At 42.8% G+C, this 71,438-nt stretch overlaps 4 protein-coding genes and 1 non-coding gene across 5 annotated transcripts; all 5 read right to left on the bottom strand.

Moving 5' to 3' along the window:
- Nucleotides 1–7,334: 7,334 nt before the first annotated feature.
- LOC135552644 (delta-like protein C) lies at nt 7,335–16,436 on the bottom strand. Its single transcript, XM_064984373.1, has 9 exons — nt 16,114–16,436; nt 15,777–16,016; nt 15,155–15,215; nt 14,663–14,920; nt 13,792–14,153; nt 13,469–13,685; nt 9,182–9,884; nt 8,776–8,893; nt 7,335–8,660 (listed from the first exon to the last, which is right to left on the bottom strand). Exons 1-9 carry the CDS (start codon nt 16,162–16,164, stop codon nt 8,655–8,657), a joined length of 2,016 nt encoding a protein of 671 aa, XP_064840445.1. The 5' UTR covers nt 16,165–16,436; the 3' UTR covers nt 7,335–8,654.
- Nucleotides 16,437–24,314: 7,878 nt separating this feature from the next.
- Nucleotides 24,315–54,793, bottom strand: LOC135552640 (mitochondrial import inner membrane translocase subunit TIM50-like). Its single transcript, XM_064984370.1, has 11 exons — nt 54,546–54,793; nt 53,207–53,366; nt 52,460–52,491; nt 40,660–40,681; nt 35,580–35,638; nt 34,565–34,684; nt 33,416–33,520; nt 32,151–32,249; nt 25,748–25,904; nt 25,559–25,665; nt 24,315–25,305 (listed from the first exon to the last, which is right to left on the bottom strand). Exons 1-11 carry the CDS (start codon nt 54,783–54,785, stop codon nt 25,207–25,209), a joined length of 1,200 nt encoding a protein of 399 aa, XP_064840442.1. The 5' UTR covers nt 54,786–54,793; the 3' UTR covers nt 24,315–25,206.
- A 710-nt stretch (nt 54,794–55,503) lies between these two features.
- Nucleotides 55,504–57,685, bottom strand: LOC135552642 (ras-related protein Rab-1A-like). The gene is made up of 6 exons (XM_064984372.1): nt 57,508–57,685; nt 57,140–57,212; nt 56,831–56,926; nt 56,625–56,720; nt 56,373–56,504; nt 55,504–56,206 (listed from the first exon to the last, which is right to left on the bottom strand). The coding sequence occupies exons 1-6, from the start codon at nt 57,519–57,521 to the stop codon at nt 55,982–55,984; spliced, it is 636 nt and encodes a 211-aa protein (XP_064840444.1). The 5' UTR covers nt 57,522–57,685; the 3' UTR covers nt 55,504–55,981.
- Nucleotides 57,686–57,809: 124 nt separating this feature from the next.
- On the bottom strand, nt 57,810–61,679 carry zgc:113149 (uncharacterized protein LOC541363 homolog). Its single transcript, XM_064984371.1, has 5 exons — nt 61,581–61,679; nt 60,347–60,578; nt 59,593–60,057; nt 59,395–59,448; nt 57,810–59,276 (listed from the first exon to the last, which is right to left on the bottom strand). The coding sequence occupies exons 2-5, from the start codon at nt 60,483–60,485 to the stop codon at nt 58,798–58,800; spliced, it is 1,137 nt and encodes a 378-aa protein (XP_064840443.1). The 5' UTR covers nt 60,486–60,578; nt 61,581–61,679; the 3' UTR covers nt 57,810–58,797.
- Nucleotides 61,680–62,080: 401 nt separating this feature from the next.
- trnar-ucg (transfer RNA arginine (anticodon UCG)) lies at nt 62,081–62,153 on the bottom strand. Its single transcript has one exon. It is a non-coding gene; the product is annotated as a tRNA-Arg (tRNA).
- Nucleotides 62,154–71,438: the final 9,285 nt, after the last annotated feature.

The following is a 71,438-nucleotide window of genomic DNA, read 5'->3' as shown; positions in this document are numbered from 1 at the left end:
TGGGGTTAGAGCTTGCAGGAAAGGCATTTCACTGTACTTGTGCATGTGACATTGAAACTCAAAACGTGAACATAATTTTTAGTCCATGATTTGGCTTATTCTGTGTCTGAGAAACTGTCCCTAAAACGTTTAGGGAGAGATACCTGATAACTATTTGTCCTTATTACTCCTATGCTATAAACATGTCTTAGGTGTAGAAGATGAGATGACAGTCCCTGAGCACCTCAGAACCATCCAATATAATGGTGTCTGTCTGGAACGGAGCACATCATGTCAATGCATGATGGAAATCTCATTTGGAGCTGAGAAGGTAAGTGTGTATACAACATGGAGGTCTTGATTCATGTATTTTAGCCTTCCTGTTCCGCTTCCCTTTCTCTGTCACACAGGACTGTAAGCCAGACACGGTGTAGCCAAAATAGACGCCGACAGGAAGAGGAGTCAGGCAAGTAATGATGTCGTGATGGCAGGTATCTGTGTGTGTTCTTCACTCTCCCTCTCTCCTTGTTCCTCCTCCCCTCTCAATGCATGGTTCCATGTTTCTCATTTCCTTCTCTCTCTCCCTCCTGTTCTGCCTCTGCTCCCTACCAACCAAAATGTCAAATGTTCTGATATCATCCACTCAAACAAGGCATTGCACAAAACATTGTATTTTGAAAAACATTTTCAAGCTGGGCGAGATAGGATACTGTTTCTTTGTGGTAAAATTACTATACTCTATAACAAGTACTGTTTATTACAGTGTATGCTCTATTACAATGTAACCGTCTGGATATGAGTGGGCGATGACGATCCAGAGTGCTGAACTCCTGGCCCTTGTCATAGTATGCACAACAGTGTTACGGCATGTTGTAAAGCAGTATGTAAGGCAGTACGGGAGTAATCTTTGGTTATTCTTCTGAGATGTTCGCACGTTAAAACAATAGTGTCTGGTGAGTTTTTGGGCCTGTGAGAAGTTTGAGCAATACCTGTACGGCCTGGAGGACTTCAAGTTAGTGGCAGACCACAAGCCCTTGGCCCCACTAATGAACAGCGAAGTCTTGGATAATGTGGCTTTACGGTGCCAGAGACTACTCAAGCGGAATATGAGGTTCAAACCCACAGTGGAGTACGCACCAGGAAAAACCTTGGTCGTGGGGGAACACTGTCAAGGAGTCCATTGACATGCGCAGAAAAGGAGACAGACACACAGAGAGAAACGCACACACATCAACGCCGTCATCAACAACATACCTGCTGCACAGACAGAAATGGAGAGCATCAGAGTTGCCCCCACAGCAGATGATCATTTACATCAGGTCAGGTTGTCCTGGATACGTGGGTAAAACCCCAGTCACAGTCAGAGGTGTTCTTTCCAATGAAAAGGGAAGTGTCAGAGTACAATGTTAAAGTCACAAAGGGGAACCGCCACAGGAGGACGGCTCGTAGTAATTGTCGGAGCGGAGCAAATGGAATGGCATCCAACAAAATGGAAACTGTGTGTTTGATGTATTTCGCACCATTTCACAAATTCCGCTCCAGCCGTTACCACCACCCCATTCTGCTTAACGAAGGTGTCACCAACCTCCTGTGGGAACTAGTAATACCACAGACACAGAGGCCAAACATTTTTTGATAGAATACACAATGAACATAAAGGTTTGACCAGTGGTGGAAAAAGTACCCAACAGTCATACTTAAGTAAAAGTAAAGATACCTTCATAGAAAATGACTCAAGTAAAAGTCAAAGTCACCCAGTAAAAGTCTAAAATAATTTAGTTTTCAATATACTTAAGTATCAAAAGTAAATGTAATTGCTAAAATGTACTTAAGTATCAAAAGTATTAATAATTTCTAATTCCTTATATTAAGCAAACTAGACATCATTTACAAATGAAGCATTTAGCGAGTCCCCCAGATCAGAGGCAATGGGGATGTTTTTCTGGGTCATTTTTCTGTTCTGCTAAGCATTCAAAATATAACGAGTACTTTTGGGTGTCCGGGAAAATGCATGGAGTAAATAGTACATTATTTTCTTTAGGAATGTAGTGAAGTAAAAGTAAAAGTTGTCAAGCATATAAGTAGTAACGTACAGATACCCCCCAAAAACGACTTAATTCAAATACTTTAAAGAGCTACTTAAGTACTTTACACCTGACTAAATGCAGAGAGTGGGGCCAAAGCCTCTGTATGGTGGCCGGGGATCTCATCTGTGGTAGAAAAAATAAGTCCTGTCATATCAGCCTTGTTGTGAGCTTAGAAAGGTACAGCAAATGGAGCCACTAATCTCTATGCCACTCCCCGACAGGCCATGGAAAGGAATTGCTCTGGATCTATGTGAGTATGACAAACAAAACTATCTGATCATATCAGACTACTACTCAAGGTTAATTGAGATACAACACATACCTACAACCACACAAGCCACCATGAAGCTGAAAGGAACCTTCACAAGGTATGACAGTGCAGATGAGTCATTACGGACAATTGGCCCAAATTCTCGAGTTCCAAGAAATGGCCAAGCAGCTTGATTTTAAGCACATTACTTCCAGCCCGCACAACCCTCAGGGTAACGGCCGTGCAGAAAGGGCAGTGCAGACCGCAAAGAGGATTCAAAAGACCGGCTGGTTGCTCTCCTGTGCTTACAGGTCAATCCCACGCACAACAACAGAAAGACACTCGCAACCTCGGAGAGAAACCTGCAACCTAAGAGGCCCGAACAAAAAAAAAAACACATCAAGCCGAAGGATGCGTCAGAAAAGAGGAAACAAGCCTTCTACTACAACTAACATTACAAGGCGAAACCTTTGCCGTCGCTCCTGCCGGGAGAAACAGTGGTAAAAATGAACTGTACATGTGAAAACTTGCATTGCGTCATTGGTCATTTTTTTTCTCGTCATAAACCTTTACGGTGGCATTGTTTCTGTTGATCGCTATTGTGAAGTACGGTCGCTTTCGTTATTGTCACACTCAGTTGTTGTTCAAAAGGAAACGTGTTGAAGTTAAAGGAGGAGATGTCATCGTATGCACGACAATGTCACGGCATGCTGTAAATCAGTATGGGAGTTATCTTCGGTATTCTTGTGAGACATTAAACAACATACCTAGAAAGGTATTCCGCTGACTGGACATTCATTTTATATTACAGCCCTGACCACTCCACGCCTTAGCCTGCTGAGCTAAAGGCCCCTCTACACCATGGCAGTAATACAACAGAAACCAATGAGAATGGGGTGTAGCTCCCTCTTCCTCCTCCTCCTCCTCCTCTGACGTGGAAGAGGATACAGGGAAAAGACAACAGTGGCAACAATAGAGTTCCTGCCCTGGTGCCTGGTGTCACTCAAAGACAGGAGCACAGAGAGATGGCTGGAGTTGTCACCAGTGTTTAGCTGACTCCCCCCGCTATTGACCAAGAGGAAAGGGGAAGTCAAAAATAAACACTCACTCATGAGTTTTATTTATCATTTGTATTGAACTGAGACCTCCCTGAATACCATTTCCCCAACCAGATTTCAACCACATTCTGAGGAAATGACTAGCGAGCGGTCTTTCTATCGAAACCAAGCTATTCTGTTGCGAATGACCAACTCTTTGAAATAAAATTGAACAAAGATACACACTAAATAAAGAGGTGGCTAAAGACCACAGAGTGAAAGTGAAAGAGCTTTTAGTATGTTGATAAGAATCACTGATTAACTTAGTACTTTCATGGACAACTTCTCCATTTTATTGATAGAAATGAGCATGAGTAGCCCATTGACAGCATTCACCCCAAGATGAACAGTAGGAAATCACACGCAGAGGGCTCTGTTTTCTGAGGAGATGGCTTTTGACAAGTAGCACCACAATCAGCTACAGGAAACTAGGGAAGGCCACTTTTGAGGGGCGAAGGCAGGCCCCCTCTCTGCTGCCTCTGCTCGGCGGGGTAAACAGGACGCAGAGTTACTCTGTGACTCCAGCTAAGAGTCTCAGCCACTCCCAGACCTGTGTATATAATCACATCCTGTTTTGACCCAGAACTCTGGCCAATCCAGAGCAGCCATCTTTCGACGGCCACCACTCATTCAAACCCTCGATCTTCCATTCCAGGGGCAGTCAACAAACATTCAAACTGGACAGTTTTATCTCAATCTCTTCATTCAAAGACGCAATCATGGACACTCTTACTAACAGTTGTGGCTGCTTCGCGGGATGTATTGTTGTCTCTCCCTTCTTTCCCTTTGTGCTGTTGTCTGTGCCCAAAAATGTTTGTACCATGTTCTGTGCTGCTACCATGTTGTGCTGCAGCCATGTTGTATTGCTACCATGCTGTCATGTTGTGTTGCTACCATGCTGTGTTGTCATGTGTTGCTGCCATGCTATGTTGTCTTAGGCCTGTCTTCATGTTGTCATGTGTGTTTTGTCCTATATTTTTCATTTGATTTATTTGATTTTTAATCCCAGCCCCCGTCCCAACAGGAGGCCTTTGCCTTTTGGTAGGCTGCCATTGGAAATAGGAATGTGTTCTTGACTGACTTGCCTAGTTAAATAAAGGTTAAATAAAATAAAAAATACAATAAATGGGAAAGAGTAAGTTGGTCCTCCTCACTCCACAGATGACACCAGGTGACATGAGAAATGTCCAAAGTTCCATCTTTTGTGCAATTGTGTTTTCAAAGGGTACATAGTGTGGTGCATAGTGGCGGGAAGTTTGAGACAAAGCCAGGTGAACAGCAGGTCGGCCTGAGGTCTGAAGTCTCTCCACTCCCCTGCGGTCTTCTAATAAGGTCTGAACATGTGGCACTTGGAACTGATTAACTATAACGATGGTTCGGTTGCCCTTGTTTGACATGCAGGAAAACAAACACTCAGTTGGACAGGGAACAAGAGGGTAACTGAAAGCCACTTGACAGTTAGCTTCGTGCACACTCACAGCCTAACTGCTCTGTGCATGCCCCCTTCCACTATAAACAAAAGTTATATACAGTACTTTGACATCTTGGCAGTGGTTTCATCTCCACACAAGCAGTTTAGTGGCATGACAGACTCACTGTGTTTTTGAAACACAGTCAGCTTGCTTTCTGTTTTGGTTCCATGTGCAGAGTGCGATGAAAGGAGCCACACGGCCCTCTGCAATGCCCCTTCTCTCACGACACACAGTTCATATTGTGGCCGACATCACCATGTACAGCTTACTGATCTTAACCCCCACTTTTAGCACCAATGGACAAGAGGATTTGTTAAGATTTTACTCAGTCTGGAGAGCTGAATCAGTTACACCAGCTCTGTCAGGAGGAATGGGCCAAAATTCACCCAACTTATTGTGGGAAGCTTGTGGAAGGCTACCTGAAACATTTGACCCAAGTTAAACAACTTCAATGGCAATGCTACCAAATACTAATTGAGTGCGTGTAAACTTCTGACCAACTGGGAATGTGATGAAAGAAATTAAAGCTGAAATAAATAATTCTCTACTATTATTCTGACATTTCACATTCTTAAAATAAAGTGGTGATCCTAACTGACCTAAGACAGGGAATTTTTACTAGGATTGAATGTCAGGAACTGTGAAAAACTGAGTTTAAATGCATTTGGCTAAGGTGTATGTAAACTTCCGACTTCAACTGTAGACAGGAGAAAAACATATTTAATACATTTTAGAATAAGGCTGTAACGTAAAAATGTTTGGAAAAAGTCAAGGGTCTGAATACTTTCCGAAGGCTATGATGAATCAAAATAGTTAGTGAAATAGCTAACCAATAGCTACCTGGATAAACTATTTAGCAGTCTTTTGACTTGGAGGTAAAAGCTGTTCAGGGTTCTGTTGTTTCCAGACTTGGTGCATCGGTACCGCTTGCCATGCATTAGCAGAGAGAACAGTCTATGACTTGGGTGGCTGGAATCTCTGCAATTTTTAGGGCCTTCCTCTGACACTGCCTGGTATAAAAGGTTCTGGATGGCAGGAAGCTCGGCCCCAGTGATGTAATGGGCAGTACGCACTACCCGCTGTAGCCCCTTGCGGTCGGATGCAAAGCAGATGCCATACCAAGCGGTGAGCGGAGCTTTAGATCCTTTTGAGAATCTAAGGGCCCACGCCAAATCTTTTCAGTGTCCTGAGTTGGAAGAGGCGTTATCGCGTCCTCTTCACAACTGTGTTGGGGTGTGTGGACCGGGATAATTCCTTAGTGATGGGGCCACTGAAGGATCTTGAAGCTCCTGACCTGCTCAACTACAGCCCCGTTGATGGGAATGAAGCATGCTCGGCCCTTGGTTTTCCTGTAGCCCATGATCTGATCCTTTGTCTTGTTGAGGGAGCGGTTGTCCTGGAACAACACTGCTAGGTCTCTGACCTCTCATCGGTGGTGATCAGGCCTACCACCATCGTGTCGTCTGCAAATTTAATGGTGGTGTTGGTGTCTTGGGTGAACAGGGAGTACAGGAGGGGACTAAGCACACACCCCTGAGCACCCCCGTGTTGAGGGTCAGTGTGGCAAATGTGTTGTTGCCTACTCTCAACTCATGGGGGTGGCCCATCAGGAAATCCAGGATACAGTTGCAGAGGGAGGTGTTTAATTCAAGGGTCTTTAGCTAATCTAATCAAACTTTAAATGCACTTGAACTAAAGTCTCATTTGATTTAGTCCCTCCCAGCTCTCAGCATAAGTGCTCCCCCCATTTATACAGTTTCTTCTCCCTCCCAATTTTTTTTCTGAAAGAGGGGGAGGGGGTCTTTGAAAGGCAGGTTATTCTCAACGGATCTTCCTCCAACACTGGAACACTCAATTTCAGCCTCTCATGGTGCCTATTTCTTGAGTAAAATACAGAAAATAAAACAGATTTCAGAACTGATGTTAGAAATCTGATCCCATGAGCGGTCAGCACACGACACTAGGGAGCAGTGGTGCAGAGGATGCTGATTTGTTAACATACGCTTCTCCTTTAATCTATTTTGCACAATACAGGGTCTCATCCAAAGGGGGGGGGATAGAGAATTAGCATATATATACACAGGCATCAGGGAGATGGATTAGAGCTGGTCTTTAGAGCCAGATAATGTATGCTGTGGGAACTATGCCAAAGCCTTTAGAGAAACCGCTCCGTAAGATCTCGCCCTTTTCTAGATGGCACATTAATCCCTGGGTGATGCATCTCCAAACAGCACCGCAGCCGCCTCCTAGGCAACAATCTGCTAGCTAGTGCCATCCACGTGATTGCCTTTCTATGGGAGGCCAACATCCCTGCTATCTAGGTGGGTTCAGCGGGCCCAGCAACAAAAGTAAATGGGCCCCATCGACTTGAGCCCCATGTCCCATCTACTTACCATAAACATCATGCAAGCAGCCCAAAGCCCCCAAACCCCAATGGGAAGACAACATGAATGTTTTGTTCTGATTTATTATGAAAAATATATATTTTTTTGACTTTGTGACAATAAGCACATAACATAGACGTATATACAATTCTCTTCATAAATACAAATGATGTACAAACAAATTAAATAGAAAGAATATTTCATGGTTATGTACACATTGCATTGTTAAATTAAAGAGGACAATAATACAAATATTAAAAATACATCTATTTGGTTTCAAAAGAAAAAGAACAACCCCTCTTTGGAGTCCTTCATTCTGCAAACAAAGAAATAGTTTTTTCAAGATCCAGCACTGTTGGTTAAAACTATATGATATTTCGTCATCGGGGGAAGCAGTCTTTATCCACAACACAATTCATTCAAGTCAAGGGAATGTCATAAAGCACTGGGTGTTTGACAAGATGGAAGTTGTATATTGAAAAGGCATTGAGAAAAAACAATGTACAATGCACTACGACTGTCAACCGGTTCATATAAGACTTTCTAGTGTGTTTGTAAAAAAAAAAGAGAGTATCAAACAAACACAAAAATAAATGTCAGTGTGTAAGATCAGTACCATTTCCCTTAAGTCATAGCATAATTCAAAGATCAGGCACTTGATAAGATTGACTTCCCTAAGTATATATGTAATACTCTGAAAGATGGGGCACATTGGTGATTCATTTCCAAACGTAAAGGGAGTCCAGTTTCGGAACCAGAAGGCTAAGATATGACATCCGGCCACTCCAGACTCCAATATCTATAGCCAACTGCCCATCTAAGCTTTCAGTAAACCTTCATCTTCAGTTCTTTGACAGCTAGAACATTGTTTCCCGCTTTGACAGTAAAAAAATAAAAAATAGAAAAGAGGCCACGAAAATGTCCTTGCTGTTACATCCGATTCTCAAGTGGATTGTAGTGGCATCTTATTCATGAGTTGTAAAAAGGTCCCTCTAGATTATTTGAGATGTTGTTTTCTTTTCGATAAGGCATCAAAGGAGTAAAAAGTCCTGCTTCTCTGTAATTGGTGAATCCTTGGCCCTCTTCCGAGGAAAGTTTTCTTTTTGTTCATTTTTAATGGAAAGCAAATTATATTTAAAAATAGTGCAAATGATGCCGGAACATACATTCTACTCTCCAGCCCCCACTTTTCACGTATTGTATCCAAACATTGTCAATGTTGTGAAAAAAGTTCATTTTTAATGAGCAGCATGAATAAATATTAAATAATACATGTTGATTTAATATATCCTCTTCAATTATTTTGAATTGTCATTGAAAGACTGTAAACATGTTCAGGCAAAGCCCTTGTTGGTCAAGGTACTCCTGGTGTCAGAATACTGTTGTTAAACCTAAGGTGGGAAAATGACGAGGGAGAAAGTTACCAATCAAATCTTGAGTTATTTGACAATAACTTCCTTCATAAACTCTTAACAATAACCCGTTTTAATGGGTGGAGCTGCTTACCTCAGTAGCAAAGACACACTCTTCAGTTTGCTGTTCTGTCTGGATGATGAAGACTGGGTGGTACAAGCCTTTAGGGAAGCTCATTGGTGGAACTATTATGCTGCCTTCTGATTTTGTCCTGTTGAAAAGAGATATAGGGAGGGAAAATAGGTCATGTTTGGTTCCACAGGCGCAATGGAATCATACAACAACAACAGAAACTGTGATCTCCAATAGAAAGTTGTGGGTTAAAGAAATACTGATAAAGCCTGAACACTACATAGTGAGAGATCAAGTTGTAACATGTCTGCTAGTAGAAAGCCCTGCTAGGGTGCACTAGGAAATACAAGCATTCCATCCAACTCGAGGGCACTGGTGATCACACACTGCTTCATTGGCACAGTACCGTTTGGCGAGGCATACCTACCGGTCACATTTGTTCTTCGCTTGACAGTCTTCCTCCTTGGCCATGTTGTAGTCAACCATCTTCTGCTTGTAAGCCGCCTTGTCTCCATGTTTGTCTGCGGGGGCCGAGGTCAGCGCTTTATCCTTATTAGACACCTTGTATTGGCCGCCGGGGATGAGGAAGGTTTCCTTCTCTCGGAGGCTGGACGGGGGGTTGGAACCACCTATGGGCTGGTTGTTGAAAGTCTCCAGGTCGTTACGAACAGAAGACGCCGTGGCCTTCCTCCCATGCCTCATCTGGCTTAGGACCACGATGGCAGCACACACCACCAGGGTGAGGGTGACCAGGCCCAGGGCGAAGGAGACAACCAAGGCTGCAGGCAAACCATCTGCCTTGGGCTTAGCAGTGGGTTTGAGGCTGAACTCGCAACGGGATCCCATGAAGCCGGCCGGGCACTGGCACACGGGTCCGGAGAAGTGGGTGTAGCAGGTGCCTCCATTCTGGCAGGGGAAGACGGAGCATGCATCGGCACGGATGCTGCAGTCCTTGCTGGTGAAGCCCAGGGTGCAGGTGCAGGTAAAGTCATTGATGCCATCCACGCAGGTACCGGCGTTGCGGCAGGGGTTGTGGGCGCAGTCATCGTGGTTGATCTTGCAGCGCGGCCCAGTGAAGCCAGAACGACAACGGCACATCAGACTGTGGCCCAGATCCAGGCACTGGCCACCTGTTAGAAAGATGGACAGACAGGGGGGGTTCAAATCACTGCACACAACATGTTTATCAAAACTTGAAGTGCAGGTATGAGTGTCAAAGCTTCTTGTGGAAGGCAAACATACAGTAACAGTCAAAAGTTTGGACGCACTTACTCATTCAAGGACTATTCTTTAGAATTACTATTTTCTACATTGTGGAATAATAGTGAAGACATCAAAACTATGAAATAACACATGGAATCAAGTAGTAACCAAAAAAGTGTTAAACAAATCAAAATATATTTTAGATTCTTGAAAGTAGCCACCCTTTGCCTCGACAGCTTTGCACACTCTTGGCATTCTCTCAACCAGCTTCATGAGGTAGTCACCTGGAATGCATTTCAATTAAGAGGTGCCTTCATTTGTGGAATTTATTTCATTCTTAATGTGTTGAGATGAGGTATGGGCGGTATACAGAAGATATCCCTATTTGGTTAAAGAGTCCATACAAGTCCATATTATGGCAAGAACAGCTCAAATAAGAAAATACAACACAGTCCATCATTACTTTTAGACATTAAGGTCAGTCAATCTGGAACATTTCAGCCATCATGGAGGAGGAGGTGTGATGGTGCTTCGCTGGTGACACTGATTTATTTTGAATTCAAGGCACACTTAACCAGCATAGCTACCACAGCATTCTGCAGTGATACGCCATCCCATCTGGTTTGCGCTTAGTGGGACTATCATTTGTTTTCAACAGGACAATGATCCAACACTCCTCCAGGCTGTGTAAGGGCTATTTGACCAAGAAGGAGAGTGATAGCGTGCTGCAACAGATTACCTGGCCTCCACAATCCCTGACCTCAACCCAATTGAGATGGTTTGGTATGAGTTAGACCGCAGAGTGAAGGAAAAGCAGCCAACAAGTGCTCAGCATATGTGGGAACTCCTTCAAGACTGTTGGAAAAGCATTCCAGGTGAAGCTAGTTTAGAGAATGCCAAGAGTGCGCAAAGCTGTCATTGAGGCAAAGGGTAACTATTTGAAGAATCTCAAATATATTTTGATTTGTTTAACACTTTTTTTGGTGACTAATTCCATGTGTCATTTCATAGTTTTGATGTCTTCACTATTATTCAACAATGTAGAAAAGTGTAACAAAAAAAATCCAAGAATGAGTAGGTGTCCAAACTTTTGACTGGAATAGAACTGTGAATATTTGTTTCCCATACCAACAGGAATTTAGTCGATTACAGATAAGCTTGTGCTCATTCGCACATTAAGTACAGCTCCAGTGTAGCTAATGAGGACCCAGGGGGACAAAATAGCCCACAACATTCTAAGAATAGTTTTTTTACCACCTCATAATGACAGCTTTATCTCACCCCTTATATCCATCTGAGCCAATCGTCTTTTGTACCGTGCCTGTCCTGCATTTTTTACATTTTAGGCGCGGACTGGATGCATGTCGAAACAAAACTGAGTTTATGGGCAAAGAGGAAAACATCATTAGTTTATGTAAAGGTTTACTGCCAAAGAATGTGTCTGCAACACGGTCGGTTGAGTTTTGTTGTCAGACGGACAGATAAGAGTTTTTGAGCGGCTCCATCACAGTGACGATTTTAGCATGTAAATCTTGGTAGGGAATTTTTTTATTTTTTTTTATTTAAATTGTGGGACGCATGCCAGCAAAGCCAACAACACTAAACAATACATTAATTGCATTAGAACAGTGACAAACGGTTTCCACAAACTGTTAGGGCCTACATAAATCTGTCCCAACACCTTACCTCTGCTACATCTGGTTATCAGCGGAGCCTTGTCTGGGAGCAAAACAATTAATTCAGCCTAATTTACTGCCTTTAAAAAAAACGTAGCTGACATGTCTGACTTGCTTAAACATTCTACTGACAACAGATCTACAAATTATGGCATAAGGGGTCCAAGAGAGATTTAGAGGCAATCTTATTGATTAAGACATTGAGCCAGCAAGGATGGACATAGTCAATATAACTATTTGTTCAGTACTTTTGAAATGTACCACGACAGAATTCAGAACATGGGCATTCTTACAGTGTTCTCCCTGTACACCAAGTCAGAATCATAGGATAAAGGGGGCAAAATAAACAGACAATGAAAGCTCTTACAATATTCGATGATTACATTTCTCAAAAACAGGTTGCAGGCTACATGTGCACCACCAAGTCAGAACAGTAGGTGAAATTAAGCTGAATATAGACCAAATGATTAGGGTGAGGCACATGGGATACTAACATCTTACTACACAACAGACTAAATATTACTTTCTTAGCAACAGTATAGATCGCTGGCATATTACATCATTAATGCAGCAGCATACAAGACATTTGACTCACCTCATTGTGCTGTGCTCTCTTGAACAGGAAGGTGGCGCGGCAGTCCATCGTGGGCAAATTTTGTCATCAAACTTTGTTATCAAAGTCTGGCATTCTCTGAATTTATGGTGCTTTCAAGACAACCGGGTTCTCGTGAAAAAAAAAAGGTTGAATCATCATGAGGTCAGTGATCTTCAGGTCGTAGCTCTAGAAAGAGGCCAGAGGTCCAAATGTACAATTCCGAGTTGAATGAAAGTTCAAAACCTATTTTCCCCAGTCGTAGCTTGTCGCAACCCCCGAGGTCCCAGTTGTCTTGAACTCACTAAAGTCAGATTTTGACGTTCCGAGTTAAGTTGTTTTGAGCGCGGCAAGAATCATGCTTCATTGACAGCAGGCCAATGTTGAATGTTTATAATTTTAAACTAGGAAAATAGATCCTTAATCTTAGACTTGGGACCACACAGCCACTCCACTAAATAGCAGGCTAGTGATTGCTTTGATTCCTTCCAAAACACTCATGGTTGAATGTGCGCTTTCCAACTTGTGTAATATTTACGTCCAATGGTCAATTCTCTTAATTGTTAATCTTCATATGACAAGGATTAAAAAGGATTTTCCAGTAGATTATCGACTTGATTCATGATGCTGACTGCTAGCTAAGATTTTGAAAGTATGATGTTGACATGATCAGTCCAATCAAAGCTACTGTAGATATGTGATTTGAGGTAATTTTATATTTGGCATATTACATTGAGCCTTCTTGGATGGGCACTTCTAATATAAAACTCTATAGCAGCACCCAAGGGGCTTGAATTTTCTAGCTCGACCCTAAGAGTTGACAGTGACGTAGTGTCCTAATGTGTGACAGAAAACTGAGCCAATCAAGGGGCAACGCTCCGTATTTTCGGCTGGCTTTCCCCACCACAGAAAGCAATGCGCTAGGCTGAAACATCTACATTTTGTAGCGGTCTTACTCAAGAAAAAAAAAAAAAAAAAGAGAGACCATGTTTGAAATGCGACTTTATTAATGCTATGATATATATATATATATTTCTTACATTATTTGCAAACTGGTATGTGACACGTATTAATGCCAAAATAACATGCAAAACAGGAAAGTTATTTTTTTTTGCTAAAAATGTGGGGCTCAAAAGAGCACCACCTTCCCTGAATGACTGGTCGCCAGTGCTCCATCATAATCAGAAGTCCTGGTAGGTTTCCCTCACCCAGTCAGTGGTTGTGCTGTTGGAGGAATTCTTACCGTTAGCACAGGGGCCATTGCTGCAGCGGTCAATCTTCTTCTCGCAGTTGGAGCCCATGTAGCCGGCAGGACAGCGGCAGGAGTAACCACCGGTCACCTGCTGCATGCAGGTGCCACCATTGAAGCAGGGCCCGTCGGCGCAGGTCATCGCACTGATCTCACAGTTCTTCCCGTAGAAGCCTTGGGGGCATGTGCAGGTGTAGTCATTCTCCAGATCCTGGAAATATATATGTTAGCGTTTCATAGAAGACAATTAAAGACTTTGACTAGTAGTTTTTAATCCTGAGAGATAAATAGAATGCAGCAGTTATGGCAGAACTTACATCGCAGCTGCCTCCGTTCTTGCAGGGGTTGCTGTCACACTCGTTGGTTTCAATCTCACAATTGTTCCCACTGAAGCCCGGCCTGCATGTACAGGTGTAGCTGCCCTGACCTGTGTTGGTGCAGGGAGCATCGTTCGTGCAGGGCTTGTGGTTGGTGCAGTAGTTGAGGTCCTGGTTGCAGAACAGTCCTCCCCAGCCCTCTTTACAGTTGCACTGCCACGGCTGGCCACAGGTGCCATGCAAGCAGCCAGGATAGCGGACACACTCGTCACAGAGGGGTCCCTGCCACCCGAGGCGGCACTTGCACTCGCCTGGCGCCTCACAATAACCATGCTTCTCATTGCAGCCAGACGAGCAGATGGCTTTGGAGATGGAGAGAAAATTAGAATGAGTGTGCCCCTTTCGGATCACAAAACAATCCCCTTTCACTGGGCTCAGACACATCAAGTATTTGTTAAGTACTAAACTACGCAGCTGGTAGACACACAAAAGGAACACATGCCATATTTTTCATGCAAGGGAGCGCACATTAAGTTCCGACGCGTGTCCCTGTTAAACCATAAACTCAGCTCCATTGTTGGCCCGAACAAAAGATGCAGACAAACTCTATATTTGAATCGACATAAGCTTTATTTTCACTAGAAGATGTCGTTGAAATGACAGAATTAACTATTTCAAGAATTGAAATTACACGCGCTGTGCACATCCAGCACAAATCAGTGGCGCAAAAGTCATTTCTGAGAAAAAAAAAAGCATTTTACGGAGATCTCTATATGTATATGTATACCCGTATATTAATCTGAATAACAGCCGGTAAAAAAAATAGAATAAGAATTGGCCTCATCATTTAAAAAACGTTCTGTACACTTACATTCTGAGCAATATTCTCCTTTCCAACCCGACAGGCACATTCTGGTGCCCGCGTCATCACAAGTGTAGTGTCCGAAAGGATCGTCACGGGGACGGCAGTAGTCTGAGCAGCTCTCACCGTGGTAGTGTTCATCGCAGACAACGTGGTAAGAATAACGAAGTTCACTTTGCTCTTCAGAATGCACATCCTGTGACCATTCCTCGCCAATGTCTAGTCTTCTACGGGTGGCCAAGCGGCTGATCAAGTTGTTCTGGTTTTCTATTAAAGAGAGAGAGCGACACTAAGCAGATAAAAAATAAAATGCACTCCTAAAATCCAATCTTGAGGTAATAGCTTCAAAATATCTATATGTCTAATTAAGTGTTACCGCATTTTTATAAATATGTGAAACGTGTTTTATAACTCAAAACGCTTGCGCTGGGAATCACTATTAGAGGAATATCAAAGTCACTTTCCACGGCCTAGAGGGAGTGGGCACTGAAGGCTACCTACCTGTGGACTGTCCGTCGGAGGACTCTGCGTTCCAGGCTTCAACAATAAGCGAGAATGTACCCTTCAATCCACACAGGAAAAATATATACTTTGTCAAAAAGCTGTAAGAGGCGAGATTATATAAAGTGAAAACTCTTCATGAAAAGCTTCATGACATTACCCAATCTATGAAATGTACCACCTGGCATTAACCATTAAAGGCCCAGTGCAGTGATTTCCTGTGTTTTAAATATATTTCCATACCATGTTGGAATAATACAGTGAAATTATGAAAATTATGATAATGCCCTTTTAGTGTAAGAGGTAAAGACTGCCTGAAATATCAGCCAGAGGTGGAGTTTTGGCCTGCCTGGTGTAATCACCAGGTGGTAAATTAGTTAATAGACAAATAAGAGTGTTCCCTTCTCCCAGTCAATCCGAGCACAATTCTCACTTGCGAAATTGCTCTTTATACTAAGAAGCTAGTTTCATTTCTTTTTGACAATTTATTTGAAAACAATCACAGTAAGGTACTTAATTGTTACCAGGAAATTATTTGATCATGAGAAAACCGGCTGCATTGGACCTTGAATTTCCCATCAGCTCTATGGTATATTGAGTATGTTGACAGTAGGCTACTCACCGGCCATTTGAAATGGAAAGGCACTCTGATGGGTTCGCTACTGGAGATGGAGCTCTGGTCAGCACTGAAGATTTCGGTCAGTCCCATGCCATATGTGCAGGGGGGCTCAGATGAGATGACATCTTGAGAATGTTTAAGACAGACTCGGAAGAATATCTGGCAGTCCCTAGACCGTTTGCAGACACTTCGGGTACTACTGAAGGAGTGTACTTTCAACTCAAACACACCAGACGACTCGACCTACAAGAATGATTTAAGTACATATTAGTGGGTAAAAAGCGCAATTGCACAGGTTACCAACACGTAACATAACTATGAATATTGCATGTGTACTCACCAGTTTCGTTGATAGCAACGCCAAAAAACACGCGAATAACAAATGAGCCATTGCGGGAATTGTTTCTTCTTCTGATATGAAAGTATAGCGGACAGCGCCAGATATCCAATAGAGGAAAACTGTCTTGTATCCCAAAACAAGAGAAGAAAAAAAAAATCACGTGCGAAATAGAGCGCACTTCTTGGGAGATTTTTGTTGGGGGTCTTCAGACAATACTTAATAGAAATTGAGCTCACAACGAAAATAAAATCCTTTTGCTCCGCGGAGCAGTTGCACTCTGGACTTCTTTCTACCTTTAGTAACGTGTAGTGGAGCGTGCGCCAGGGATTTTATACTGCCTTCCAGTATCAGAGTGGGGAGGGTGCGGGCGCGCTGGAGGGGGAGTGTGTCAAAGGCTGTGCAGACTTGGCTGCAATTTGGGGACTGTTTACGATGTGCTTTGTCACCAAATTGGATAGGGTAATATAACGAAATGCAAACCCATTTAAATGTAAGACTCTATGGATGCTTCAGCCACAAAGCTGAATGAAAATGTGAAGAAATAGGCTATAGGCCTATACACGTTGAAAGAACTGCGCACATTGATTGCGAAGAGAGCGAACCTTAAACTCGTGTGATTGAAAAACAAAACAGACATAGTTTGATCAGACATTGATTTCAATATGTAGTAAATTGAAAGTACTGGATACATGCAATGTTGAATACACTTTACCGATGGGGAAATGTAGGTTTGCTGTGCAAGCATGATAGGGTCAAAATTTGATTGGCCCCAGTATTGTAATTGTTTTGACGCGTGTCATCATGCCAGCAAACTTGAGGGAGATATTTTATTGTGCCATCGAAAGATTCGGTGGTGTAGTACTGGAGGAGGGTGTGTGTGTGTGTGTGTGTGTGTGTGTGTGTGTGTGTGTGTGTGTGTGTGGGGGGGGGGGTCATGACTACAGCTGTATTATAATCAATGGCTATGCAGCCCACCTTGTCCTTCCATAGGCTGGCTACACTACGTCTTCGCTGCGTAATAATCAGGTAATAAGCACCCAATGTCAGAAGGGCAAAGTTAATCATTTCCATAGGTAGGCACTTTCACTGTCTAATAGCAATGTTTGACTGGACATATGAGGTAGCCTATCCTACACAACAGCACAGCTAATGAAAGGACCCATGCAAATCAGCCATATATCATGCTGCTCGGGTCCAGGCAGAGTAAGCAGCCTACAATCATGACAGATGAACCAATCCATTCCACTTTTGTTGAATAAAAATGTTGGCCTATAAAGACCGATACAATTAGGCCTACGCGCGTGCAGGCAGGCAGGCAGGAGATGCGCATGATATCAGCCAATATGAATTAACCCTGTCCCTCATTAGGTCAGTACAGGTGCATCAAAGCTGGGACCAAAGGACTGAAAAACAGCTTCTATCTCAAGGCCATCAGACGGTTAAATAGTCAACACTAGCTGGCCCCTGCCCAGTCCTGAAATGTAGTCATTGTCACTAGATGGCTATCCCCGGTTACTCGACCTTGCACCTTAGAGGCTGCTGCCCTATGTACATTGTCATGGAACACTGGTCCCTTTAAATAATGTTTACACTCTGTAAAACATTTCATATGTATATACTATATTCTAGTCAAGGCCTATCATATTGAATTATTGATGTGCTTATGCTATTACTTCAGATATACTACATATCCTACCCATATACTGTCCCTATTGTCTATACAGCCACCCCACATATATACACATACAGTGCAGTCGGGAAGTATTCAGACTTTTCCACATTTTGTTACGTTACAGCCATATTCTAAAATAGATTTTTAAATTGCTCCCTGAAATCTACACACAATACCCCATAGTAGACTATTCTTATCTGCAGATCCTCTCAAGCTCTGTCAGGTTGGATGGGGAGCATCGCTACACAGCCATTTTCAGGTTTCTCCAGAGATGTTCGATAAGGTACAAGTCCGGACTCTGGCTGGGCCACTCAAGGACATTCAGAGGCTTGTCCCAAAGTCACCCCTGCATTGTCTTGGCTGTGTGCTTAGGGTAGTTGTCCTGTTGGAAGGTGAACCGTCGCCCCAGTCTGAGGTCCTGAGTGCTCTGAAGCAGGTTTTCATCAAGGATCTCTGTACTTTGCTCTGTTCTTCTTTGCCTCGATTCTGACTAGTCTCCCAATCCCTGCCTCTGAAAAAGGGATGATTCCAGATTTCCTCCAGATGTGATGCTTGGCATTCAGGCCAAATAGTCGTCTTTGTTTCATCAAACCAGAGAATCTTGTTTCTCATGCTCAGAGAGTCTTTAGGTGCCTTTTGGCAAACTCCAAGTGGGCTGTCATGTGCCTTTTACTGAGGAGTGGCTTCCGTCTGGCCACTCTACCATAAAAAGGCCTAATTGGTGGAGTGTTGCAGAGATTGTTGTCCTTCTGGAAGGTTCTCCCATCTCTACAGAGGAACTCTGGAGCTCTGTTAGAATGACCATCAAATTCTTGGTCACCTCCCTGACCAAGGCTCTTCTCCCCTGATTGCTCCGTTTGGCTAGGGGCCAGCTCAAGGAAGAGTCTTGGTGGTTATAAACTTCTTCCATTTAAAGAATGATGAAGGCCACTGTTTTCTCAGTAACCTTCAATGCTGCAGAAATGTTTTGGTACCCTTCCCCAGATCTGTGACTCGACACAATCCTGTCTCAGAGCTCTACGGGGAATTCCTTCAACCTCTTGGCTTGATTTTTGTTCTCATATAGACAGGTGTGTGCCTTTCCAAATAATTTCCAATCAATTGAATGTACCACAGGTGGACTCCAATCGAGTTGTAGAAACATCTTAAGGATGATCAATGGAAACAGGATGCACCCAAGCTCAATTTCAATTCTCATAGCAAAGGGTCTGAAAATAAGATCTGTTAATTTATGTGCCACATTTTCTAAAAACCTGTTTTTGCTTTGTTATTATGAGGTATTGTGTGTAGATTGATGAAGGATAAAATGTACTCAATCGATTTTAGAATAAGGCTGTAACTTCAAATGTGGAAAAAGTCAAAGGGTCTGAATACTTTCCTAATGCACTGTTGTATGTGTATGCAACCAATAAAATGTGATTTGATTTCAACTCCACATAGCAGGTAGGCCTATAGAATCTGTGTTATACCGTTTTTGCTAGGCATATATTTTAAACCTTTATTTAAACTATGAAAGTCAGTTAAAGAACAAATTCTTATTTTCGGCCTAGTGGTTTGTTCAGGGGCCTTGTTCAGGGGCAGAATGACAGATTTTTACCTTGCCACCTCGGGGATTCGATTGCAACCTTTCAGTTACGAGTCCAACCACTAGGCTACCTGCCACCCCTATCTGTTTACGCATCTCCGTAATGGTGCGGGTGGCCCTCGAGTGGCTTCCAGTTAAGTGGAGTGTGTCCGCCATATGCTCTCTGTGATAACATGAACAGTTCCCCACTCGGTCGTTCTATCCAAACCTCTGAATGCAGGCTATTGCAATGGAATAACTAACTAAATAAATCAGGCGAGGGGAGTGTAGTTTAAAAACATTAGCGTAGAACATTTCCTTATTCGTGCAGTATTACAATGAGAATTTAAATGCGTAATTAAAAACGTAAAAGGAAGAACAAGAACCATAAATTCCATACAACAGCGACATTATCTGTAGCCTACAATCTAATGTTTTAATGGGGCGCGTGTGTCAGTAGACTGGGTGTGCTTGCTGTTGCGGGGGTCTACAGGGACAATGGGCACATTTGCAAACTGTTGCTCATCTATTGTAATTCTAATGAGGGCAGCGCGTGCCTCCGCTGGTCCTGACAACCCCTGGCACGCTTCCGCTGAAGCGCGTCACAAAATGAAAAAAAAGAAAACAGGGTACAGATGAACCTCTATCATTATTTTGTTGGATAGTTATCCGGACCGGGTGCTTTCGCGGATTGAGTTCCAACTCGGGACAAAAGACCGGATAAATAAATATGAAGTGCTCTCTGTAACCAATAACAGTTATCATCATGCGTATCCACAACCGGACGGAACGCATCCTTGTACGAGATTGATTTAACCAAAACAACAATGCAAAGTTGTGAGGTTTTAATACGACAGCATGTTTTGGTATGACACTTTTGATAGGATATGAATGGCAACAATTACATTTTTATTAGGTCCATGGCACCAAGCCTTCTATCCAATACCACATTGTCAGTGAAAGCAGATAATTGCCTGAAACAATGACAAAATGTAACATCATAAGAACATTTTGTTTTGCGTATTTATGGGACCTATAGCCAAATGCGTAAACGAAAAATAAGTAACACTAAAGTCGGAAAAATTACGAAAAATACTTCTCATTGATTTTGTTGCAGAGCATGTGGCGAGGAAGCATGGTATTATGCGGTGCTAGACTTGGGCCGGAGCTGTCCGGCATTTCTAATTTTAGGGGTTGAGTATTGGCTCTTCTATAAAAACAAAGTAGCCTATCGCTGACCTAGAGTCACACACATAGGCAAAAAAGGTTGATCAAAGCGGAATGAAGGCGGGATTTTCATTGAATATCAATGGAGGGTGGACATTCATTTCCTGATTCAGCTTTGTTGAAGTTTATTTGCCGCTTGTCTCTGAATCTGTGACTGACTGACTAACTATCGGCTGTTCGAGATAGTGCAAATTGAAAATGTGCCAGTCTGAACGGCATGATGCGCTGTTCCAAGTTGTCAAATTTGTATTCATTAATTTGATCTTTATTTAACTAGGCAAGTCAGTTAAGAACAAACTCTTATTTACAATGACGGCCTAGGAACAGTGCCTTGTTCAGGGGCAGAACGACAGGCTACCTGCCCTCAAATGAGGGTTTGCAAGGCCATGAAAAGTAATGGAAATACGTTTCATAATTGTTGTTAATGTAATTCATAATTAATTGGTCATGTTTAAAAATATGATCAATCAATTAAAAACCTACATAATCAGGCATTATCGAAATGACACTTCAAAATCAAATAAAACTTTATTCAGTACATGTCTATGGTGCTAAGTGTGCGCCAGTGCCGTTTGCCGGAGAGAGAGCACGACAGTTCAGCAACAGGTATAAAATAAATGACAGCCAGACGAAATAGATCAACTCAAAACATAACTGCTACAAGTTCCACTAGTTAACTGCAGCTAATTAAACATTGCTTTCATTGTTGCCTTTCCACCGGCACCGTAGAGCCTAAATACATATACATCGTTGGAAAGCTGGGAATCCCCATATTAAAAAACAGTAGCCATGTAATTGCGACAACGTTAGACTTTTCAACGTATTCTAATTGACAAATAACTTGCTGTGCATAGATCTTTCACGAAACAATGAGTATTTGAGCCTTATAAGCATGTCAAGTGAAATACCTTCCTTTGAAGTAGCCTACCTTATCCATTTCATCCCTGAGTTATTGAATTATTTTATAAAAGACAAAAGTATTTGGTTGTAATGTTGAAAAAGCCAAGTCTGCACACCCAGGAGCTCTCCAGATGGAGGGTTGGCCACATGTGACTATGACAGTGCATTTCTGTGTGGGGGGCTAAGTGCCTTGATCAAGGGCACAACTGCAGGAGGTGGTAGGTCTACATGGGATCAGACAGCAGCTTTCCAGTGTCATGGACATTTGGCGAAAGGTCACGGAGAAGTCCCGGAAAATGTGTATAAATCGTCAACAAAGAATAATCAGGAAGTCCCTATAGCATAACGTCAGTTGTGAATTTCGGTGAACAAATGGACCGACTTGGGATGGAAGAAGTGCAGGATCTATCATTTCCTAAGTCAAGCACTAGTATTATGCAAATGAATATCAGAGACAATTGTTAGGCCTAAGGGAATAGAATGCTAAAACAAGTCGATGACCAGATGACACGATCGAATACGTGCATAATTGTAATATGCCTGTGTTTGCAGAGGCAGATATTCGACAGGACATGACACATCAGGCGTTTAACAAGTATTTAGCATGCATAATGTCCATGGAAATCGCTAGTCAGAATTGTGATATTTAAAAAAAGTGAAAAGTATTTGCTCGATTTGCATCTAAAAGGTTGTGCCATTTCTTCAACCCTTATGGAACAGCATTGGGCAAATGTTCTCGCACTTGCCACTCAAATCTCCACACGTGCCCAAATGGTGTAGGAATCGTCGCTTTTGCCGTGGTGTGGCGTTGTGTTTCAACTGGGAGGAGAAAAAGAGGGGAACAACCAGGAGGAGCGGAAAGACGCACTGCGAGAACATTTGGAGTGGTGGTAATCGGTGGCAGAAGGCATAGGGCGCCTATAAATGTGAATTTGCACATTCTGTAGAGGTGTCAAGTGCAACACCATGAGCTTGAGACAGTCCGATTCCCAGGCTTTCTGTCGCGTGCATGTTCACTTATAGCAGTTTAAGGTGACACTATGTCGGTTGAGTTAAGTCGCACCTATCCACGAGCAGATTTTGCTTGGTTCAAATGAAATGGCACATTGCCCTTTGCAGGCCATATGGGTAGGCCTTCTCATTTCTGACCCAACTTGTCCTAGCCTACTCAAACTATACTGGTATTGAAAATTACCTCATTTACGCAGACAGAAAAAAAATAACTTTTGTCCAGATCTATGTAAATTACCTGGACCAGTGCATTGTCGTCACTTCAAATCAAATGTGTATTTGTCACATGCTTTGTAAACAGAAACGTATGTCACTATAGTCACTTGAGCGGTAGTACTACTTTAACTATAACTAATAGGAAAAAGGAAATTCAATTTAAAATGTGACAATCGAATTTCGTTTTCCAACCCAGTAGGCCTACTGCTGATAATTGCACTAAGTATTAAGATATGCAGATGATATATTTTAACTAATTATTTATTAAACTAAATAACCATGGTATTAAAAGATTCACTCCCACTCATTTTCCCAAGAAAGCCTGTAGCCATTTGTATTTTGGCACGTGTGCATCTGTCTAGGTAGTGCATGGTGGTAAACCAAAAAGCCTCGACACCCCACAACTTGCATGCATTTGTGAATTGAACCATCACATGCTCCCTTCACACCTTACTCTCAAACGGTGGCATTATCTAGTTGTATTCCAATTGGCGTTACAAAGTCAGCGTTTCTGTAAAGAAAGTCTATGCAAACGAATTATTGCGACCGCTGGGCGATTTCCTCTCGATGAATTTTCAATTAATGGCCCACTCCATGCGCAATGCTATTTTACAATAGGCTGCAAAAATGCATTGATAATACAATACACTTGGTTAAATGAACCCATTTTCTCCTAGTTTGTGCAAAATCAAAACAGGGATTTCAGGCTTAGTGACTCCACAAATTATGTCCAATCCCTAAAACAAATATAATTGTTAAAGGATTTAAAATATTATCATTATCTAATTGAGAATTAAAGGACCTTAAAACCTAACAAATATCCCTAAGAGGATGAGGCGCATTGATCGACCCTAATCAGGTATTGCTAATATTTGTGCTGGAGATCAGCTGCCTTAAACTACAAATTCTAGTGCCAAATACTGAAGAGGCTCAGTGTTTGTCAGGTGTTAATAGTCACAATACTTAATGTTTTTTTTGTCATTTACTAAAGTCCTACTTGAGATGCTCTGGCACATGGCCATTGACTACCTCCAGCCCATTGTCTATACCAGAACTGTAAATAGAAGTTGGTGGAGGCACACTCAGTCAGGCCTATGTCTGAAAAACAGTCGATGTCATGGAGGAGTATCCTACCAATTTACCAGAGCCATATAGCTGTATTGAAATGTGCTGCAAACATTTCCATGATGACCTATTCCACAAAAAATGTCAGCTTGGAAAGGTCTTCTTCCAGTTGTTAATGTATTAAATCTCAGATTTGATTTCGATTATATCTGCCAATGTAACAGGCGTTGGCGTGCTGCTAACAGTTGAGCTTCCTCCACTGTCCAACTGCCCCAAACCAGTGATCCTCTGGTTCGAAACACACGTGACTTCCGTCCTTGATAACATGTAAAACGATAGAGCCATACAAAAAGTTACCTCATGGATGGCTGACGACATTTCACCAATCTTTTATTTAATGAAACCAAGACTTGACACATTGCATTTATATTTTTGTTAAATATAGATGTCAGGGTATTTAGAGAAGATTCAACATGTTGCCATGAAAACACCGGATTGATGCTAATTCACATTACATGTTCAGTTGTGCCAAATCACACAAGATGCTAGATTCAAGATTTTTTTTATTTGGGACTATGTGAATTGTTCACAAACTGAATCTCACAGAACATTCAACAAGCACATATTAAGACATCAGGATCCCCTTTTCACTTGGTATGCGTGCCACCCGCCCAATTTCACATGACTTGCCTTGATTTGCTGAAAATGTCTCTCCCACTCATTCCTACAGCGCAAGCTCCAGCCTCTGTTGCACAAAGTCCCGTTGGCGTCAACAGCGCCTGTCCAAGCAAGGACTTCTTGTTGGTGGAGATAAGCTTAGAGTCTCAGAGTGCAACAGGTTTAATTAATATTCATATCCTAAACCCTGACAAGCTTTGTCTTAGATATACATAAAAAAAAAACAAGGAAACTGTTTCACAAAGCTGATCAAACGCCATCCTTCCGGAGCACCAGATCCAAGTGCATGGAGTTGCAGATAAGAGCACTGTTCTCTGGTCAGTTCCCCGTATGACCGGCCGGTGGGCAGTAGAAGTGGACGAACTAATGTGGACTGAAACGGTTTAATCAATAATGTCTGTAACCACTCAGCACCATTGTGTATACATCAGTGCCAACAGAGGACCAACGAAAGCAGATGGGGGGGGGGGGGGGCATGCACCGCCTTCACCTGAGCATCTGAGCTCCAGGAAGTGACTTTGCTGATGACAGAGGTACCAGAATGTTCTTTTGGACCCTTGCTCCTCTCCAGCCCCCCCCCCCCAGACATGCTTGTGACAGTCAAAAGTTCAGCTGATTGGATGGTCTCTCCTTGTCTCCTCCCCCACGTGTCGAGAGACACCCGCCACCCACCCCGCCGAGTGACTGTAGCCCGCCATCCTTTTGGCCGGACACTGTGGAGGGGTGGGCTGCGATTGGTGGGTGCGAGAGAGAGGGCCACTCACTGTTGTTTGGAGCGCCAGAACCGTCCAGCGATGGAGCCCAAGGAGATGCCCTGCTTCTTCTGCTGGGCCAGCTCAGCCAACCGCTGCTCCTCCTCCTGTCCACACACACACACACACACACACACACACACACCAATATCTACAGTTACATCAGTATCTAACGGACTATAGCTCTAAAGCGCTCACAAAACAGATGGATAAAAAGGGCATCAAGCCATCAACAGTGACAATGTTTTTCCTACAGAAAATGTAATGTTTGAGAATGAGGACACTTCTTGGTTGGTAATGGTAGTGTATTCGTTAGTCGTCATCCATTGCTCCTGGACATTGGGTTTGTTTGGACTGTACCTGTGCTAGCTGCGCTTGTCTGCGTTTGAAGGCCTCTACGGGGTCATCTTCCAGTGCATAGTTCTCCAGCACAGAACGCACGTCATCCACTCCACTGAGCGCAATGGCTGCCGGAGAAAAACACGAGTGAATAGCGTGTCTGGGAAGGAACAGGTTGGTCGACACTCACTCCATTGCACACACACTTACTCTTGAGGAAATGAGCTAGGTCGTAGAGTGTTCGGTCTTCTGAGTTGCCATCCCACTTCGTCAGCGCCATACCGTTGAAAGGCTGCAGGCTGAAGGCTTCCCTCTTACAGTCCACCACTATCACCTTGGAGGTATCCCGGTTCAGACACGACACGTCCTACAGGGGAGGGTGGAAAATAGTTGAGTTACAAGAGACTCTCTCTGAAGAGGAATTAATCTAAAGAATTGAGTTAAAAATGAAATCTATCCCTTTCATTGTTTAAAGAGGTAATTGTGACGATCGAAGAAATACAAAATGCCTTGCAATCATCTTAGTTGATCAATAAAATGTAATGGTTTGCATACACACACACACACACACACACCGCAAAAAAATAAAGGGAACAATTAAACAACACAATGTAACTCCAAGTCAATCACACTTCTGTGAAATCAAACTGTCCACTTAGGAAGCAACACCGATTGACAATAAATTTGACATGCTGTTGTGCAAATGGAATAGACAACAGGTGGAAATTATAGGCAATTAGCAAGACACCACCAATAAAGGAGTGGTTCTGCAGGTGGTGACCACAGACCACTTCTCAGTTCCTATGCTTCCTGGCTGATGTTTTGGTCACTTTTGAATGCTGGTGGTGCTTTCACTCTAGTGGTAGCAAGAGACAGAGTCTACAACCCACACAAGTGGCTCAGGTAGTGCAGCTCATCCAGGATGACACATCAATGCGAGCTGTGGCAAGAAGGTTTGCTGTGTCTGTCAGCGTAGTGTCCAGAGCATGGAGGCGCTACCAGGAGACAGGCCACTACATTGGGAGACGTGGAGGAGGCCGTAGGAGGGCAACAACCCAGCAGCAGGACCACTACCTCCACCTTTGTGCAAGGAGGAGCACTGCCAGAGCCCTGCAAAATGACCTCCAGCATGCCACAAATGAGCATGTGTCTGCTCAAACGGTCAGAAACAGACTCCATGAGGGTGGTATAAGGGCCCGACGTCCACAGGTGGGGGTTGTGCTTACAGCCCAACACCGTGCAGGACGTTTGCCAATCTTTGTGTTCTCTGGCAAATGCCAAATTCGCCACTGGCGCCCTGTGCTCTTCACAGATGAAAGCAGGTTCACACTGAGCACGTGACAGTCTGGAGACGCCGTGGAGAACGTTCTGTTGCCTGCAACATCCTCCAGCATGACCGGTTTGGCGGTGGATCAGTCATGGTGTGGGGTAGCATTTCTTTGGGGGCCGCACAGCCCTCCATGTGCTCGCCAGAGGTAGCCTGACTGCCATTAGGTACCGAGATGAGATCCTCAGAACCCTTGTGAGACCATATGCTGGTGCGGTTGGCCCTGGGGTCCTCCTAATGTAAGACAATGCTAGACCTCATGTGGCTGGAGTGTGTCAGCAGTTCCTGCAAGAAGAAGGCATTGATGCTATGGACTGGCCCGCCCGTTCCCCAGACCTGAATCCAATTGAGCAAATCATGTCTTGCTCCATCCACCAACGCCACATTGCACCGCAGACTGTCCAGGAGTTGCGGATGCTTTAGTCCAGGTCTGGGAGGAGATCCCTCAGGAGACCATCCGCCACCTCATCAGGAGCATGCCCAGGCGTTGTAGGGAGGTTATACAGGCACGTGGAGGCCACACACACACACACACTGCTGAGCCTAATTTTGACTTGTTTTAAGGACATTACATCAATGTTGGATCAGCCTGTAGTGTGGTTTTCCACTTTAATTTTGAGTGTGACTCCAAATCCAGACCTCCATGGGTTGATAAATTTGAGTGATTTTGTTGTCAGCACATTCAACTATGTAAAGAAAACAATTTTTAATAAGAATATTTCATTCAGATTTTGGATGTGTTATTTTAGTGTTTCCCCTTGATATTTTTGAGCAGTATACACACGCACGTGTAGAGGGGAGAACACACACTTCCCCTGGCCTGCCCTGTGCATTGAGTCTTAGTGGTGGGCCTGGGGAGCAGATGGAGAGGGACGCAGAGTTCTCCTTATCACTCATCTGGATCCCCCCCGAGATGCTGCTGACGAGCCTGGCAAAGTGCAAAGCAGGGGACCACAGTGTGTGTGTAGGGGTATAGGAAATAACCAGAACACTCCTCACTCCCAATAAATAAGCCGCCTTTCTGAGACGGGGCCCAATCACCAAGAGAATGCACGTGGGTGTACATAGACAGATGTGCATTTCTACATTAGCCTAGGTGCAGTAATGAGTTTGTGAGTGATGTATTGATGTCTGTCCTTACAGACTTGGTCAGCCTATATGATAGCTTATTATTTCAGTTAGATTAAATACAGTATGTGTTTGGCACACGTGTAGTTGAGTTGGCCATGGGATGCCTAGTGTTTCAGAAAGTATTCATACCCATTGACTTACACCACTTATTCTGAAAGCGTGAAAGATTCTCACCCATCTAAACACACAATACCCCATAATGACAAAGTAAAAACATGTTTAGACATTTTTGCAAATGCCTTGAAAATGAAATACAAAAATCGAATTTACAGAAGTATTCACACCCCTTTGCTACGATACTCCAAATTGAGCAAATGCTATTGTTTGTACATGATTTAGAATGAAACACCGGTCTATAGGAGGTCCCACAGTTGAAAGTGCATGTCAGAGCAGAAACTACACCATGAAGTCCAAGGAACTGTCTGTAGATATCAGAGAGAGATTTGTGATGAGGCATAAATCTGGGGAACAAGTTCTATTGTTGAAAGTTTCCAAGAGCACAGTGGTCTCCATTATTGGGGGGAAAAAATAAATAATTTTCTGCAGCAGGTACTGGGAGACTGGTAAGGATAGCGGGAACAATGAACAGAGACAAATACAGGCAAATTCTTTATGAGGACCTGCTTCAGAATGCAAACAGGGGCGAAGATTTGTTCCAACAGGACAATGACTCTAGGCACACAGCCAATGTAATGCTGGAATGGCTTTAGAACAAGAATGTGAAAGTCCTCGAGTGGCCCAGACTTGAATCCCATTGAAATTCTGTGGAAAGACTAAGATTTGTTCATAGCCATTCCCCATCTACCTTAACAGAGCTTGAGAAAGACATACCCATCTGGATTTGGGGATTATCAGCTTTGCACAAGACTGAAAGCTGTGATCACTGTCAATAAGTGCTTCTTCAAATTATTGACTAAGGGCTGTGAATATTTGTTAACACTTAAAACCTAGCCATGTCATAATTAAGCAATAAGGCTAGAGGGGGTGTGGTATATGGTCAATATACCACAGCTAAGAGCTGTTCTTATGCACGATGCAACGCAGTGCCTGGATACAGCCTTAGCCGTGGTATATTGGCCACATTCCACCAAACCCCAAGGTGCCTTATTGCTGTTATAAACTGGTCATCAACGTAATTAGAGCAGTAAAGATGAAATGTTGTTTCAAACCAGTGGTATACGGTCTGATATACCATAGCTATCAGCCAATCAGCATTCTGAGCTCAAACCCCCCCAGTTTATAATAGGTCATAATAGCTGACCTAGCACGGTCATGACACATATTTAGACCTGTGACAGTGTTATTTTATAGCTGGAAACTTATGTAGGTGTCTTAATCAGCCATTAATTAACTGATGTCATACATGCACCTCCTCCAATGCTCTGTTGCTGATGACTGGGAAGAATGCCGGAGCAGATTTCAGGAGCAGGACAAGACACCATCTTTTTGACTGACATCTTGGCCATGTTCTGTTATAATCTCCACCCGGCACATCCAGAAGAGGACTGACCACTCCTCATAGCCTGGTTCCGCTCTTGGTTTCTTCCTAGGTTTTGGCCTTTCTAGGGAGTTTTTCCTAGCCACTGTGCTTCTATACCTGCATTGCTTGCTGTTTGGTGTTTTAGGCTGAGTTTCTGTACAGCACTTTGAGATATCAGCTGATGTACGAAGGGCTATATAAATACATTTGATTTATGTGATAGGCCTATCTGGCTTATATGATGGCGATAATACAATGACACTGAAGAAGTTGTTTAAAATATGGATTACTACAATAAAAGTATTTAACAAATGAAAGGAAACTTCTTGGCAGAGAAAAAAAAAACATTTTGAATAAATATGGTCACAACAGGTGAAAATACATGGATCGCGTCACCACACGTAACGGCGCCAAGCGTCACCACACGTAACGGCGCCAAGCGTCACCACACGTAACGGCGCCAAGCGTCACCACACGTAACGGCGCCAAGCGTCACCACACGTAACGGCGCCAGCACACGTAACGGCGCCAGGTAAAGTGCTAATGAATACTTATGTAAATTAGACATCTGTATTCCATTTTCAATAAATATCTAAAAACATGTTTTCACTTTGTCATTATAGGGTATTGTGTGTAGAAATCATTTTGAACTCAGGCTGTAAAACATTTGGAATAAGTCGAGGGGTATGAACACTTTCTAAAGGCACGGTACTCCTGTTTCACAAGGCAGCAGTGCGCTCCTAACAAAGCAACAGGTTGCGAGCCGGAGTAGGAATGTGTCCAACCCACACACACACACACCCCCTCTCATAGGGTTAGGTAAACAAACAGTACACTAGTATGACTACTTAAAATCTGACACTCCCATGGAGAATGAAACAACTTCAACTGAAAAGAAACAAAAGTAACACTGATCTCAGAAACGCAAAATTTGGTGGAGCACTTGGTCGGTCTTGTTCAACTCCACCCAGTCGGTCCACCTGTGGCAGACGGTCATGCCCTCCACTAAGTGCCCTATGTCTTCGGGGGGGGGGAGGTGTCAAAGCTAGGCCACATCTCACCCCTCAAATTTGGACTTGTCGTCAACATCAATGACTGATTCTACCACAGCCTGGTTCTAATCACAGTTAAATTAGACAGACCAGACGATAACGTGTCATTTTATTGACACCTCGCATCTGTGGCTCCACATTGTTTAAAAATAGTTGGGGGGGGGAAACACCATCGAAATTCACCATTGGGCAGACGCCTGAGGTCTCGGGGGCCTCGGCTCTATTCAGGCCGCCCTTTCTCTCGCTCCCTCACTCCCTTTCTGCCTCCCGGTTGCTTTTCAGCAGGCCAGATGGAAGGCGAGGGAGGGGAGACAGAGGAGGGGAGGGGGGTGAAGAGAGAGACAGTGATGGGCAGAAAGTCACCAATGGTAGGGGAGGAGGACAGGAGACCCGTGAATTCAGGCGAGTGCACAGAAAGAGAGGAAGATCCTGTATGTAACGTTAGACTCAGGATGACTAATCACCAAATAAACACATTCAAGCTCTGTATAGCAAGGGGTAGCAGGTTACCCTCAACTATTCATGTTTCCCGATGAATATGAGTTTTAGTAGTGAGTGATTAACATGGAAAGAACTGACCTCCATGAATAATACACAGCCATGCATCTTCACCGAGAAGGTATACCTACCTTATACCCTGCTACTCCGGGACCATAACCACACATTTACTACCAGGCCAAATTAGTTTTCCATGCATTACAAAAGCACTCCATTGAAACATGGTGATGTAGGCTAGGCATGTTAGTTACAGTCAGCTCTGATACAGCTCGTAATATACAGCCATTTAAGATGCCAGGTGACATGATAAAAGCAACAGTATCCAGCTTATACAGTATTGCCTTAGAGGTTCTCTTCGAATGACAAGTTAGTTTAGCAGAGTTGACACTATTGTACTTCAGTCATGCATGTAGACGGACTCCGGCTGTTGGAGGGGGGGGCATAAGGTTAATGAGGCTCAGAAGGGGGGGGGGGGCACGGCACCATTGGGTCACAGTGGAGAGGGGCGCACCAGGGGTTCTGGGCTGGGGGGCTTAGCTCAGGAGGAGCGGGGTTGAAAAGGAGCACACTAACTTCTGAGTCTTAAACTCAACTCATGTCTTACAAAACAAGAGCGACCGAGAGAGAGAGAGAGAGACCGGGAGAGAGAGAGAGACCGAGAGAGAGAGAGAGACCGAGAGAGAGAGACCGAGAGAGAGAGACCGAGAGAGAGAGACCGAGAGAGAGAGACCGAGAGAGAGAGACCGAGAGAGAGACCCAGAGAGAGAGAGAGACCGAGAGAGACAGGAGAGAGACAGAGAGAGACCGAGAGAGAGAGACCGAGAGAGAGAGACCGAGAGAGAGACCGGGAGAGAGAGAGAGACCGGGAGAGAGAGAGAGACCGAGAGAGAGACCGAGAGAGAGAGAGAGACCGAGAGAGAGAGAGAGACCGAGAGAGAGAGAGGCAATTGTCTAAACAATTTTATGGCTTGTACACACCAACATGCATGTCTTTGTTTTAAATTCAGAAACATTGAGGACATTCAATTCACGGAATTCTGTGTTATTGGAGGCTTCAGCAGTGTACATAAAAACAACAGTACACACATACACAGTGGCGGAAGGTCAGCCTGACAACTTGTTTACCTTGACGTGATGTCCCTCCATGTAACGCGTGGCGTCTCTGAAGAGGCGGTACATGACAAAGCCCTGGGGGTCGATGCTGTCAATCAGAGGGTACGCCGTCTGGTGAGAGAGAATTCACATCACAACATCACACAGCATTGACACGCGAGATGCTTCTGCATATGCATGACGGCCATCGGTTACTTGGCTAGAGTTGGGCTGAGGATAGTGTCAGACCTAGGATGGTGTCGTCAGGTTCTAGTTCCCTGGCTGCTGCTCATATATATATATATATATAAATATAAAAAAAAAAAAATTAAAATAAAATAAAAAAATCGCACTTCAAAATCTAAAGAGACAGCTTCTCTTAGAACTACATGGCTTAGTCAGCACTACCGCAGTGGGCAGGGGTAGAATACATGTGCCAATGTGAAGCCCAGGAAACCTTGATGGGTTAATGATCCATACACCGTAGGGCAATCTGCAGCTAGCGGAGGTACAGACCAGGCTTCAGTTTGACTTGGCACAGTCACTGCTGCTTCACCCAGAGAAAACAAAACAGTCCCTAAACAAGGAACTAATTAGACCCTGAGCAGAGCATGGCTCATTTGCATAGAAAATGTTGGCATAAATAAAAAAGGGGTATTTGCAGTCCAAAAGGCATACCGTTCTGAGCCCGCCTGTTGGCCAAGGCGTACGTAATTAGGACAAACAGGGGCGAGGCATATTGGTGCCAAAACAACAAAAAAACAGTCAAACGCAACAATACCAGGGATGTTGTTTGAGATCAAGAATCGTCAACAGTGATAGTTTGGAGTGACAAAACACATTTTTGTTTCGGGGGTGGGTCATTGTCCATTAGAACAAAAGGTCTACAGGGGAGACCTGTAGAGGGAGGTGCTTTCACACACACGAGCTAAGCTACACCAGGCGGTAAGAGCAGCCCTGATTGGCTGTGGCAGAGGGAGGCTGCTGCAGAGGTGACTGTTAAGTGAGGCAGGCAGGTCTGTGCCTTAACCAATCCAAAATGCTTCATGTGGCATGTGACTCATTTCAGCAGTTAATGTGTTATGTTGCAACACCTATAGATTTAAAATGTTGATTGCCACAAAAGGTACAGAAAGAAGGGTGGGGATTTATGGAAAGTTCCATCTCAAAGAAGACCATTTGTAAAACGTAGGACTGCAAAGTTGTACTTGAAACCATCACGGTACAATAATGGCGTGACAAGATCTTGCAAGTCATCATTGGCCCATGCCAGAAAAGCGTTCAGTCATGTCACTCACCATGCCTGTTTCAGCAGTGAAGATGACTATCTCATAGAGAGGGGCTAGCTGCTGGAACAGGTAGTCGATGCCTGGCCTCTTCTTGAAACGCCAGCCTGTCGCCAGCTGTGGGGAGGACCGGAGAACAAACCAGTTTGCCTCACCTGCTTAAAGACATACCAACAACTCCCAACAGCAATGGGATACATTCCTTATGGATAGAACACTCACTGAAAGCTATCCACAAAAATAGTCAGTGAATAATTCATTTCAAATCATCAGTTTATTATATTTAGGGTGACATTTTTATTTTTTCGACAGACACTATCCAATCCACATAAATGCACACAACCAGTGAATGATTCATTAGTCTGTCAGGTTATAAAGTGGTATATTTACAGGCATACATTTAGCTTTTTTGACGGCCTAAACGGAGCAGTTTATGGCAGATGAAGCCTTTGGACGACCTCCTGGGTGCAGGCCTGTGTTAACACAAAAAGCCACTGGTCTTTTCTTCAGAAATCAAAGGCTCTGCATGCAGGGCCGCCCGGCGGCTGTCTGCTGAGGGCAGGTGTCGGGTTACGGCCGCGCCCCACCTGTCTGGCACTCGTAGGGGGAGCGGGCATGGAGACCACTCAGGTAAGGGGGAGTAGGGAGGGTCTCAGGTAGAGGGCCAGGTGGAAGGTGGTGTTAGAGTAAGGGTCGGGACAGGCTCTGAGGGGGCCAGGTGGAGGGTGATGTTAGAGTAAGGCTTGGGACAGGCTCTGAGGGGGCCAGGTGGAGGGTGATGTTAGAGTAAGGGTCAGGACAGGCTCTGAGGGGGCCAGGTGGAAGCCACAGGTAATGTGTGAGGAGAAGGTGGGGGTCTTTACAGATAGTGGAGGTAGACAGGTGGTGGGCCCCTAGCGACCCACAGGCCAGATTGCCAACCCGCCACACAGAGGAACGGGGGGGGGGCTTGAGGTAAAAGCCTAAGTACACAAATAAAAACAAGTCTACTTATGAATGATAAATGTACCATCCAACCCCAGGAATGAAAACAATGAAATGTTTCAGCTTGTGTTCAAGGATGTACTAAAGGAAGGCATCCAGGTCACCCAGCCAGGGCCTGGTGCCAGGATGTAAGGTGGTGGGTGAGGTGGTGTTGGGGAGGAAAGGGGTGGTACGTACCGACCACTCAGGGTGCAGCAGGACGTCTGTGAGCTCCAGGACCAGTGTGTAGGGAGGCTGGTAGTAGGGCTCCCTCAGGGGGTCAGGAAGCAGCTTGGGGCTCGTGGGCTCAATGATCATCTGGGGACACACAGACATGACACAACTACACAATAACAATGCTGCGGTGAGAAGAGCAAGAGGCACATCAGAACTATGTGGGTCAATTGACAACAGCCAAGCTCTATTACATTTTTATTTTTTTAAGTATGCCAGTTGTATTTTGTGTTGAACGAGGCCTATCCCTTTAACACTTCAGCTCATTCATTAAAAATGTTTTTCCTCTCCCGGCTCGCTGTAGTAAAATTGGAGGAGATTGTATTTGGCTGCTTATGTGGGAATGCAGGAGCATTAGCGCTTCCTTAGTTTGTTTGCTGGCCTCATCACCGCAAACCCCATAAAGCCATAATCTTGTAAGAACCAGCTGCAAGAGGGAAATGGGACACGTGGAAGAGAGAACTGACATATTCAGGAGACCCAAGGGCAGGGAGGACGAGGGGGGGAGGTGTGTTGTCGAGATACAGGGAGGAAAGGGTGTGCGTGCATGTGTATCCACACACACACGGAGACAGGGGGCTGTTCACGCTCCATTGTAGAGATCAAAGACCTACAAGGGAGATGGATTTTAGTGTGTGTGTGTGTGGAGAGGGGTCTAACGGAACAGCAGCTGCAGGCTAATGCAGAGGCGCCTTCCTGCTCGAAGCGGTGGCTGCACCTGCCTCTGCTTCAGTAAAGACAGACAGATAAGAGACCTAACATGGCTCTCAGTCTCACCAAGTATAAATATCCCAAACCAGCGGTTAACCCAGGAGTTTAATGGACAAGGACCTTCTATTCTACCTTCCTGAAACAAACACCCCCAGGCCTCGGAGGAAAAGGCTGACTAGAGTGGAACAATCCATTGATCAGGCTACATTGAACAGTGGGAGTGTCAGAAACCGTTTCTTCTGTTTTGTGTTTATTTATCACCACCCACCTGTCTGTAGTCTTGGAAATACTTGAACGTCCTTCTCAACTGTTGGATAACCGGGGTGTCTGTAAGAGAGATAAAATGTTAGCTGTAAACATTGTGGAGTGAGCATCATTTCTCAACACACCATACTCAAGATGGAACACTTAGTGTACGTGGACCAAAACTCCCCTTCGGCTATTATTTTGACAATTTTCTACATTGTAGAATAATAAAGACATCCAAACTATGAAATAACATATAGTACACAAAACGTTTAATCAAAATATACTTTATATTTGAGATTCTTTAAAGTAGCCAACCTTTGCCTTGACGACAGCTTTGCATTTCTCAACCAGCTTCACGAGGTATGCTTTTCCAACAGTCTTGAAGATGTTCCCACATATGCTGAGCACTTGTTGGCTGCTTTTCCTTCACTCTGCGGTCCAACTGTTCCCAAGCCATCTCAATTGGGTTGAGATCTGATTATTATTATTTGACCAAGCTGGTCATTTATGAACATTTGAACATCTTGGCCATGTTCTCTTATAATCTCCACCCGGCACAGCCAGAAGAGGACTGGCCACCCCACATAGCCTGGTTCCTCTCTAGGTTTCTTCCTAGGTTTTGGCCTTTCTAGGGAGTTTTTCCTAGCCACCGTGCTTCTACACCTGCATTGCTTGCTGCTTGGGGTTTTAGGCTGGGTTTCTGTACAGCACTTTGAGATATCAGCTCATGTACAAAGGGCTATATAAATACATTTGATTTGAGATCAGGTGATTGTGGAGGCCAGGTCATCTGATGCAGCACTCCATCACTCTCCTTCTTGGTCAAATAGCCCTTACATTGCCTGGAGGTGTGTTGGGTCATTGTCCTGATAGTCCCACTAAGCACAGTGGGATGGCGTATCGCTGCAGAATGCTGTGGTAGCCATGCTGGTTAAGTGTGCCTTGAATTCTAAATAAATCACTGACAGCATCACAAGCAAAGCATCCCACAACTCCTCCATGCTTCAGGGTGGGAACCACACATGCGGAGATCATCCGTTCACCTACTCTGCATCGCACAAAGATACAGCGAGCCAAAAATCTAAAATTTGGACTCATCAGACCAAAGGACAGATTTCCACCGTTCTAATGTCCATTGCATGCGTTTCTTGGCCCAAGCTGGTCTCTTCTTATTGGGGTCCTTTAGTAGTGGTTTCTTTTTGTCAATTTAACCACAAAGGCCTGATTCACAGTCTCCTCTGAACAGTTGATGTTGAGATGTGTCTGTTACTTGAACAATGTAAAGCATTTATTTGGGCTGCAATTTCTGGAGGCTTGTGACTAATGAACTACTTTGAAGAATCTCAAATATATTTTGATTTGTTTAACACTTTTTGGGTTACTACAAGATTCTGTGTGTGTCATTTCATAGTTTTGATGTCTTCACTAATATTCTACAATGTAGAAAATAGTAAAAAACAAAACAAAAAAACAACCCTGGAATGAGTAGGTGTGTCCAAACTCTTGACTCAAGCCAACTCTGGTGGTGGTGGTAGAATGTAAACAGCTGCAGTCCTAACAAATGACAATTTAAAAAAAGGAGCAATCAGCAGTTGCTACATACAAAGAACAAAAATAAAATGCTACATGTAAAGTGTTGGTTCCATGTTTCAAGAGCTGAAAATAAAAGATCCCAGAAATGTTCCATATGCACAAAAATCTTATTTCTCTCAAACGTTGTGCCCAAATTTGTTTACATCCCTGTCAACAGGAGAAATGCCAAGCTAATCCATTTACCTGACTAGTGTGGCATATCAAAAATGTCAAACACTTCATAGTATTAACCATGTTTTGAAGCTAATTTGAATAGCATGAATGGTTAGTCCTTGCATCCATAGCTGAATTTGAGTGGTTACATGTCTCCAGCCCCATCCATTAGCAGTCTCCCTGGATTGTTAAAAAGCTTTGTTTCTATGGCTGATTTCCGCTTTAAGACCACAGCATCGGGGACTGCAGCATTGGTCCCAACAAATAACATCTGAGTAAATTCATGGCAAATGCTACCACTCAGCTAAAGCATGCAGCCAGGTGACTCTGGTATGTGAAGTCATTTGGGACAGAGAGGGAGTGAGAAACCTGGAGTAGGTCCCCCAGCCCAGTAACAACAGGCCTGGGAGTGGGTGACCTGGTTAAACACACACACACACACACAACCCCCCCCCCCCCTAACCCGTCTGCCTGTTTTATCTGGCCTGGGAGGTACATACTCTTCCCGAGAGCGTGGGACTGTGACCGACCACGTTGACAAACCTTTCCCATGGGAGCGCCAAGCCAGGCTGGGTATCGTTACACCCCCGCAGAGGGACGGGGGTTGCAGAGGCATGTGTATGCATACGAATATGTGTGCGCAAATGTGGAATATGGGTAAGGGGGATAGTAGTGGAGGGATGAGATTGAAAGGAGGGTGACAGGAAAAGGATGGCCACAGGCCACAGTGGGTCCTCCCAATGATGAGTGAGGTGGGGAAGCTACCTCCATTTTCTCCATTGGTAACTGTTGGCTGTCATTATGACTGATCAAATTCAGTCTCATCAAAAGCAGAACCCCCATTATAGCAAAAACAAAGCAGTCCGTTTCCACAGTTTGGACCGATATTGACTGAAAGAAAGGCCAGAAAATTAGGCTTTAACAAGCAGCAACACTCTGGTCAGGCAGCCTCGTCCGAACCTTGTTTGCCAGTGTAATAGAGGCATGCCTTAATGGCCAGCGATAAGGCTATGTTGCTCTCGGGAGAGATGTCAATTTAAACAGGGAAGTAGGGAGGGAACAAGGGAGGAAAGGAGGAAGAGCGAGAAAGATCGATGGCCGGGCCTCCGGACACAACAAAGGCCTCCTTTAATCCTCGACTGGGGTGGCATATGCTCCGCTAGTTTGCTTAAGGCCATTATTACTCAATTGCCTTTCTTCTCCCCATTTTCTTTTTTTTGGGCAGGGGGGGGGGCTCTTGCTTTTGGCCCGCGCTGTCAATCGCTTCTTTCTTGGGCCGTGACAAACGGTCGTCCGGCCTCGCTCCTTGCAGTGGGGGTAAGGGGGGGAGTGGTGGCAGGAGGCCACTCTGTTAGAATACCCAGCTTAGGGACACAGGCTGTTGGTTGGGTCAGCAGGTACAGGAGGCAGGCTGGGTTGGTTGGTTAGTTTGTTTGGAGCCCTGGTGGTCTTTATCCTCCTTGGGACTTTACGTCTCTGTCAGAGCGAGCAAACATGGAGGTCGTACAGAACCGCCCCTCAACTCACAGCCAAACACGCTCTGAGGATTATTCTAGCTGTGGGATACTGCTGGGACACAGAGGGTGAATCGATCTGATAAAATGGACAGGAAGAGATGACGTCTTCCAAATCATGAAATGACTCTGAAAAGTACAAGTCAGTGATTTAAGCCTAATAATAGTGCTTGAAGATTAAAGCAATACATTTTTTCCCCTCCGCCTAAACATGTGGTGTGTGTACCGATTGATTGCATACTGCATCAATACCATTTCTTAGATCCACAGTACACATTAGGAGAAAGCAACACCTTCCAACCTCGGTGAGTATTTTGAAAACAGTCCTGCATGTCACACACCAGTGTGGCCTCAACAGGGTGCTTTTTGGGGAGCTCATCACAATCACAGCGTCCAACGCTCCTCCTCAGCAAAATGCCGGTGCTCTGAATACCATCACTTGGCATGGCGACACGGGTCTCATAAGCACGTCTGTTTGCAGGCCAGACCTCAACGCCCCGGGTCCCCGAGGACCCATCCAGTGGAGGCATCCAGGCTGCCCCCCCCCCCCCCAATCCCCTTCACTTGCCTTCTACAAATTGGGTTGGAGGGACACGTGGGCAGTGGGCTGGAATGCTCCCGCTACACTCCTCCGGGGGCTCCTCCTTAGGTCTTCATAAGGGGTATTGAACGCTGTGGGTGCATTTGGGCTGGCCAATAACAGCAGCTGTAGCAGCACTCTGGGCACTAAGGTAATAAAGAGACGCAGCAACGTTCCCAGATAGAGACAGACGTAGTGGACTTTGGGGAGCGTGACATCGTGAGGAATTAAGTAATTATTTGATTAACATTGTTACGCTTTTAAAGAGGAGACTTCCCCATGTCCTATCGGATTTTTATAAAGGGCTGCAGCTGTCCCAGGCATTAGCATAGCTTTGAAGCAGGGAGGGAGGCACCTCACGACTCAGTACCCCTGCTTTGCCCTCCTGTCATTTCAATAGCATAGCCAGTCCTATCAAAATGCTACACATTCCCTCTCAGCTCCACACTGGCCAAACGTGCGCTCAGAGAATGAAAATACCAACAGACAGACATCTAATCTATTGGGGCAACCAACGGGTTGTAACAACTTAAACATTTACAAAAATGGAGAGAAACAATGTCATTTCCATTTTCCTTTGTGTCGGTCTTGTCATGAGACCATTTCCACCAGGTTGTCAGCCTGGCAGTTTATAGGGATGACTGAGGGGCATATGGAGGGGTACAGGGTGGCAGTCACACACAAAGGGGGGGTGGTTGGCATTGCCTGTGGGACCCCTGCAAGGTGACATTTCCCAGTGGGTTTGATCACTCATACCTGCCCCTTCCTGCCTGCAATCCTAGGCTGACAGCAGAAAAGGCAAGTTAGAGGGGAGGGGGGGCCTCATCTGAACCACTGTCAATGAATGGGTGGAGGATGTTGTGAACGTGGTATGGATATGTTGGGTATTAGATTGTTAGAGGTCAAGTAAACAGCCCACAAGCTTGCTCATTTTTTTAATAGACAAATCTATGGGAACTGTAAACAACAGGGCTAAGACTTCACAAGTTAACCACCAACAGCTGTCTGAGCTTTGTTATTCCATGTTTATGTAGCCTTTACCTTTACTTCAGCTATGAAGCACAACTGATGTAATGTGAGATCCTTTTATAGCACAGGAGCAGATGTTGGAACACAGGTGTGCCAAAAGCCTCAGACACCAAAACAAAAACACTGATCTCGAAGCTAACTAAACTTTGAGAAAAGAAAACCTCTCCAAAACACCTTATGGATTAGACTGAATACCACAGGTGGCGTCAGTCATTGGGGAAACAACTCACCATTGTCAAACTGATCTGGAATCTGAAAGAGAAGACCGAAGGAGGAAAGTGAGAAACGGTCCACTTCACACACACTTGCGTGATTGCCAGGTATGTGTCAGATGGTACTGTTGACAGAAAAACTCTTGACATGATTTACAATATATGGCAAATGCATAAGGTACATAACATGACATTCTGTGGTTGTGTTGACGTTCAAACGTCAGTGTCAAACAATTCGGCGGGGTCCAAACAGCCACAACACCTCTCAAATACTACCGAATATTCCTTTATTGAAGTTGATAGCTATCCAGGCTAGTTAGCATTTAACCTCTCCTATGCATCTAAACCAGGGGTAGGCTATAGATTCAGACACGGGTCGATTTTTGTCAGCAAAAAAATGGCCAGGGCGTCAGAAAATAATACATTTTTACACTGCAAGCCCAAAAATTAGATTTTGTATCTGTAAATAACAATTTCATACCTTGATCACATTGAGACAAGATCACATCTTTTTTTTTGTGGGGATACTTGGGAATAGTTTTCCTAAAATAAACCAGTTTTTAGTTGAATTCCTGCTGATTTGACAGGCCCCAAATCACTTGTGGACCGGTTTTGGCCCAGGGGCAGACTGATCTAAACTGAACAGAAAGTCTGTACCAATGATTCACAAAGTCTTAACAGTTCCTAGGCAGGGACTAAGGTACCAAAGTTTAATAAAATAAAATTAAAAAAGCCATTTTCTCCTTGAGAGCACAGACACCAAGCCCATCCAAACCACTCATGTTCTACTCTCCACCTGGACAGCCCAGCATCTGTGTATAGTGTGTAATAATATCCAAAATATTGAACCGGGGCGCTGCTGCATGTCTCTGTGCGTTATGTGCAGTCATGCCAATGTGTAGCCCTCCCCCTGGCCCCTCCCTCGTGGTAACACTTCAGCAGCGCTCCACACAAGCCCATCAATTACAAGACAAATTAAATCTCCCAGCTGATGAATATTCAGCTGCATCTGTCACCTGGGGGTCTGCCTGCCTGCCCGGCGAGAGAGAACCAGCCGGGGGGCCACCACATGGGAACAGAGGTTGTGGGCTGAAGCGGTTTTATTCCCCTTCTCAACACCCCTTCCTCCCTAACAAGGCTGCCCTGAGGGGGTTGCAGTAGTTGGAGACAGACTACACAACTACGCCCCCTGCTGTCTGCATGGTAATAAGGAGTTTCCCTTATATAAATATACATCATTTGATCACTGACACTGTACATGATTTAGATAAGCAGTTATCTATAGCGACTTATTTCCCAATTATATTACATTTGATAATGTGCCAGGTAAACCTGTATATTAGGGCAAAGGTAAGGTGATGGGCCAATGGGGAGAAAGGTACACAGCCACGATGACTCAGCCTAGTGTGCCCTCTTATGGCTGTGTAAGGAGAATGAGACTGGGAAAACATCCTTTTCACTTGTCCTAAAGAGTTCAACATTCTATGCTAACGGCGTCGACGGAGGTTTGTTTGCATTGTGTGGCAAAAATTCAGCTGCACAAATGTACGTAGAAATACGTAGCAGGCCATGCAAACGAACCTCTGTTGGCTCCAATTGCGTAGACCCCAAGAGATTCTTTGCTGGCAGCCAACCAAAGAATTTAAAGCACTCAGACTAGACATCTCAGTCAGAGATAAGCTTAGGAAAGGAGGGCAAATGACTGAGTCGTATCAACTAGAGGTCGACCGATTATGATTTTTCAACGCCGGTACCGATACCGATTATTGGAGGACCAAAAAAGCCGATACCAATTAAATCGGCTGATTTATTTGTAATAATGACAATTACAACAATAGTTAATGAACTTATTTTAACTTAATATAATACATCAATAAAATAATTTAGCCTCAAGTAGATAATGAAACATGTTCAATTTGGTCTAAATAATGCAAAAACAGTGTTGGAGGAGAACGTAAAAGTGCAATATGTGCTATGTAAGAAAGCTTAACATTTCAGTTCCTTGCTCAGAATATGAGAACATATGAAAACTGGTGGTTCCTTTTAACATGAGTCTTCAATATTCCCAGGTAAGAAGTTTTAGGTTGTAGTTATTATAGGACTATTTCCCTTTATACCATTTGTATTTCATTAACCTTTGACTATTGGATGTTCTTATAGGCACTTCAGTATTGCCAGTGTAAAAGTATAGCTTTCGTCCCTCTCCTCGCTCCTCCCTGGGCTCGAACCAGCAACACAACCACCACCAGATCGAAGCAGCGTTACCCATGCAGAGCAAGGGAAACAACCACCAAGGCTCAGAGTGAGTGAAGTTTGAAACGCTATTAGCGTGCGCTAACTAGCCAGCCATTTCACTTCAGTCACACCAGCCTCATCTCGGGAGTTGATAGGTTTGAAGTCATAAACAGCGCAATGCTTGACGCACAAGGAAGAGCTGCTGGCAAAACGCACGAAAGTGCTGTTTGAATGAATGTTTACACACCTGCTTCTGCCTACCACTGCTCAGTCAGATACTTAGTGCCTTGCGAAAGTATTCGGCCCCCTTGAACTTTGCGACCTTTTGCCACATTTCAGGCTTCAAACATAAAGATATAAAACTGTATTTTTTTGTGAAGAATCAACAACAAGTGGGACACAATCATGAAGTGGAACGACATTTATTGGATATTTCAAACCTTTTTAACAAATCAAAAACTGAAAAATTTGCCGTGCAAAATTATTCAGCCCCTTAAGTTAATACTTTGTAGCGCAAACTTTTACTGCGATTACAGCTGAATCTCTGAATGTCTCTATCAGTTTTGACCTAAAGACTGAATGATTTTTCCAATTCCTCCTTGCAAAATCAGCTCCGTATAAATGCACCTGCACTGTGATAGTCTCAGAGGTCCGTTAAAAGAGAGAGCATCATGAAGAACAAGGAACACACCAGGCAGGTCCGAGATACTGATTGGAAGAAGTTCTAACACTTGGATACAAAATGTTTATTTTTGAACCATTCCATTGTAGATTTTGAAATGTTTTGGATCATTGTCTTGTTGGAAGACAAAACTCCGTCCCAGTCTCAGGTCTTTCAGACTCCATCAAGGAGAAGACTTCAGAATGGTCCTGTAGAGGCCCATCCATCTTCCCATGAACTTTTAGATCTCCCTACAGCTGAAGAAAAGCAGGCCCAAACTGTGCATGCCACCACCATGTTTGACAGTGGGTATGGTGTGTTCAGGGTGATGGAAGAGTGGCAAACATAAGCCATTTTGCATTGATATCCAAAAAGTTCAATTTTGGTTTCATCTGACCAGAGCACCTTCTTCCAAATGTTTGGAAGGTGTCTCCCAGGTGGCTTGATGAAACAAACAACACTTTTTATGGATATCAATGAAAAACGTTATGTTTGGATATCGCAAAATACAACACAGTCCATCACTATGGACAGAGTACCCACCTCAAACTGTGGATCTCTGCAGTTCATCCAGAGTTTGGGCCTGCTTTTCTTCATCTCTGATCAGTCTTCTCCTTGTATGAGCTGAAAGTTTAGAGGGACGGCCAGTTCTTGGTAGATTTGCAGTGGTCTGATACTCCTTCCATTTCAATATTATTGCTTGCAACAAGCTCCTTGGGATGTTTAAAGCTTGGGAAATCTTTTTGTATCCAATGGTTCAAAAATAAACTTCTTCCACGGTGTTAGAATGGCCTGGTGTGTTCCTTGTTCTTCATGATGCTCTCTGCGCTTTTAACGGACCTCTGAGACTATCACAGTGCAGGTGCATTTATCACTGAGACTTGATTACACACAGGTGGATTGTATTTATCATCATTAGTCATTTAGGTCAACATTGGATCATTCAGAGATCCTCACTGAACTTCGGAGAAAAGTTGTGCTGCACTGAAAGTAAAGGGGCTGAATAATTTTGCACGCCCAATTTTTCAGTTTTTGATTTGTTAAAAAAGTTTGAAATATCCAATAAATGTCGTTCCACTTCATGATTGTGTCCCACTTGTTGTTGATTCTTCACAAAAAAATACAGTTTTATATCTTTATGTTTGAAGCCTGAAATGTGGCAAAAGGTCACAAAGTTCAAGGGGGCCGAATACTTTCGCAAGGCACTGTAGATACTTGTATGCTCAGTCAGATTATATGCAACACAGGACACGCTAGATAATATTACTAGATATCATTACTAGATATCAACCATGTGTAGTTAACTAGTGATTATGATTGTTTTTTTATAAGATAAGTTTAATGCTAGCTAGCGGCTTACTGCATTTGCGTAACAGGCAGTCTCCTTGTGGAGTGCAACGAGAGAGGCAGGTCGTTATTACGTTGGACTAGTTAACTGTAAGGTTGCAAGATTGGATCCCTCGAGCTGAGAAGGTGAAAATCTGTCTTTCTGCCCCTGAACAAGGCAGTTAACCCACCGTTCCTATGCCGTCATTGAAAATAAGAATGTGTCCTTAACTGACTTGCCTAGGTAAATAAAAGGTGTAAAAAAATAAAAAGGAAAATCGGCACCCAAAAATACCGATTTCCGATTGTTATGAAAACTTGAAATAGGTCAACCGATTAATCGGAATGGCCGCTAGTATCAACTCCTATGTCAGTAATGTCTAGTACATTGTGTCCAGCTTCTCCACCTTCCTTTCCAAAAACCAATAGTGCAACGTACGCTAAAACTAGTCGGGGTTGGAGTCAGTTCAGTACTTTAGTTGAAATTCATAAACAAATCAATGAACTGACCTGATTGCCATGCCCTGTCCACCATTTTATAATTAATGGAACTAGCCATGAATATCATGCACTCTCAAAAAGAGCTACCAGTTAGAGTTCGAAGTTTACATACACCTTAGCCAAATACATTTAAACTCAGTTTCACAATTCCTGACATTCAATCCTCATAAAAATTCCCCGTCTTAGGTCAGATAGTGTTGATCCTATTTTAAGAATGTGAAATGTCAGAATAATATAAATAATTATTTATTTCAGCTTTAATTTCTTTCATCACATTCCCAGTGGGTCAGGAGTTTACATACACTCAATTAGTATTTGGTAGCATTGCCTTTAAATTGTTTACCTTGGGTCAAATGTTTCTGGTAGCCTTCCACAAGATTCCCACAATAAGTTGGGTGAATTTTGGCCTATTCCTCCCGACAGAGCTGGTGTAACTGAGTCAGGTTTGTAGGCCTCCTTGCTTGCACACGCTTTTTCAGTTCTGTCCACAAATATTCTATATGATTGAGGTCAGGGCTTTGTGATGGCCACTCCAATACCTTGACACGGTTGTCCTCAAGCCATTTTGCCAGAACTTTGGAAGTATGCTTGGGGTCATTGTCCATTTGGAAGACCCATTTGCGACCAAGCTTTAACTTCCTGACTGATGTCTTTAGCTGTTACTTCAATATATCCACAATTCTCCTCCCTCATGATGCCATCTATTTTGTGACATCAGTCCCTCCTGCAGCAAAGCACGTCCACAACATGATGCTGCTACCCCCATGCTTCAGTTGGGATGTGTTCTTCAGCTTGCAAGCCTCCCGCTTTTCCCTCCAAACATAAAGATGGACATTATGGCCAAACAGTTCTATTTTTGTTTCATTAGACTAGAGGACATTTCTCCAAAAAGTACAATCTTTGTCCCCATGTGCAGCTGAAAACCGTTTGGAAATTGCTCCCAAGGATGAACCAGACTTGTGGAGTTCTACCATTTTTCTTTCTGAGGTCTTGGCTGATCTCCCCATGATGTCAAGCAAAGAGGCACGGAGTTTGAAGGTAGGCCTTGAAATACATCCACAGATACACCTCCAAATGACTCAAATGATGTAAATTAGCCTAACAGAAGCTTCAAAGCCTTGACATTTTCTGGAATTTTCTGAGCTGTTAACTTCTTTGGGACAGGGGGCAGTACTTTCAAGTCTGGATGAAATGCATGCCCAAATTCAACTGCCTGCTACTCATCCCCAGAAGATAAAACATGTAGATTTGGATAGAAAACACACAGAAGTTTCTAAAACTGTTTGAATCATGTCTCTGAATATAACATAACTTATTTAGCAGGCGAAACCCAGAGGACAAACCATTCTGATCTTATTTTTTGACATCACTCTTTTCAATGAGTTTTCATTGGGAATCCAGATTTCCAAGGGACATTCTTGCAGTTCCTACCACTTCCACTGGACGTCAGTCTTTAGAAATTGGTAGAGGTTATTCCTTTGCGTCATGAAAAAGTAGCACTGTTCAGAATGAGGGTAACTTGAAGTTTACTGTTAGATAGATGCGCGTGACCAGAAAGCTAGCTAGAGTTTGTTTTCCTCCTGTATTGAACACAGATCATCCAGTCTTACATTTTTTTGACATAAAAAAAATACCTATTTATTACATAAATAGTTTGAAATGTTTTGGCAAAGTTTACAGGTAACTTTTGAGATATTTTGTAGTCACGTTGCGCAAGTTGGAACCGGTGTTTTTCTGGATCAAACTCGCCAAATAAATGTACATTTTGAATATATAAAATCGACAGAATTATTCAAACAAAAGGACCATTTGTGATGTTTATGGGACATATTGGAGTGCCAACAAAAGAAGCTTGTCAAAGGTAAGGCATGAATTATATTTTTATTTCTGCGTTTTGTCTCGCACCTGCAGGGTTGAAATATGCTTCTTTGTTTACTGGGGTGCTATCCTCAGATAATAGCATTGTTTGCTTTCGCCGAAAGTGTGTGATTTCATGAAAGTTAGATTTTTATAGTAATTTATTTGAATTTGGCTAGAATGTTGCTAGAACATAAATATTCCTTGCCTCTGCTCTGACTAGAGCATGTCTGGCCCATTAAAGAATCTCTCAAGAACCACTTCTAACACAGAGCAGTGAATTAACTCAGAAAAGACTTGGGTTAGCCAAATTGGACTTTCAGAGGAGGTTGACATTGTACGAGATGTGCTAGTGCTCATTTAGGGGCAATTCACACCTCGTTACAACACTGAGGCAGAGGCCCAGGAGACTGGGAGCAGGCCATGTTCCCAAAACAGCAACAGGATGGTCATGGGAACTCAAAACATCAGGAAGTGGCCACTCAAAGCTCTGAGAGATGAAAATAGTTCAAATCAAATGCATTTGGTCACATGCGCCAAATACAGCAGGTGAAGACCTTACCGTGAAATGCTTACTTACACACCCTTAAGCAACAATGCAGTTCAAGAAAAAAATATGAGACCATAGACCCTCACAGCAACAAACTGGTAAGGAGCATTATAAAAGATGGTGCTTGAGCTAGTGAAAGGAATGAGAATTGGTCGTCACCAATGTTCCCTCTAAGCTGCTTGCAGCTCCCCAGGACTGCCTGCGCAGAGAAGCACGAGATTGAACTTCAATCATTGTCATATATGGATCTGGGTCATTCTTTGTTTACAGCATGAGCGGTCGTGAGTAGATGCGCTTGTTTTGAGATAAAAGCGAAAGCTGCATGTTGCCAAGTACACACATTTGTTCATATCCTTCGCTAGTTTGTGAGTTAATAGCCAAGTTATAGATAATTGGTAGTCAGCAATGGGGAAGTAACAGCTTCCTACAAGAGCGCAAGACCTGTGTATTTCTAGAGATCTTTGAAAAGGGAGTCAGGTAAAGAGATAGTATTTTGAGACAGGCTTGAATAAGAAGTTAGAATTTATGCTGCGATTCTCTGTAATAAATGGTATAGGAATAATAATGCATTTCATTTTGTCGTGGTTTCTTGAATCAAACAACATTTTTAGTCACCTCCTTGTCTGAAGGACAAGTGGATAAAACAGGTTAATTTCAAACATGTTTCTTTTCTTCCAAAATTCTCATGGAATGTAGGCTTACATTGAACACCACTCATTTGCAGCTACTGTAGGCTGAATGATAGCTGTTCTATTTCCATGTCAAGATGTTATTGAATGCATTTTCCCCATAGTTTTCTTTTTTAATGGTAGGCCACTCCGGTAGGCCTACATTATGATCAAATAGGGGTGGCAGGTAGCCTAGCGGTTAGAGCGTTGGGCCAGTAACCGAAAGGTTGCTGGATCGAATCCCCGTGCTGACAAGGTAAAAATCTGCCATTCGGCCCCTGAACAAGGCAGTTAACCCACTGTTCCCCGGTAGGCCATCACTGTGCACAGAATTTTCACAACATTCAAGTTTGCGCTCAGCGGACCTGAAAATTGATCAATGCCAGAAAAAAATTAATCAGTTTCGGAAATTCAGCAGAAACTAGTCCAACCCCGAGAGCAGTGGTCACCAACCTTTTGAGTCAAGATCACTTCTGCAGTCAAAAAGCAAGCAGAGATCTATCGCTCAGATTTTTTTTTAAACTTAAAAAGAACATTAACCTACTAAAAACAGTTCTGTAGGAATGGAGGGTTGTGCAGAAGGCCTAATATATTATTCACAGCATATTGGCTACATGCCTGGCCTACCAATATTGTTCTTCTCAGACCATTATATTTCAAAACTCAAGCTTTGATATCAAAATAGATCAGTTGGTGTAGCACTTGCGAGGCACAGCTGCAAGTGCTGTAATAAATTGAAAATGTGCTTTTTTATTTTATAGGACTGATGGTACCTGCATCTGATGATTAAGGTGATTTCAAGACAACTGGGAACTCTGGAGAAAGACAAAAAAACGAGGTCAAATAATGACAGTGACCTTCAGTCACAGTCCCTGCTCTCTTCCTCCTTCTTTGAGACTGACCAGAAGTCCAAACTCAAGTCGCACTGCATCTTCCTCACGCACAAATAAAAGTTGTTCTCATGACCTGAGAAAATGAAATATTCCTTGATATTAAAATAGACACGATGAGCTGCTAATAATAAAAACGCAGATACACTTGGCTACTCAGTCATTGTATCTGCAGAAGCAAATGGAAGTAGGGAGAAGCGCTTTAAGTTTTGTAATAGTGTTTAACAAAAACCGTGTTGACAGCGCTGAATAAATACTTAAGTCTCTCTCTGGTCATGGTTTTAAAAGTTATGAAATCGCCAAGTATGCTGTGGCTGAGGAAACTGTAGGAACGGCGATTTGAGCGATCCGATTTGCTGGTTGAAAATGGGAACACTGCCTACAGGGCTTCTGAATCAAGTGCCCCTACCGCCAACAGCGCAATAGGAATAATACATTTTAAAAAATGAGCACAAGCCTTTCTCGTGAGCTTTTCTACAGAAATGTTTGGCGATTGACTAGGAATGCCTTGATGATCGACCAGTCAATCGCAATCAACCGGTTGGTGACCACTGCCCTAGTGACAAAATTGTTTTTCATATTGCAAGATAATACTTTTAATCAATTGCAAAACAGGGGAAAATGGGAGCCAAACAGAACTTGACATACGATAAAGCTGTAGATTTACTGATGTCACTCAGTACAAAATTGAGTGGCTCCTTATTTTATCCCCCCAGAGACTCAGTGTAGATGACTAGTCATGCTTTCACTAGCATGTTCAGCCTTAGAACCTTGAGGCAACTGCATTAATGCAAAGCCAAAGATATGCTGCTGTACAAGATTGGCCTTGAAATGTTACTGCATTAATCTACCCTTGCACTCTTCCATCAGACAGGTGTTCCAGACATTAGGCTTCTCTGGTTCCTGAGAGAACACCATAGAGATGAGAACAGGATGCAGCTCCTTTTCTCACAGTGACACCCAAACACCTCAAATTAACACAGCTCCTCCAGTCTGAGGGGGACATGGGTGGGATCCAGCACCCAGAAGCCTGGCACACTCCACTCAGAGCAGCCTGACAAGTGTGCCCACAAGAGCCCTTTGACGTGGGTGATGGGTGAGAAGTGAGAAAAGCATACTATTTTAAGTGCCCACCTACACAAAGTTCCAAACCCAGAGCTCGAACCCCTGGAAGTGGGCCACAACTCACAGCAATCTAACAAGTGTGCCTTTTGAAGTGGGAACAAGCTTAAACTGTAAAGTGAACAACAGGGCATGAGAAGTGAAATAAGTGTGCCCCAAACCCAAACCCTTTAACACTGACACAGGCCAATCTCCTGAGAAGTGTACCCTTTGGTGGCTTGATCTCACTTAAGGCAGGACATAATGGGCAACACTTCATGAAAAAGTGTGCCAGAGGTGTAGAACCACAGACCAGGATATCATCTGACCAAACATTTGTGCCAAACAGGACCAAATAGATCACTTAACCTAAGACTTGGTTGTAGAGCTACTGATGTCCCTCAGTACAAGAATGAACACCTAATTTCCTCCCCACAGAAAGTGTAGATGACTCGTCATGTTTTCAGTAGCATGTTCAGCCTTAAAACCTCTGGCTACTGATGAATGCAAAGCCCAATTTTGCTGCTGTACAAGATGGCCCTTGGATGTAACTGCATTAATCTACCTTAGGACTCTTCCATTGGACATGTGGGCCAGGTGTTCACATTAGGCTCTTCTGGTTCTGGAGAGGAATCCATAGAGATGTCAACAGGATCCAGCTCATTCTCGCACTGACACCCAAAGGGTTCCAATTGACACAGCTCCTCCAGTCTAAGGGGGAAAGTGTTGGATCCAGCACCAATAGGTCTGGCACACTTCACTCATAGCCTGACAAGTGTGCCCTTTGAAGTAAGAGAAGTGTGCTCTTTCAAGTGCCCACCTTCCCAAAACCACACCTCTAACTCATGGCAGAAGGCCACATTATCATAAGGCCCACACCCCTCAATCACAGCAGCCTAAGAAATGTGCCCTTTGAAAATGGCCACAGGTTAACTATAAAACACCAAATGAGGGTCTTTGGTGATGAAGTGAGCCCTAAGAAATGTCAAAGTTCCCAAACCCACAGCTCTAACCGCTGGCACATGCCACATATCACAGTTACCTGATACATGTGCCCTGTGGAGGACGTTGCCCACCATCCAGTTCTCATTCCACACATCCTGCCCAAGCTAATGCCTCTAAAAACATTAGTGATTTCAAGAGTCATCTCCGCCAACTACAGTATGTTCATCTTGAGGCAAATGGCTTTTGGATGATATTTTACCCTCTGAGTAAGTGTGTCATTTATAGTAAAATGGTGATACATTGCTGTAAGCACAAGGAACCTTAATATTAGGTAAGTAGCTGGTCACCTCATGTACTATGATGAGGTTTTCATTCAAAAAGTGTTGAGTAAATGGACATCAATTCACTCAGGGATCGAGAATTCACATCATAAAAGCTGAGCCTTGGAAAGGTGTTGCAGACTTCAGGCTCCTCTGGTTCCAGAGAGGAAGCAATAGAGGATGAGAACAGGATCCTTGGACTTCTCTCACAGTGACACCCAAAGACCTCAAATTAAACACAGCTCCTCCAGTCTGCAGGGACAAGTGTGGGATCCAGCACTAAGAGGCCTGGCACACTCCACTCACAGCAGCCTGACAAGTGTGCTTTTCAAAATGCACACCTTCCTAACCCCACACCCTGGCAGTTAACAGACTATTTACAGTAGGCTGACAACAGTCCCCTTTGAAGTGGACAACAGGACCACACCCGAAAGGTGAAAGAAGTGTGCTCTTTGAAGTAGCCACCTTCCCAGACTCACACCTCTAGTCCCTGATGTGCCTTTTAGGAAACCATACACACCGCAAGCGCTAGCTTGAACCAATTGATGAGCTACATGGGATCTCCCTGAGAAGTGTGATAAGTGTGTCATTTTACATCACCACCTCCCATTATGCACACTTTAAAACCCACTGGCACAAACCACTGTTTGCTTGAAGTTCGACAGTACTTCGTCTGGAAATCTTTTACCTCTACATTTTTATAATTGGTCATATAAGGCAATAGACCATATGTTCTGCATCTAAACATGTTAATGAAAACATACCGCGTTTCCTTGTTCATCCACTGAATTGCTACCTGTAGATAGGGAGGAAAAACACATTACTCATGATAGATGTATAATACTATGATATTATAGAGCTATGACATTATACATCTATTTGTTTGAAACATGAGTATTTATTGCATTTACATGCATCAGATGCCATGTGTCCACAAATCAAATTACTTCTGGAAAGCATATGGCACCGCACAATGTGTCAATGTGTTTCAGAAAAGAGACAGACATCATGAAACATTCAACCATTCCTTTTGACAAGTATGGTCATGTCTTCTCCAATTCCGCCATCCATTACTGTCAGTCCTATTAGGCTGACAGTATGTACAATAACACTGGAATATGCTAAGGAATTTGTATCTTTGATTTATAAACAACAGCTATTGAACAGTAACTTGATCAGAAGAGTCAGACATGCTTTGAATTATTTATTTTTTTGAACACAATTAAGACATAAGACGAGTGCAAAGAAACAGCTGATCAAAATTCTACACCATTGAGATGAGAGTTGAAATTCAAGTAATATTCAAAATGCCCATTCACCTAAAGCTCAAAACAAATTATCAAGAATGCCTTCCTAAAAGGAAATATTCCACAGAGCAAGGAGAGGGTGTCCCAAATCACTCCACTATCTTCAGTATGACTTTCACTAGTGCTGCTGGTTAAGTGTCAGCCCTTGACAAGCTGCTGCTCTGACAAAGTGGAGGGGACCAAAGAGGGAAAAGGCGGACTCACCGAATACGTACACCATGCCGACGGCACCCCCTATCCCCATCAGGCCTGCTAAACGCATCACCATCTTCTTGGCATAGGCTGTGTTCTCCTTCTGTTTCTTGTCCTCTCCCTGGTCCTGCTTCTGCTCCGAGTCCCCATCCCCTTCTGGAGGGGGCTGTCCCTGTTAGAGCAAACAGCCAGGTCAAATTCCTTTATATTTCCTAACACAAGCCAGCTAGACATTATATTGGGAATACATAGCTACAATTCAGAATAGCTTGGAAAATAAGGAATTTGTATGATTTAAAGGGAAATCAGTTTATGCATCTAGCATATGCCGGTAGCTAGTTCCAAATCAAACCAACTCAGTGACTTAAGACATTGGTCATAGATTCGAAAGATTTAGAGATTAACTTTAAAGTAAAATATCTTGCACTGTTATTAAACTGTGACAATAAGATTAATCAGTGTGCGTGCAGGAAATGCATTGGGGGCGTGGAGGGTATACCCGACCTTCAAAAGTTAGGAAAAAAAAAATCTAAAAAAAAAACCTTGACAGATACCATATATCTAATGTAATGTTAGACTTGTACCTTGATGTGTGAAAAATAAATAGATGGTGGCTGAATGTGGGAGTTTAAGCGCATAGCTAGCTGTATATCTAGGTAAAGCTAGTTAGCTAACGTTACTTGGCTAGGTGATGAATCCACTTGGTAGCTAGCTGGCTAGTGTCATGACATAAGGCTCGTTTATCTTCTGGAATATGCCTGGATGTGACATGTGAAAGTAAGCTGGTAATTAGCTAACGTTAACTAACTAGCTAGGTAACACTAACTCACTGGCAATTGAAAACAAAGATATGTAGCTAGCTAACTAGCTAATTATTACAGCTAGTAGCAAAGGTAATGTTGGTAGGCTAGCTAGCGGACTGGATACAGCCAGTTGAATGACAGGGTCCGTGTTATCTGGGAACCTTGGGACGTCACTGCCTCATTGAAGGTGAAATGTAAATGGTTTAGCTAAGTGTTAGGGTAGGGTGTTAGGGTAGGGTTTAAGGTTAGGTTTTATGGTCAAGGATCCCGAATTGTAATGACATGGATGGCAGGATAGCTTAGTTCAACATATTAAATCGGCGAATGTATTGGTTCAGCAAATAAATGGGGTGTATAAATGGAAAAGAAGTCTCGTGAGAGACTCGGAGGTTCAACAAACTGGAAATGACAACTCATGAAAACCAAACCAGCTAATTGATTAAGTGTCTCTTTGGCTTTTCTGTAGCATTGCTTGTTAAAATTATGTACATCTAGCTAACGTGACCTAACCAAGCATGGAGGAACGTCAGCTAGCTAGCTTGACTCACCTGACTCTTCTGTTGCTGCTGAAGCCTCTCTTGCAGAATTGCTTGCGCGAGTCCACCTGTAGCACTGCCATCTCCTGTTGGCGGCTTCTCCGTGGAAAGTGCCCGAATCAAGTCCACCCCCGTGGAGTTTGAACCCCCTCTCCCTCCGTTCCTGAGCCTGAGGAGGCCCCTGCTCGCCCGGACACACATGGGGAACATCGACGTTGCCGACATCTTGAAAGGGACAGAGCCGGTGAACATTGCGCGAGTGAAAAGGACAAACGCGCCTGATTGGCTTATGTTACTCTGAGCGACAGACATAAAATGCAATAAAAATCGTTAAAGGTCACGTGGAACAAAATAGGGCGGTATTTACAGCCTTTTCTCCAATCGAAACAAAGATTTCGTTGACCTTCGAATACAACCCAAAATGTCCATCATTACTGATGGCAGTGCCCAAAGTCTGTTAAAAATACATCCCTGCCTTGTAGGCTTTTACAGAACGGCAGTTTATATACTGTAATACAACAAAGTGTATTCTATATTCCTGTACCACTCTTATTCCCTTCGACCAGTGTAGGTTATATGACATGGCTTAGTTTGCACTGATTTGTCTTTCAAATGTTAAACTTTTAGACCCTGTTATAAATTGTGTTTTCGTAGAGCATAGCAACGATCATTGCCATACTTTCTTTTTCATGTTGCTTCTATATATCTAATATTCATGACCACTAGAGGGCAGCCATAACAACACAGTTGCTTGCATCTGCTTCAGGTTATGTGTGTTGCACCCACAGATATAGAACGATTATATTTCTATGGTTGCACCGACGTACCAGGTATGATTTGCAACTGTTGTACTTGTGCACCACTCTATTTGTGGACATTATTTTAAGGGATCAGTTGATCAAATTGTTCCTATACATCAACAAGTTTCAACTAACAGTGCATTATGCATAAAAGCAATGAAGAAAACAAATTAAGCCGCACATATATAATTTATTGTCTTCATTAAACAACAAACGTTAATCAAAAAGTGTTTAACACAAGAAAAAATTACTTGTTGACCACCAGTGGTAACCAAAACAATCAGTTCTTCAAAAATGTTACAGATAGAATTACACCCAAAATTCACCTTACATGTTCAAAGCATCAAGCAAACATTCACCTACCCCACATGGGTAAATCAACTGTTGTTTTTTTGTCACATGTTCGATACCCAGGCCATTCAAAGCACGGTTGCTGTCTGTGTTCAGCTATTACATTAGAATGGTACCGACTAATTCAAAGGGTGCCTTTCCGCGGGCCACATTCCATGCACTGTTGGAACAGGCTACTGCATAACTATTGCATAGCTGTTCTCACAAGGATCAATTACCATCTCCGAACAAAACAAAAGGAAATTAAGATAGTGTCCAAACTCATTGAATCTCTTATTCTGTAGTTTGTGTATGGCATTAGCAACAAGAATTCCCCTCCTCTGCGGCAGCCTCCTCTTTCCCCCCAGGCCAAAGGGGTGCACTGTTTATCTTGTTGCCCACTTTAGCAGCCTCACTCTGAACACCATCACTTCCAACACGCTTCTGTATTTCAGAGGCCATGGTTAAAAATGATTTCTCTACATTATCAGCATTCTTCGCACTGGTCTCCAGGAATGGAATCTTTAGGGATGAAGCACATTCCTGAAGCAATCATACCAAGAAAAAGAGAGCGCAGAATTTTATGTCATTTATCACAACACAATGGAACAAAAGCACAATACCTATGATTGACAGTAATTTGTAGTTCATGAGGAATCTATTGTGCATTGGTGACACAAGCATTTTATGAATGAGAACAGACACTTACTTGACCAGTGGCAAAGTCCACTACCTTTTTAGAGACCAAGTCACACTTGTTTCCCACAAGCAACTTAGAGACATTTTCACACGCATAGCGGTCAATCTCCTCCAACCACTGCTTCACGTTGTTAAAGGACTCCTGGCAAAATAGTTGAAATCTTGTTGTATGTATAGTTTTATCTCTAACTCTGGTACATTGCGATGCAATAGACTGTCAATCCAGCCCATAGAGAGGAAGAGTTCAAATACACTGTATTACCTGATCAGTGACATCATACACAATGATGATCCCATGTGCTCCTCTGTAGTAGCTGGATGTGATGGTTCGGAACCTCTCTTGTCCGGCTGTGTCCCACTAGGAAAGATAGATCAAACAGTTTGAATTTACAAACAATCTTTACCACAACCCCATCACCAAAATGTACAACTGGAACTATGCAGTTTGTCTTGTAAATATGTACTTACAATTTGTAGTTTGACAGTCTTCTGTTCCATTTCAATGGTTCTGATCTTAAAGTCCACCCCGATTGTGCTGATGTAGCTCTCTGTGTAGGTGTCATCCTGAGGAGTAGAGACCACTAAGCAGTTATATTATTTACAATGGGAGAATGGGCTGAACAAACCTTCAAACAGTGGTTAATTACTGGGTTGGATGACATTTTGCAGTGTCCTTTCCACAAAGGAAATGGCCTTCACTTTCTGTTTGGACTCGACTCATTGCTATATGGAACAACACCAAAGATTGTGTGCATTCTATTTTAACACAATGCCTACCGCAAACCGCAAGAGCAGGCAAGACTTGCCGACACCAGAGTCTCCTATAAGAAGCAGCTTGAACAGGTAGTCGCTGAGGAATACATTACATTATTATTTAGGTTGATTATATCAAGTAGGATGAAAAATAAATAAACACACCATTGATAGACCTAACATGCACTACAGTTATTGCATACAAAGCAACAAAAAAGTGTCCCAAGTTCAGAGAGCATTTTATTCTACCATAAACCTAAAGGGGCCTTTAACAGTAGCTACAATGTTATCCAAGACAATAGCCTACCTAAACATGACACCACATCCTACTTCGACAACAGTACAAATAATGCTACAAATGCCATTGTCACTCACAACTCATAACTACTTACTATTCAGGATTCATGGCCAGATATCTGGATCCAGAGGGCAGAACGTAAAAGAAAAGGAATACAACTGTGAACAGAACGTCTGTGTTATCTTTGGCTTTTCACAGATGCATTGTGTTTCAGTCCTTCAGAGGGCAAACAGCACCAGCACCTTGTATGATGAGCCGGGAGTCCTATCATTTATTAAAGCCGAATATCATGTTTCAATGTGGTCAGTACCTGAGTCTTAAAGCTGTAGCCTGGTTTAGCTTCAGAAATGACTGATCACAGATCCCATACATTTATGCGCTGCCTCCAGGAACAAATAGGTTAAAAACAGGTTGTTTTATTCTCAAGATTTGGTTGAAGGAGTCACACATTACATGTTACAGTACAGTAGTCTAGAGTATGTTTTAAAAATCATTCAGTCTGGAAAAACAAAAAGTTAATTGAAGTTCAGTGAAAAAGGTTACTTTTTCATAAAAACACATTTCTTCAGCATTGACAAAATATAACTCAAAACTTTTCTAAAAAGTTGGACACTCATAATTTAAACTCAATACAAAATGAAAATACATTAAATTGAAGTGCAAATGCTACAAATATGGCCAGTTTCTATTTAGTCGTCTTGTAGTTGTAGTGGGATTTATTGCCCGTTTGAAAACCAAACCACCTAACTTTTTGATAGTAATGACAGAGGTTGGCAGATCAAATCTCATTCATACTTTCCACATGTACGTGCTGCTCTTTTTCTTAGTCATTTAATTAATTTGATCCAAATTAATCTATAAATGTGGCTGGTTATGCTTGGAATGTGTGTGGATGACCGGTCATTGCATACTTGTTAGAGGAAGCCTGCAAATGAGGCTATGTAAAACAAAATAGGATGTAAAACAAAATAGGAGCAGATCAACAGTTTGCTTACACTCGGAAATCGTTTTTAGACTATTGCACAAGTTTTCTCTGACAAACATACTTGCAATGTCCAGTCTTGTTTCATTCAGTAAAAATTTTTTTTTTTTACAAAAAATATGATTTACCATAATGCTGGAACCATGACACGTGGATGCATTGCTCTTTTTAATCAAAAGTAACAATAAACCAGTCACTGGTTAGAAAGCTCATCTCCAGTATATAAAGATATTCATAATTTTATTTGGGCTTCCTGCTATTCAGTACTCTCTATACTAGTGGCAGCATACTCATTCTCAAGGTGAATCAGCAAATAGTATTAATGACATGATCTCGGTCCACGGGCAAGCACTTCACAGGTAGGGTCCGTGTGTGTGTTGTGTTCTGTTGGTGAACTGGGAGTTAAGGCGGTGGGTGGCCGTTGACCTTGTCCCGCAGGAGAGCCAGGGCATTGGTGGAGAAGTCTCGCAGGACGCTCACAGTCTCTCGCTGCATCTGCAGGGAGTCGCGTACAAACTCCTGCTGCGACTCCACCAGCTGCTGCACGGACTGGGCCAGGGCCCCCAAAGACCCCGACACGGCCCCTAGCAGGGCAGTAGTGGCCTGCTGCTCCTTGAGACTGAGGGAGGCACTGTGGGCTAGCTGCTTCCGGATTGCCCCCTGCCCCATGACTGACCCTGTAGAGGTGGAAGAGGAGAGAGGAGCAGGGAGAAAGGAAGAGGAGTGAGCTGGGTGGGAGGACGAGGAGGTAGCCATGGAGGAAGACACAGCGGTGGAAGAGGCAGCGAGTCTGGAGTAGGTGCGACGAGGCTCAGCAGGGGGGCGGAAGGAGCCCATGTGCCGCGGCTCCTCTTCTAGGTCCTCAAATCCCAGACTGTCGTCTATGGGCAATACATAAACACGATGTGAATACACACACAGTTCATAGATGCATAATTACACGGAAACCTAGGTGCAAACACTTTTACCAACAACAAAGTGCGAGAGAAAGAGTTTTACCTTCATCGACTGGTTTCATGAATGAAAAATCATGAAATGACTGAGAAGGATCCCCTAAAAGGACAATAAAAAATTTTACAAAGAAGATAATAATAATCAATACAACATGTGAATAGAGTGTGTTGAATGCATGAGTGTTGGGGAGAAAGAGCTCATGAGAAAAAGAGAAACATTGTTCTGAATACAGGAAAGACTCACGGCCAAATGGCATCGGAGAGAACATGCCAATATCTTTATCCGGAGTTGAGAAAGGAGACATAGATGAGCCCATCGCGTGGGGGCTGGTGACAGGCATAGCCATGTGATGAAGGCCAGCCATACCATTAGAGGTGCCAGAAGAGCGAGTCGACATCCCTGACATGTCACCAAAGTCATTCTCCTCAGTTTCATCATTCATACTGCCCATGGTGGCCTTGTTCGGAGGGGACATGGATAGTATCTCGTGCACCATTTTCTCCACCGGTGACAGGTTCTGGGAGATACGGACACCGTTAGGCCCTCGCATGGCCACCATCCTACGCTTGGCATCGCACTTTAGGTCTGCCCACTTCTTGACGATCTCCATGACCTCCCGTTGGCACTCGCTAATTTTGTTGATGTGAATCGCGATGTCCGCCCATGTTCGCTTCCTCAGGTCTGACGAGGCGCCTTGGTTGAACTTGCCTGTGGTGGGTGACAAAGGCAGATAATAGAAGGTGAATTCACCAATTTGTAAGTCGCTCTGGATAAGAGCGTCTGCTAAATGACTTAAATGTAAATGTAATAGCACACCAAGGAGTAAAAGGCAAGCAGGGAACAAGAGACAAACCAATGCAAAGCGAACATGTGTCTATTTTGAGTGCTTCATGCTGATCATGACCAAAGGCTTCACACATTACTATGCATAAACTTCGTAAATGTATCAAATTCATGTCATTTGTGCCCACATTACACACTGAGGGGAGGTACTTACTTACGAGGATGTGCCTGTGTCTTTTGACTTCAGTCAGCAGCAGATGGACTTCATCGAAGGTGAAGCGTGACTTCCTTTTCTTCATGGGCAAGTTGCCCCCAAGTTCCTCTATTTCGCTATAGGTGAATTTAAAATTCATGTTGCACTCCTAACAGCCCTTGGCCTGTCCTGTTTACACGCCCAAGAGATAACCACCTATACCTGAGAGGGCACCACCCCTGGCACTGTCAGCCTGCAGGAGAGAACAAAATGTAAAACACACAACTGATAGGAATCCCTGTGTTATAAGAGACTATGTAGCTCAGTTCTTAGAGCATGGTGCTTGCAACACCAGGGTAGTGGGTTTGATTCCCGGGACCATGCCTGCGTAAAAATGTATGCACACGTTTAAGTTGCTATGGATAAAAGCATCTGCTAAATGGCATATATTATGTATTATTATGCATATATTATAGAATAAAGTAAAGAGTGCATTGAATTTATAAAATGTTTGGGTAAGATTTTTGTTCTGTGGGAAAATAATATGCATATCAATGGGTAGACCAGGGATCCATCCCTAAGTGTGCCTAAAACATGACTTCTGTAATGCATCAACCTCTTTATTAAAAAATTGTTGGCTAGGCATACATTCCAGTAGTCAGGACACCATTACCATTGCCAATAATACCTGACAATTGACATAATAATTCGTTGTAAAAAAATAAAACTCTGCATGGGAATTAAATGTGGGTACGTCTTTAAATTAACCATTCGTATAATTAGCAGCTTCAATCTTACACTCTCTTGCTAGGCCAATGAGCATTATGCTTCCTGGTTCTTTGTTGAGCCCCCTTGTGTACTCTACGCTGAATGTAGCCAACTACACTATTTTGCGGTACTTCGAAGGCCAGTGTTTTCAACCACGGTAAACGTGCATCCTGCCATGCAACGAAGGGGACAACATACCAATTTTAAAACGAACAGAGATCATTACAAATTTGTTGTGGATTAATTGATAAGCCAATAGCGAGATTTTCCTACGCATTCTGCCTAGCTAGCTACCATTTTGAAAGAACGTTAGCTGATGTCGGTCGCTAGCGAGCTAACGCTAGCTAGCTAACGTAGGTCGTCCGCGTTTTTTGCAAATTGTTTGTTGATATAGAAACGTTAACTAGCTTAGTAATTAATCACCTTGACAAAAGAGTTAGCAACAACAAATGTGAAGTTGTGATTCATTGGATAGAGCAGGAATTACCAATAGAGTGACGAATGTTTTTTTTTTTCTCCTCTTGCAGTGCAGCTTCATAAACTTCGCACAGACGACGAGAAGAACGCTGAGTTGCGCAGACTCTGATCGCGCATTTTCCATGACCTACAGGCGGCCACGAGCGCAACATTACGAAATCTTACCAGAATACGAATTTGGTATGATGCCAAGAATGGCCACATTACAGTTCAACGTGCATCAATCACTGCTACTATTGTTACATAATAACGTACAGTCATTGATTGAACGAGTACACACCCTGTGGTGACATTCCTCAACCAAATACTAAAACATATGACGGCCATAAATATCAGGTTACCGAATTGTAAGAATATAGCATACACGAGCGGAAATCGGTCGCTAATCAATCTAAAACAAAATAGTCTCAATGTCAATAATCCTTTATTTTCTTGGCTTCAAGAGACATGACAATACCTATTTAGTGACATTGACAACATATCTAAATAAGTAACGCAAGAGAAGTTAAACGACCACGAAGGGACTCGAACCCTCAATCTTCTGATTCGAAGTCAGACGCCTTATCCATTAGGCCACGCGGTCTATGATAAAGATCACAATAACTTGCAATTTAAGGCTAGCTTAATTTAATAATTTATATGCAGAATTACAATACCAGTCCACATTTATCTTGTATACAAATTATATTAATTATTTAGTTTGAAGTTTGCAAATTAACACCAGGGATGTAATAAGGGGAGGATGTGGGTCTAGCCTACTTGATGTTATGACAATTAGGAAATTGTGTAATGGAAACCAAGTTTGACATCAGCTATATTGAAGTGCTAATATAGTCTTAACGAAAACTCAAACATGTCAATTGCTAGATACATTTAGCTGTCAGTCCAGTTCACAATATCAACACAAACTACATGGGAGAATGCAGTCTGCCATTAAGCAACTGTTGAGTTAAATAAATTAAAATGAAAACGGAGCTATAAAGTGCATTTAAAAAAACTATTGTTCTCATTGACAGATAAAATTCATTAAATTGTTCAAAGCAAAGCAAACACAGAATGTTGATCCCTTCCCAATTTCTTTTGTCTGCCTGGTGACCACAAATAAGTAAGTGTTTTATTCAGTGCATGTGACAATAACATTTGATTTGATTTGAACAAGCATAGCAACCCAATTCCACTGATGCCTTCTGCATCGAAAGGGGACTATGGAGCCAGATACCTGCCAAAATGTTGAATGTACACTACCATTTGAAAGTTTGGGGTCACTTAGAAATGTCCTTGTTTTTGAAAGAAAAGCACATTTGTTGTCCATTAAAATAACATCAAATAGATCAGAAATACAGTGTAGATATTGTTAATGTTGTAAATGACTATTGTAGCTGAAAACGGCTGATTTTTAAAATCTACATAGGCGTACAGAGGCCCATTATCAGCAACCATCACTCCTGTGTTCCAATGGCACGTTGTGTTAGCTAATCCAAGTTTATCATCTTAAAAGGCTAATTGATCATTAGAAAACCCTTTTGCAATTATGTTAGCACAGCTGAAAACTATTGTCCTTATTAAAGAAGCAATAAAACTGGCCTTCTTTAGACTAGTTGATTATCTGGAGCATCAGTATTTGTGGGTTAGATTACAGGCTCAAAATGGCCAGACACAAAGACTTTCTTCTGAAACGCGTCAGTCTATTCTTGTTTTGTAGATTGCTTAGGGCTTACAAGATAAAGGTAAACTGTGCAGGCAAGGAGATTGAATCTAAAACAAGTGTAACTTATCTTGGTGTGTCCCTAGATCAATCCCTTTTCAATCGTGGATTGCTGCCAAAATTCTTTCTAAAATGGCAAACAAATGGACATTTTTGATATCGTAACAATAACGTAAACTCACTCACTTTTCGTAAACTTCACTCACTCACTTTTCGCTTTGGTCCGTACAATTTACCTTATTTTAGCGCCCCAAAAACGTAATACTTCCAGATCAACTGTACTCTCAATACCATTGTAAAGCACAATTTCTCCCCTTTCCAACAGAATCAATTACATGACCCCCACACTGCCCGTTTCTCCATGATTCAAGAAGGCAATGAGCCCCGTCGTCTTTTTAAAAATGGCCAGTGGGGAAGCGAAACTAATGCGTGATAGTGAGGAGAGATGTGTGGGAAATTAGCTTTTTTTCACTCGATCTGTCCAACTTATCACCATATTGCCTCTAAAATGTAAATAAAACACTATAAAGAGATTATATAATGTGTCATTACATACCTATTTGAAGGTTCGTGTCGAATTTCAATCAGGTTTTTAGGGCGGTGCTAAAGTGATCTTAGAAGTAAACAGTGGCTTTGAGAATGATGATCGCATGCAGTGATGATGCAAAAAAATGACTAGGTATCCCCCCGTCATTTGTCCATTTCTTGTTTTTAAAGGATGAGAGAAGTGCTACACCTGTTGGAGAGAGATTGTAAGACAGATATAGTAACTTTATGTGTGCTGTACGTTACAGCATGACACATCACGATGTAACGGAGGGTCCGTTTTTCCAACTTTTCTCCAATACTACAGAGCCATTACCATGTCGATCAACGCTTGAATAGAAACGTTGTTCACACCCCAGATTTTGAAGTCAACTACAGTCCCATTAGTTTTCTTTGTAGCCTCGTTTGAATGTTGCGGTTGCGCACATTTGTACGGAATGGGGTGGGTTTACGTTAGATATTTTAACATCAAAGTGAAGAAAATGCTTGTCTCAACCTTGATTCCATGTCATTTTGATTATGTCTGCTCTGCTTGGTATAGTGGGCTATCAAAAAATGTTATCAGGTATATGCTGAATGTCCCCCCCCCCCCCCCCCAGGACCACATAGGGGTACTGGAGTTCCGGGAGGTGGGCTTGTTGCCTTTGGAGTCCAGAGTGGACCAACTTAAACTCAATCATATGTTTGACATCTTAATGATCGTGCCCCAGGTTATATGAAAAACCACGTTGATATGGTTGATATAACCAACACAGTTACAATACCAGAGCTAGTGATGTCTTGTAAAATCAGTTCTGCATAAGAGTAAACAGTACTGCGAGGAGCATGTTTTTCTATACAGGCATTTGTCTATGGAATAGCTTCCCCCTGGAGATCAAGCAAAGAAAAAGTAGAAATTGCTTTAAAAAGCAGGCAACGGTTTTAATTTGTATATTTGTATAATTTGTATATATTTTTATAAGGTTGTCTTAAGTAAGAGAAACCACTCCACTGCCCCTTGTGACCCCTACTGCTGGTCAAGTGTATTGATTTAAAGGACCGGTATGATGTGCAATGGATAGATTGTTTTAATGCAAAATTAATATGGTAGATTTTTAAGGTAAGCGGGAAAAGTGCAGTGAATAGGGCCACTTTTTAGGATGTCAAAATAAATGAATGTATTTATGGTTGTTTGTAATTTTGTCTTGCCTTTTAATCATTATATGTGCTATTGTTTTTACCATTGAGGACCACTTTGGAAACAAACATTTTAATTCATACTTTCAAGTGATATCCTCTGGGTCCACATTGTACATTTTGTTGTATATGTCTGTTACCCAAAGTAAATTCAATTCAATACCAGTAGATGACGTAGAATAGGCTTGGGCTTTCAGGAAATGACTTGTGTGAGAATGATAAAGACACAGAAGAGCCTTGTCTAGCAGAACCGCCTGAGCTGCAAAATAGAAAGTAAATGTGATTTAGGCCTATTCCGCTATCTAAATATGCCATGCTGTTGTGTGTTATTTAATGGCCAAATATAATTGCATAATTTATTTTTATAGCTGATTCGGGCTATTGTGGTGTGTCATGTAACCTAATGAATCAAACTTTTTCCAGTATTTGGGAGCACTGACTAGGTCTTATATTAGGCATTCTGACTGATGTGTTAGTGTATTCCACTCTGTATTTAGGCTTGTTATAGCCATTTGCATTGCACAACCCTATCACGCAGAGGCTATATCCATATCAATAAATGAGACAAAACAAAATATTGATTAAGTCTTGGCTATAACCTGACCTGATTGAAATAGCCACGGGGTTCCAAATGGTCAAGACTATCTAAAGCCTATTCTTATTCCTGGATCTGTTTTCCCTATCTTCAACTATTTTAAAATGTATTTAGAGGCCTGCGAGCTAGGGTTTATTTTTATTAAGGGGAGCCCTATACTAAAAACAGTTATAAAATGCAAGTTTTTATTTATTTTAATTGTATTTAATCTTTATTTAACTAGGCAAGTCAGTTAAGAACAAATTCTGATTTACAATGACGGCCTACCAAACGGCCTCCTGCAGAGGTGGGGCTGAGATAAACAATGTTTTATTAAATAAACATTTTGGACAAACAACACATCATGACAAGAGAGACACAGCAACATTACATAAAGAGAGACCTACAGTAAGACAACAACATAGCATGGCAGCAACACATGACAACACAGCATAGTAACAATACAACACAGCATAGTAACAATACAACATGACAACAACATGGTAGCAACACAACATGGCAGCAGCACAAAACATGGTACGAACATTATTGGACTAAGACAACAGCACAAAGGGCAAGAAGGTAGACAACAATACATCATGCGAAGCAGCCACAACTGTCAGTAAGCGTGTCCATGATTGAGTCTGTGAATGAAGAGATTGAGAAAAAACTGTCTATATTGAGTGTTTTTTTGCAGCTCATTCCGGTCACCAGCTGCAGCGAACTGAAAAGACGAACGACCCAGGGATGTGTGTGCTTTGGGGACCTTTAACAGAATGTGTCTTGCAGAACGGGTGTTGTATGTGGAGGATGAGGGCTGCAGTAGATATCTCAGATAGGCGGGAGTGAGGCCTGGGAGGGTTTTATAAATAAGCATCAACCAGTGGGTCTTGCAACGGATATACAGAGATGACCAGTTTACAGAAGAGTATAGAGTGCAGTGATGTGTCCTATAAGGAGCATTGGTGGCAAATCTGAGGACCGAATGGTAAAGAACATCTAGCCACTCGAGAGCACCCTTACCTGCCAATCTATAAATTACGTCTCCGTAATCTAGAATTTGTAGGATGGTCATCTGAATCAGGGTTCGTTTGGCAGCTGGGGTGAAAGAGGAGCGATTACGATAGAGGAAACCAAGTCTAGATTTAACTTTAGCCTGCAGCTTTGATATGTGCTTAGAGAAGGACAGTGTACCGTCTAGCCATACTCCCAAGTATTTGTATGAGGTGACTACCTCAAGCTCTAAACCCTCAGAGGTAGTAATCACACTTGTGGCGAGAGGGGCATTCTTCTTACTGAATCACATGGCCTTTGTTCAGAACAAGGTTAAGGGTAGAGAAAGCTTGTTGGACACTGAGAAAGCTTTGTTGTAGAGCATTTAACCCAAAATCCGGGGGGCAGCAAAGTATAAGACTGTATCCTCTGCATATAAATGGATGAGAGAGCTTCCTACTACCTAAGCATTGTTGTTGATGCAAATTGAGAAGAGCGTGGGGCCTAGGATCCAGCCTTGGGGTACTCCCTTGGTGACAGGTAGTGGCTGAGACAACAGATGTTCTGATTTTATACACTGCACTCTTTGAGAGAGGTAGTTAGAAAACCAGGCCAAAGACCTCTCAGAGACACCAATACTCCTTAGCCGACCCACAAGAATGTAATGGTCTACCATATCAAAAGCTTTTTGCCAAGTCAATAAAAACAAAGCAGCACGCCATTGCTTAGAATCAAGGGTAATGGTGGCATCATTTAGGACCTTTAAGGCTGCAATGACACATCCATATCCTGAGTGGAAAGTACATTGCATACCAGAGAGAATACTATAAACATCAAGAAAGCCAGTCAGTTGATTATTGAAGTTTTTCCAAAACTTGATCAACAGGGCCAAATAGAAATTGGCCTATAACAGTTAGGATCAGCTTGATCTCACCCTTTAAAATGATTCTGCAAGACACCAGCACCCAAAATTATAGCCTAAATTGCAATGCTTACAAGTTGAAGGCCTATTTTTTTATTTGGATTGGCCTAAATTAAACATAGACATTATAGTGACAGGCTAAAGAACTTTGGATAATTTTGAATACACATGGATTTCAATAAACAACTGGATGACTGTTCTATTCTCTTTGATTTAGTTCCTATTGCAGCTCAGACAAATGACTGAATGGATGACATACTGACTGACTGAACTGAAAGAAGGATGAATTAAATGTTCAAATATGTTGGAGTGACGAGTTGCACCTATCATGCATGCTCTGCACTATTTGGCTAGTAGGCAAAAAGGCCTACATTAAGAGTATAATGACTATGGTTGCATGCTTCCAGAAGGGCATCTTCTGAAGCTGAGGGCTGCTTTTCTGAAGGCGCATGGTGCTGTGGTGCTGCATGGAGATCACAAGCTCTTCAACTGGGCAGCAGTGTTGCGATAGAGGGAATAGCTTATACTGAGACTACCTAAAACTACTGCAACAGAGTTATTGTAAAGTTTGGGAATATGCTTATGCCAGATTTAGCCTATGTTTAACCTCTCCCTTGTTAATTTCAAAGTCCATATGTTCATGATCCGATTCAAATAAATCATGTTATTCCACAGAATATGCTTTGGCAAGATGTTGTGATGAAATATTCAACAAAACATTTTTGAGTGGAAAAGACTCCAGTGGTCATACGTAACTAATTGATTCACCAAATATCTAATATTAATCTATGTTTCATTATTCCTGGTAGATACCAGTGGTGGAAAAATACCCAATTGTCATCCTTGAGTAAAAGTAAAGATACCTGAATAGAAAATGATTCAAGTAAAAGTCACCCAGTAAAATACTACTTGAGTAAAAGTCTAAAAGTATTTGGTTTGAAATACACTTAAGTGTCAAAAGTAAATGTAATTGCAAAAATGTACTTACAGTGGGGCAAAAAAGTATTTAGTCAGCCACCAATTGTGCAAGTTCTCCCACTTAAAAAGATGAGAGAGGCCTGTAATTTTCATCATAGGTACACTTCAACTATGACAGACAAAATGATAAGAAGAAAAATTCCTGAAAATCACATTGTAGAATTTTTTATGACTTTATTTGCAAATTATGGTGGAAAATAAGCATTTGGTCACCTACAAACAAGCAAGATTTCTGGCTCTCACAGACCTGTAACTTCTTCTTTAAGAGGCTCCTCTGTCCTCCACTCGTTACCTGTATTAATGGCACCTGTTTGAACTTGTTATCAGTATAAAAGACACCTGTCCACAACCTCAAACAGTCACACTCCAAACTCCACTATGGCCAAAACCAAAGAGATGTCAAAGGACACCAGAAACAAAATTGTAGACCTGCACCAGGCTGGAAGACTGAATCTGCAATTAGGTAAGCAGCTTGGTTTGAAGAAATCAACTGTGGGAGCAATTATTAGGAAATGGAAGACATACAAGACCACTGATAATCTCTCTCGATCAGGGGCTCCATGCAAGATCTCACCCCGTGGGGTCAAAATGATCACAAGAACAGTGAGCAAAAATCCCAGAACCACCGGGGGACCTAGTGAATGACCTGCAGAGAGCTGTGACCAAAGTAACAAAGCCTACCATCAATAACACTACACTGCCAGGGACTCAAATCCTGCAGTGCCAGACGTGTCCCCTTGCTTAAGCCAGTACATGTCCAGGCCCGTCTGAAGTTTGCTATAGAGCATTTGGATGATCCAGAAGAAGATTGGGAGAATGTCATATGGTCAGATGAAACCAAAATATAACTTTTTGGTAAAAACTCAACTCGTCGTGTTTGGGAGAACAAAGAATGCTGAGTTGCATCCAAAGAACACCATACCTACTGTGAAGCATGGGGGTGGAAACATCATGCTTTGGGGCTGTTTTTCTGCAAAGGGACCAGGACGACTGATCCGTGTAAAGGAAAGAATGAACGGGGCCATGTATCGTGAGATTTTGAGTGAAAACCTCCTTCCATCAGCAAGGGCATTGAAGATGAAACGTGGCTAGGTCTTTCAACATGGCAATGATCCCAAACACACCGCCCGGGCAACGAAGGAGTGGCTTCGTAAGAAGCATTTCAAGGTCCTGGAGTGGCCTAGCCAGTCTCCAGATCTCAACCCCATAGAAAATCTTTGGAGGGAGTTGAAAGTCCGTGTTGCCCAGCAACAGCACCAAAACATCACTGCTCTAGAGGAGATCTGCATGGAGGAATGGGCCACAATACCAGCAACAGTGTGTGAAAACCTTGTGAAGACTTACAGAAAACGTTTGACCTCTGTCATTGCCAACAAAGGGTATATAACGAAGTATTGAGATAGACTTTTGTTATTGACCAAATACATATTTTCCACCATAATTTGCAAATAAATTAATTAAAAATCCTACAATGTGATTTTCAGGATTTTTTCCCCCATTTTGTCTGTCATAGTTGAAGTGTACCTATGATGAAAATTACAGGCCTCTCTCATCTTTTTAAGTGGGATAACTTGCACAATTGGTGGCTGACTAAATACTTTTTTGCGCCCCACTGTATCTATCAAAAGTAAAATAATACATAATTTCAAATTCCTTATATTAAGCAAACCATATGGCACAATTGTTCGTGTTTTTAAAAATGTACGGATAGCCAGGGGCACACTCCAACACTCAGACATCATTCAAAAACAGAGCATTTGTGTTTAGTGAGTCCGGCCAGATCAGAGGCAGTAGAGGTGACCAGGTATGTTCTCTTGATAAGTGTAACGAGTACTTTTGAGTGTCAGGTAAAATATATGGAGTAAAAAGCACATCATTTTCTTTAGGAATGTAGTGAAGTAAAAGTTCTCAAGAATATAAATAATAAAGTTAAGTACAGATACCACACAAAACTACTTAAGTAGTACCTTAAAGTATTTTTCCTTAAGTACTTTAAACCACTGGTATATATTACTGATTATGATTCCAGACAGAGCCCAGTGAGTGGAATGGTGCAATATTGAATTAGTCATATTTTGATAAGGTGCATGCATGGGGATGTCCACGTCACCCAGAGATATGTCCATGCAGTAGAGATGCACCTAGCGGACTGAAACGTCATTGTTGTAGGCATAATTCAGGTTGTGCTGTCTACACATGCACTGGCAAACAAACCGTTACATTAGCTACCTAAATGTGAAGTAAATTCAACTGAGGAGTAATAGAAAATGGAGACTTAAATTGAAAATGTGCAGGATACCCCTTTCCGGTTTCCCTGACTTCTATTTTGTATATACTGTGTTGTGCTTGTTTGGGTAACACTCCTCACAGGACGTTTGCTGTACGTTTTTTTGTTGGTGAGATGGAACTGCCAAAACTGTGAAAGGTATTATTGTATGTCAGAATTGCAACACAAGATTTGTTCAAGCTTAAAATGTTAGTCCGTAATCGTAACATGGTGCTTTGTATGTGCGCAGATTAAATTTTGTTTCACGCATGGCTTTTCTTATGATCCTAACAATTTACGTATGGATTTTCTTACGATTGTAACGATACGTACAGTACCAGTCAAAAAAGTTTGGACACACCTACTCATTCAAGGTTTTTTCTTTATTTTTTACTATTTTCTACATTGTAGAATAATAGTGAAGAAATCAAAACTATGAAATAACACATGGAATCATGTAGTAACCAAAAAAGTGTTAAACAAATCAAAATATATATTTGATTCTTCAAAGTAGCCATCCTTTGCCTTGATGGCAGCATTGCACACTCTTGGCATTCTGTCTACCAATTTCATGAGGTTCATTACCTGGAATGCATTTCAATGAATATGTGTGCCTTGACAAAAGTCAATTTGTGGAATTTCTTTCCTTCTTAATGCGTTTAAGCCAATCAGTTGTGTTGTGACAAGGTAGGGGTGGTAAACAGAAGA

Source organism: Oncorhynchus masou, chromosome 13 (assembly GCF_036934945.1).
Source record: "Oncorhynchus masou masou isolate Uvic2021 chromosome 13, UVic_Omas_1.1, whole genome shotgun sequence".
Lineage (NCBI taxonomy): Eukaryota > Metazoa > Chordata > Actinopteri > Salmoniformes > Salmonidae > Oncorhynchus > Oncorhynchus masou.
The sequence above is the reverse complement of the archived record's forward strand: the minus strand, read 5'-3'. Positions and strand labels throughout refer to the sequence as shown.

Coding starts and splice junctions, on each gene's coding strand:
- LOC135552640 (XM_064984370.1), bottom strand. CDS start 54,785: ATGTTCACCGGCTCTGTCCCTTTCAAGATGTCGGCAACGTCGATGTTC. Junction 40,682..52,459: donor TGGATGAACAAGGAAACGCG/GTATGTTTTCAT, acceptor CTTCTCTTTCAG/ATTCCAGATCAGTTTGACAA. Junction 35,639..40,659: donor TCCAGATCAGTTTGACAATG/GTGAGTTGTTTC, acceptor TCTCTCTTACAG/ACACCCCGGTTATCCAACAG.
- LOC135552642 (XM_064984372.1), bottom strand. Junction 56,927..57,139: donor GCCTGCTCTTGCGGTTTGCG/GTAGGCATTGTG, acceptor TCTACTCCTCAG/GATGACACCTACACAGAGAG. Junction 56,207..56,372: donor TGGACTTTGCCACTGGTCAA/GTAAGTGTCTGT, acceptor TGATTGCTTCAG/GAATGTGCTTCATCCCTAAA.
- LOC135552644 (XM_064984373.1), bottom strand. CDS start 16,164: ATGGCTCATTTGTTATTCGCGTGTTTTTTGGCGTTGCTATCAACGAAA. Junction 16,017..16,113: donor CGTTGCTATCAACGAAACTG/GTGAGTACACAT, acceptor TCATTCTTGTAG/GTCGAGTCGTCTGGTGTGTT. Junction 8,894..9,181: donor GCGAAGAACAAATGTGACCG/GTAGGTATGCCT, acceptor TCTTTTCAACAG/GACAAAATCAGAAGGCAGCA.
- zgc:113149 (XM_064984371.1), bottom strand. CDS start 60,485: ATGAATTTTAAATTCACCTATAGCGAAATAGAGGAACTTGGGGGCAAC. Junction 60,058..60,346: donor ACACAGGCACATCCTCGTAA/GTAAGTACCTCC, acceptor CACCCACCACAG/GCAAGTTCAACCAAGGCGCC. Junction 59,277..59,394: donor CATGAAACCAGTCGATGAAG/GTAAAACTCTTT, acceptor TATTGCCCATAG/ACGACAGTCTGGGATTTGAG.